Raw genomic sequence first — 63284 nt, 5'->3', positions numbered from 1 at the left:
AATAACAAAGGTGTTAAAACTGGGGTTATACTTAGGGGCTAAAGTACCTGCAATGGTAGAATTCCCTTTTAAGAACCGCTTACCTCTTTCTTTTTCTTTTTTTAAAAAATAATAATAAACACTGGAAATGTGCAAATCAGAGCTTTTGATGCTCCGTTCACCCAAAGTCCCCAATTTTAAACCTGGCTCGAATCCTCAACGAGAGATGGAAGGAAGCCTATGGTTAGGTTGAGGTCATTTGGCTCCCGGCCACGAGTTGGGTGGATGTGATTTTCGCCCTCGTTTTCTACTACATCGGACCTTTTCCTTCCTCGGAGGCCCATCGCAATCATTCTTTTGGGGTAAGGGGAAATTTGCAGGGGGGAAAATTTCATGTTTTTCTCCCTTGGCTGGTGAGCGATTCCAGGATGTGATTTAGTACATCTGGAGGGAATTAAACAGAGGGGGAGTGGGCTGCCCGAAGCTTTCCATGTCGGAAAATAACCCCCCCCTTTTTTTTTTACCTTTTTTTTTTTTGTTAAATGGCTGGCACGCTCACGTTTTGGAAAAGAAGAGAGCGTGGCGTTCGTTAAAACGCAGAGAGAGGGTCAGGAATTTCCAAAGAAAAGTAAAACAACAGCGTGGAATTTTATTTCCAACGGCAACATGCCTCCCCTGTTTTTATTATGTCAAACAATTTTTGTCTGGTAGGTGGGGAGGAGGAGAACTTGCCCATTGTGTGGAAAATTACTCAAAAAAACCGAAGCTTGGTCAGTCCTCGATTTACAACCACAAATGAGCCCCAATGTTTCTGTTGCTGAGAGGCAGGTAGGTAGTTATTCCTATTTGTTTTTGTAGGTTTTCACGGATATAGGTATGTAGGTCTTGCCGTATTCGGGTCTTTTCCCATGTAAGGTTGAAAGTATCTAGGCGACGTTTCGACGAGGTCTCACTCGTCATCTTCAGGCTGGTGCTTACGGCTTCCTGCTTGGGTCGCACAAGCACGAAGCCGAAAGCACTAGCCTGAAGATGACGAGTGAGACCTCGTCGAAACGTCGCCTAGATACTTTCAACCTTACATGGGAAAAGACCCGAATACGCCAAGACTTACATTATTCCTATTTATCTATATATACAGGTAGTCCTCGACTTACAACCACAAATGAGCACAACGTTTCTGTTGCTGACAGGCAGGTAGGTAGTTATTCCTATTTATCCATATATACAGGTAGTTCTCGACTTACGACCACAATTGACCTCCAAAATTTCTGTCGCTGAGACATTCTATTTTTTTTGCCTCATTGAACAACCTTTCCGTGCCCCTCCTCCCCTCCCCGTTGTTAAGCGAAGCACCACGGTCGTGAAGTCAGTCACGCGGTTGGTTGTTAATTGAATCTTTTTTTTTTGTACAAGTTTTTATTGATTTTTTAATTTCCCCCCCTCCACACAAACACAATTCATAAACAGTGTAGTGACCTTATCTTATACCGTTCAAACTATTCAAATATATTTTTCTTAATTACAATTTTTGCCAATATATATATATATATATTTTCCCCCCTAACTTTTTATTCCTTTCCTAATATTTCGTTGCTTATTTTATCAAATTACATCTTTTTTCGCCCTTCGTTTTCTAATTTCTCCGTTTTTATTCATATTCATTCCCTTTCTTTCCTTTTCTTTTTCTTTTTTTTTTTTTTTTGCTATTTCAATTTTTATTCTTCGAATATTTTCGGGGTTGTCATTTGTTGTTAAATGAACCTGGCTTCCACGCGGACTTCGCTCGTCAGAAAGGTCGCAAAAGGGGATCGTGTGACATCCCCGGGACGCTGCGACCGTTGTAAATACGAATCAGTGGCCAGTTTGATCACGTGACCACAGGTATGTGGTGAGGGTTCGTAAGTGTGAAATTGCAAAAAATATGCTGGGTGTTGAAGGCAGTTCAGAGTCAAACACCTCATGCTAGGTTTGATCGCCTGGGTGGGAACTAAATTTGTCGTTGCTATGGTGTGATTTACAGATGTCTTCCCTGTCGTGTGATGACATAAGGAACCTGGAGGATGGGAAAGCCATTTACGCATCGTCTTCCAACTTATGACCCACAGCCAGTAGTGAAATCCCTATTTTTTTACTACCGGTTTTGTGGGTGTGGCTTGGTGGGCATGGTGTGGCTTGGTGGGCGTGGCAGGGGAAGGATATGCATACACTTACATATGTTATATGATGCAGAGAAACAACACAGTCTAGTTTGGACGTATACATGTATGTGGCGAGAAAAACCAAATCTTGTGAGTTTGCCAGACGGATGGGGCATAGGGAAGAAAGCAGTTACAGAATCAAGTAATCCTGCTAGAAATACTCCGAAACCCCCTCCCAGCGAGGAGCAACAGAAACAGACCGTAAAGTGGGTGTGTGGGGTCTCTAACAATGCTTTGAGCTCTAAAAGCATAGCGCTTATAAGCAGCATCCTGAATAACGGGAAGCAAGGTTCCTATAATCTCCACTGTCCTCACCACTCTCTGGAGGGACTTTCTATCTGAGGCACTGCTGCCACCAAACCAAACGTGGGTGCAGTTTGTTGAAATGCTCTCTGTAAAAAGTGGCCAGGACAAAAGGAGAAAGAGGTGCTCTCCTCATCCAACGCAGGGAAATGCAGTCACTGGTTTGTGTGCTTTGCTAAGGATGACGTGTGGAGAGACCAATCCAGATTGTTAGTTATCTGCAACCGCAGATACTTAATGCTGTTGGACCACCTCTACAGCTGCATCCTTGCAAGCAACATTATTTTCTGCAAAGGAAAGTGAACGCAAGAGAACAGAAGAGGCAAAATTAGCACGCTCGGTTTGAATTGGAACAGCGCTTGAAGAATTTTAAACACGCCAGCATACCCGGCTGACTCGTTCGCTTTTCCCATCTTGCGTCCACATGGAAACTTCCAAACTTCTGCCTCTTCTCGGGAACTCTTCATTTCGTGACATCTGTTTTTAACCTATTCGCTGCTACGTGGGAAGATAATTTTGTCAGGAGAACCGTTGACAATACGTAACTCCCGAAGTACAGATAACCATTCCATTTACAATCGTTTGTTTAGTGACTGTTCGAAGCTGCCACATCATTTTAAAAAAATGACTTATGACCAGTTTTCACACAACTGTTCCATCATCGAAATTCAAACGCTTGGAAACTGGCAGTGGTGAGATTCAACCGGTTCGCACCACTTCGGCCAAATTGATGATTAAATTGCTGGCTGGCTCCGCCCTGCCCCGCCCCTTCCAGAAGTCCCCACACACCCGGTTTTGGCTCCCAGGTAAGTGCAGGGAGGCCTACTAGGCCCAAAACGGGATGTGCGGGGTGTGTGTGTGCAGAGCCTCCCCCCCCCCGTGGCCCGTTTTTGCTCCCAGGAGGCTGCAGGGAGGCCTACTAGGCCCAAAATAAGGTGCGAGGGGGGGCAGCACCCCCTTGCAGTCCATTTTTGCTCCCAGGGGGAAGGCCGATTGCTGCCTGTCACACCTCCTGGCCACGCCCACCATGGCCACCCTCATCCAGCTGGTCATTAGGGCAAAGAACCGGTTGTTAAATTATTTGTGTAAGTGTTGTAAATGTTGTACCTTGATGAACGTATCTTTTCTTTTATGTACACTGAGAGCATATGCACCAAGACAAATTCCTTGTGTGTCCAATCACACTTGGCCAATAAAAAATTCTATTCTATTCTATTCTATTCTATTGAATCCCACCACTGGAAGCTGGCACATACTTATGACGGTTGCAGTGTCCCAGGGTCACGTGATCCCCTTTTGCGACCTTCCGACAAGCAACGTCAAGGGGGGAAGCCGGATCCACTTAACAACTGTGTTACGAACTGCACAATTGCCTCGATTCACATAAGCACTGTTAAGGGTAATCTGGGTTCACAACCAAGATTGTGGACTGTTGAGCAGAGACCCTACGCATGAAAACGACTGAGACTAGTTGTATACAATAACAATTGCTTGCAGACAAACTGGGGTTTGATATTCTTTTACTTTTAGGGAAAAGGCAAAGTCATAGTCCAAAAACAATTCTAGGTCATACACATATAAAGCCAGTCTTCTTATCAAATATAGACTTGTAAAACAAACAAGGTCTTCTTTCAGTTCAGTTCAGTTCAATTCACAACAGTCAGTATCTTGAGGAATCAGTAACTAGCCCTGATCAAGCAACGATCATAAAGCTCAAATATACAGTTGCAGCATGTCATCAGGTTACAATGCTGTAGCGTCCCTGTAGATTCCCCACAAGCCATAATTTAGGAGTCCTTTTATACATTGGCTACAGAGCTCAACCAATCAGGATGATTGCATGATGCAGCACAGCCTTAAAGCAACATCATGCCTTTCTATAAACATACATAGTTAGTTTATATATTGCCTGGCCAACTAGTTAGGCAAAGAATAATTTTCTGACATACCCCACTTTGGACAGGTCAATATATAATGACTTATCATCTCAGCCCATAACTCTCACAACATGTTTTATGTTTGATCGCACCCTGTGGTTTTGTTAAATTATCGGCGATATTATTTTCTGACAACCACTTTGGCAAGAAAAGTTGTTCAATGAAGAAAAAAAATCCATTGAACAACAGTCTGACTTAGCAGCAGAAATTCAGGGCTCAATTGTGGTCATAAATTGAGGATTTCTTGTACATCCAATTCTGGTTGTAGAAGAGCTGAGGTTGGAGATGTTGAAACTTTAGCACGGAGCTCCTTCTACGTACTTCTGGAAGCCTTCCTTCCCTACGTGGTGTTTTCTCAAACTGACCGATCCACATCCACGCCTGGAGGGTGAGGAGTGATCTTTCTCGTTCCTTCACCATGTCCTCATCCTCCACCAGATTTTCCTGTTTCTTCAAGGAGGATAAGTTGTGTCTGTTGTGTTTGAGAAGAACGACTTATGTGGGTGTGGGATCCAAGAAGCAACATGGCCAAAAGGCTCTCGGAAGACGACATTAGGGAACTCAAAGATGCCTTCGCGCTCTTCGACCAAGATGGTGATGGGCTGATCACCTCCAAGGAAGTGGTGACCGTAATGAGATCCCTCGGGAAAAATCCCACGGAATCTGAGGTACGAAGCATCATCGGTGAGATAGAGGCCCACAAGAGCAAAGTAGATTTCCCAAAGTTCCTCTCCATGATGGCCAGGCGGACAAGGAATTCCGACACTGAGGAGGAGATCCGAGCGGCTTTCCGTGTGTTTGACCATAATGGAGATGGTTACGTCAACACGGCAGAACTGCGACACGTCTTGACCGTCGTCGGGGAGAAGCTGACGGCCGAAGAGGTGAAGTTGTTGTTCAAGGAGATGGACAAAAATGGGGACGGGAAGGTCAACTATGAAGAATTTGCACGAGTAATGGTGGAGAAGTAATGCCAAGGTACAATTTCTTTTCAAGTTGGTGATTATTCCAGGGTTCTGTTGTAAAACAGATGTTTGGGACGGCCACCTTAGGTCCAATAATTATAGGATAAGTCCAAAGTATACTACAGAATACATAATAAGAGAGTTGGAAGGGACCTTGGAGGTCTTCTAGTCCAACCCCCTATTCAACTAGGAGGCCCTATATGATTTCAGACGAATGGCTGGCCAGTCTTTTCTTAAAAACCTCCAGCGATGGAGCACCTGTAACTTTCTAGAGGCAAGTTGTTCCACTGATTAATTGTTCTCGCTATCAGGAAATTTCTCCTTAGTTCTAGGTTGGCTCTGTCTTTTTATTTTTTTTATTATTTTTTTTAAATAATTTTTATTTCTATTTTCCAACATCATATTTATGTACAAACTATTATCCATCATTACTCATTAATTTTTATTTAATACTGATTCAGGCCTGCCCGACTGCCACTTCCTTTCTTCACAACCTCCCTTTACCCTCTGTCTTTAATGACCTTCCATCCATTGTTCCTTCCTTCCTTCCTTCCTTCCTTCCTTCCTTCCTTCCTTCCTTCCTTCCTTCCTTCCTTCCTTCCTTCCTTCCTTCCTTCCTTCCTTCTGAGTAACAGAATCATAGGGCTGGAAGGGACCTTAGAGGTCTTCTAATCTAACCCCATGCTCAAGCAGGAGACCCTATAGCATTCAGAACAAATGGCTGTCCAATCTCTTCTTAAGAACCTCTTAAGGGTCACCCATTTCTTTAGCAACAGATCCAATTTATTTATTTAATTAATTAAATAAATTTCTATACCGCCCTTCTCCCGAAGGACTCAGGGCGGTTTACAGCCAAATATAAAGCAGCCTTCATAATACTATTAAAATGCTATAAAAATCTAATTGAATTTTGGCTCCCATTCAAACAGTTAAAACGATAATAAAATCCCAATTAAAAACCATAGCAAAATTAGGCCAACCCTGCGCGATGGAACAAGAGGGTCTTGAGCTCACGTCGGAAAGCCTCGGATCCAATGGTGGGATTCAAACCAGTGTAACAACTGGTTTGCTGAGTGTGCAGTTCGTGCTCCAAATGTACTGTGCGCGCATACAGCACATTTGAAAATAGCTCTAAAACTTATCTTCTACTGCAGCCCCAGTGAGTGAAACAGCTGCGCCTATCAGCTGGGCTTCAAACAAAGGAAATATAGGTCGGTATAGCGCAGGGGCAGGCAGGCGGGCCCAGCTGATTGTCGGCACTACCGGTTCGTCTAAACCAGCTGAATCCCACCCCTGAACAGATCTATCTAATCAGGAAAACCCCAAAATCAAAGTTTCATTTTTTTCCCCCAACCCAAGCACAAAGTCCAGAAGCGGTTTCCAAGTAGAAGCAAAAGTAATTATGTCTTTTTTTTTCTTTTATCCAAGCAGTTGATTGTTTTGTTCTGGAGTTTTTAACTGTTGTTGTGTTGTACGCTACCCAGAGTCACATGTCTGTGAGATGTTTGTGGCTCCATAAATATGCTGAATAAATAAACACAAATTGTTTACAAAAGACGGTTTGAACTTGAAACGTTTCAAATTTGAAACAGGAGTCCACGGAACACTTCCAGAGTCAGAACAATGCCAGGTTTCTTCCATTAAAGTTGGAAACTTCCAATACGTATCAACCTCGACATGATTCATATTCAAAATGTTTTGCACACCTCAGTGTGCAATCCAACACCTGATTGTAAACCAAGGGTAATCCAGAGTGGAGGAATAGTAGGGTAATCTCAAAATTCACACAGTAGGCAGGACGTCAAGCTCAGAAGGTAGAAAGAACAATAATATCTATCGAAGAAAAATTGGGATCCTATCATGAAGGATCACAGCAACTGCTGTGTTTTAGGAACAAATCTTAGACAGTTTTTGGACTTCAATTCCAACAGCATGCTGGGAATTGAACTTTCACACATCTTACAAGTTGCCAAGATTCAAAAACATTGCCTAGATGGAGAACCAATACTTAGATTTGGAACATAGAACATAGGGACCTCAGAGGTTTTCTAGTCCAGGGGTCTCCAACCTTGTCAACTTTAAGACTTGTGGACTTCAACTCCCAGAATTCTGGGAGTTGAAGTCCACAAGTCTTAAAGTTGACAAGGTTGGAGACCTCTATTCTAGTCCAACCCAACAACTGAATGAAAAGCCAAGGATAATCCAGAGTGGAGAAATTGTAGTGTAAGGTCAAAAATTCACACAGTAGGCAGGACTATAAACAGTTTGTCAAGTTCACAAGGTAGAAAGAACAATAATATATATTGCCTAGATGGAGAAACAATACTTAGACTTGGAACGCAGAACATAGGGACCTCAGAGGTCTACTAGTTCAACCCCCTGCTCAAGCAGGAGAACTTATGAATCATACGTTATTATTTTCTAAGCATTGAACTGCCCATGCACCATTCTTGTGTGCAGAAAAGAGTCCTACTGATCCAACATCAGTGGTGGGTTTCAATTTTTTTTTACTACCGGTTCTGTGGGTGTGACTTGGTGAGCATGGCATGGCTTGGCGGGCGTGGCAAGGGAAGGATACTGTAAAAACTTAGAACTCCGCCGACTCCGACAAGACCTGTGTTTAACACACAGAATCATCTATTGCAATGTCCTTCCTGTTAAAGACTACTTCAGCTTCAATCGCAATAATACAAGAGCAAACAATAGATTCAAACTTAATGTTAACCGCTTCAATCTTGATTGCAGAAAATATGACTTTTGTAACAGAGTTGTTAATGCTTGGAACACACTGCCTGACTCTGTGGTCTCTTCCCATAATCCCAAAAGCTTTAACCAAAAACTGTCTACTATTGACCTCACCCCATTCCTAAGAGGACTATAAGGGGCGTGCATAACTGCACAAAAGTGCCTACCGTTCCTGTCCTATTGTTTCCTTTCAATATATGTGCTTGTATATAATGTTGTGACAAAAATTACGGGCCTCTGGTGGCTCAGACTGCTAAGACAGTCTGTTATTAACAGCAGCTGCTTGCAATTACTGCAGGTTCAAACCCCACCAGGCCCAAGGTTGACTCAGCCTTCCATCCTTTATAAGGTAGGTAAAATGAGGACTCAGATTGTTGGGGGCAATAAAAGTTGACTTTGTATATAATATACAAATGGATGAAGACTATTGCTTAACATAGTGTAAGCCGCCCTGAGTTTTCGGAAAAGGGCGGGATATAAATGCAAATTAAAAAAAACTATAAATAAATAAATAAATAAATAAATAAATAAATAAATAAATAAATAATTTAAAAAATCCCCATTCCCTCCCCAATCCAGGGGGAAGGATACTGCAAAATCCCCATTTCCTCCCAGTCAGCTGGGATTTGGGATGCAGAGAATAGATGGGGGCGGGGCCAGTCAGAATTTTTACTACCAGTTCTCCGAACTACTCAAAATTTCTGCTCCCAGTTCTCCAGAACTGGTGAGAACCTGCTGAAACCCACCTCTGTGTCCATCATGTTGTTGTTTTCTACCGACTGTGAGAAATGACCAGGGGTGGGATTCAAAAATTTTAGCAACTGGTACTCTGCCCGGTTGCTGGGTAGGTGTGGTCCTAGTGGGCGTGGCCTACTCAGCCTCCTACACCACAGGGGCGTTTTGGCCTCCCATGCTCCGGAACTTCCCATAGGCCCATTTTTCCCCCAACCCAAGCACAAAGTCCAGAAGCGGTTTCCAAGTAGAAGCAAAAGTAATTATGTCTTTTTTTTTCTTTTATCCAAGCAGTTGATTGTTTTGTTCTGGAGTTTTTAACTGTTGTTGTGTTGTACGCTACCCAGAGTCACATGTCTGTGAGATGTTTGTGGCTCTATAAATATGCTGAATAAATAAACACAAATTGTTTACAAAAGACGCTTTGAACTTGAAATGTTTCATATTCGAAACAGGAGTCCACGGAACACTTCCAGAGTCAGAACAATGCCAGGTTTCTTCCATTAAAGTTGGAAACTTCCAATACGTATCAACCTCGACATGATTCATATTCAAAATGTTTTGCACACCTCAGTGTGCAATCCAACACCTGATTGTAAACCAAGGGTAATCCAGAGTGGAGGAATAGTAGGGTAATCTCAAAATTCACACAGTAGGCAGGACATCAAGCTCAGAAGGTCGAAAGAACAATAATATCTATCGAAGAAAAATTGGGATCCTATCATGAAGGATCACAGCAACTGCTGTGTTTTAGGAACAAATCTTAGACAGTTTTTGGACTTCAATTCCAACAGCAAGCTGGGAATTGAACTTTCACACATCTTACAAGTTGCCAAGATTCAAAAACATTGCCTAGATGGAGAACCAATACTTAGATTTGGAACATAGAACATAGGGGACCTCAGAGGTTTTCTAGTCCAGGGGTCTCCAACCTTGTCAACTTTAAGACTTGTGGACTTCAACTCCCAGAATTCTGGGAGTTGAAGTCCACAAGTCATAAAGTTGACAAGGTTGGAGACCCCTATTCTAGTTCAACCCAACAATTGAATGAAAAGCCAAGGATAATCCAGAGTGGAGAAATTGTAGTGTAAGGTCAAAAATTCACACAGTAGGCAGGACTATAAACAGTTTGTCAAGTTCACAAGGTAGAAAGAACAATAATATATATTGCCTAGATGGAGAAACAATACTTAGACTTGGAACGCAGAACATAGGGACCTCAGAGGTCTACTAGTCCAACCCCCTGCTCAAGCAGGAGAACTTATGAATCATACGTTATTATTTTCTAAGCATTGGACTGCCCAGGCGCCTTTCTTGCGTGCAGAAAAGAGTCCTACTGATCCAACATCAGTGGTGGGTTTCAAAATTTTTTTACTACCGGTTCTGTGGGTGTGACTTGGTGAGCATGGCATGGCTTGGCGGGCGTGGCAAGGGAAGGATACTGTAAAAACTTAGAACTCCGCCGACTCCAACAAGACCTGTGTTTAACACACAGAATCATCTATTGCAATGTCCTTCCTGTTAAAGACTACTTCAGCTTCAATCGCAATAATACAAGAGCAAACAATAGATTCAAACTCAATGTTAACCGCTTCAATCTTGATTGCAGAAAATATGACTTTTGTAACAGAGTTGTTAATGCTTGGAACACACTGCCTGACTCTGTGGTCTCTTCTCAAAATCCCCAAAGCTTTAACCAAAAACTGTCTACTATTGACCTCACCCCATTCCTAAAAGGACTATAAGGGGCGTGCATAACTGCACAAAAGTGCCTACCGTTCCTGTCCTATTGTTTCCTTTCAATATATGTGCTTGTATATAATGTTGTGACAAAAATTACGGGCCTCTGGTGGCTCAGACTGCTAAGACAGTCTGTTATTAACAGCAGCTGCTTGCAATTACTGCAGGTTCAAACCCCACCAGGCCCAAGGTTGACTCAGCCTTCCATCCTTTATAAGGTAGGTAAAATGAGGACTCAGATTGTTGGGGGCAATAAAAGTTGACTTTGTATATAATATACAAATGGATGAAGACTATTGCTTGACATAGTATAAGCCGCCCTGAGTTTTCGGAGAAGGGCGGGATATAAATGCAAATTAAAAAAAAACTATAAATAAATAAATAAATAAATAAATAATAATTTAAAAAATCTCCATTCCCTCCCCAATCCAGGGGGAAGGATACTGCAAAATCCCCATTTCCTCCCAATCAGCTGGGATTTGGGATGCAGAGAATAGATGGGGGCGGGGCCAGTCAGAATTTTTACTACCGGTTCTCCGAACTACACAAAATTTCTGCTCCCAGTTCTCCAGAACTGGTGAGAACCTGCTGAAACCCACCTCTGTGTCCATCATGTTGTTATTTCCTACCGACTGTGAGAAATGACCAGGGGTGGGATTCAAAATTTTTAGCAACTGGTACTCTGCCCGGTTGCTGGGTAGGTGTGGTCCTAGTGGGCGTGGCCTACTCAGCCTCCTACACCACAGGGGGGGCGTTTTTGGCCTCCCCATGCTCCGGAACTTCCCATAGGCCCATTTTTCCCCCTCTCAGAGCCTCCACGTGGGCCCTGCACTTACTTGGCATCCAAAACAGGCCGCGTGGAAACTCCTGGGAGGGGAGTGGCATGGTGGGCGGGGCCAGCCAGTCCTTGCATCTACCAGTTCGGCGAACCAGGTGTAAAATTAGCATCCGGTTCGCCCAAACCGGCTGAATCCCAGCCCTGGAAATGGAAATGACTCTCCCAGGTAAGAATAACGGGGTATGTAACCTCCTGGTTTCACATTTCATTTCCATGGAGGAAATCGTTATGTTTGTGTGGTTAAATTAAAAGGTGGACCTGAGCAGAGAGAGCTACCTGGACTTCCTTGCTGCCTTCAAGAGAGGTTGAATCTGGAACGGATTCAGAGTTGTATTCTCCAATCACCTGAGGGCTACCAGATGGTTGACTTTGGCAGCGGGTGAAGAAGGTCTTGCGAACGAAAATGTCCAATATTAAACATAAGACTTCACAAATATTCTTTCCGTCTTTCATTGATTTGTTCTGCGGGGTCCTTGATGCTCTCTGAGCTTGGTGGTTTTCTTGCAGACGATTCATCACCCAACTAGGTAACATCATCAGTGCTGGAAGGGAAGTGGGGTTTGCTGGGAGGAGGAGGAGGAGGAGGAGGAGGAGGAGGAAAAGGAAGAGGAGGGGGTCCTGGGAACTCCCTGAGCTTGGTTATTTCCTTGCAGATGTTTCATCACCCAACTAGGTAACATCATCAGTGCTGGAAGGGAGTGGAGTTTATGGAGAGGAGGAGGAGGAGGAGGAGGAGGAGGAGGAGGAGGAGGAGGAGGAGGAGGAGGAGGGCGGCAGCTGTGGGATCCTTGGTACTTTCCGAGATTGGCTGTTTTCATGAAGGCATTTCATGACCCAAGTAGGTAACATCATCAGTTCTGGAAGGGATTGAGGTTTGCAGAAAGGAGGAGGGAGGGGATGTGAGTTCTTTGGCACTGTCTCAGGTTGGTTGGGGTTTTTTGCAGACGTTTCATTACCCAAGTAGCTAACGTCATCAGTGCTGAAATATTCTGTTCTATCCATTTATTTGTTCACTTACGTGCTGGTAGTTACTTGCTGGTAGTTTTCTTTCCCAGCAGGCTTTGGGGAGAGAAATGAGGACTTTCAACCAGGGGTGACATCCAGCAGGTTCTGGAGAACCGGTAGCGGAAATTTTAAGTAGATCAGAGAACCGGCAAATACCACCTCTGGCTGGCCCCAGAGCGGGGTAGGAATGGAGATTTTGCAATATCCTTCCCCCAGGAGTGGGGAGGGAATGGAGCAATGGTGAAATCTAATTTTTTTTACTATCGGTTCTTGGTGTGCGTGGCAGGGAAGGGATACTGCAAAATCTCCATTCCCACCCCACTCTGGGGCCAGCCAGAGATGGTATTTGCCAGTTCTCTGAACTGCTCAAAATTTTCGCTACCGATTCTCCAGAACCTGTCAGAACCTGCTGGATTTCACCCCCTGGAATGGGGATTTTGCAGTATCCTTCCTTCCCACTCCCACCAAACCACCCCACTGCCACCAAGCCACGCCCACAGAACCGGTCGTAAAAAAAAATGGATTTCACCGCTGCATTCAACCAAACACAATAATCTCCTTTTAGTTTGGCCACCATCTTCCCTGCAACCTTCTCATCCATCCTTCCATCCATTTTATATGCCACCCATGTCACTTTACAAGAGAGTAAACATGATGAGATCAAACACGAAAACATTAAGGTCATAAATATTGATGTTAAAATTAATATTAATAGTAAGAACAGTGCCAAGGAAGGGAGTAAGGTACAAAGAGGCGGAGGTAGAATCTTCATGGGACCAGAGACCGCAGTTTATCATTGTTTATTTCTTTGTTCAGCCATTACGTTGGGACCGATGTTGAAAAGAGAAGAAAACAAGATAACTGGAAGATAAAAGGTTACAGATTGGAGGGGGAACAAAGAGGACAAACTGTCATTCAGTCTGAATCGTGGTCAATTATTAAACCCAACATTGCAATAGACACTTGCAGGACAGATAGAATTACAAGGATCAATCCAGCCCAGAATTTGGTATTTCACTACAGAGAGTCCTCGACGTACGACCACAATTAAAGCCCAAAATTCATGCTGCTAAGCGAGACATTCGTTCAGTGAGTTTTGCCCTATCTTGCGACCTTCCTGGCCACTGTTGTTAAACGAATCACGGCCGTTGTTAAGTTAGTCACCCGGTTGTTAAGTGAATCTGGTGTTTCCCCATGGACTTTGCTTGTCTGAAGGTCACAAGAGGGGATCATGTGACCCCGGGACACTGCAACCGTCATAAATTGGGTCAGTTGCCAAGTGTCCAAATTTTGATCACATGACCGTGGGAATGCTTGCAGTGGTTGTAAGTGTGAAAAAAGGGCCTTAAGTCACTTTTTTTCAGTCACTAAACGAACTGTTGTAAGTCAAGGACTACCTGTAGTGCCTAGTCAATTGCCTCTAAAACTTCCAGGATTATGAATCCAGATCTTGCTTATTCTTTCCTGCAGAAACAGAGAGGAAAACTGCTTTTGAACCTGGAAGCTCCATTCAATTATTATGACTAATAACAAATACAGATAGTCCTTGCTTAATGACCGGTCGCTTAGCAGATATTGAACGTTATGATGGACTTCAACAGAGCTACTTACAGCCCTGTTCTGGAGGGTCACCTCCCCCGTGTGATCACGCGATCACATTTTGTGTGTTTGGCAACTAACTCACATTTGTTTGCGGTATCCTGTGGTCATGTGACCAGGCAATTTTTCAGGTTTCCCGCAAAAGAACTGGCCATTAAGTGAAACAGATTTGCTTAACTACCTTTGCAAAAAAGGCCATGAAATTGATACCGTCACGTGGTGGCCCGCTTAAAGACCACCACAATTTATGACTGCAATTCCAGGATCAATTATGGCCATAAATCAAGGACTACCCATAATACATCTATTGCAGTTCCATAAACCTATCCACCCATCGAGATTTAACTTGGTGTTTTTCAACCTTGGCAACTTTAAGGTGTCGTGGACTTCGACTCCCAGAATTCCCCAGACAGCATAACTACTTATTGAAGCAAATTAATTCCTGGCCTCTGCCTACAAGGAAGAGAGCCATTATCTTTAAAAACATATTCCTTCCCCATTCTCTAATCGCTCAGCCATCAGCACAATATACGCCTATCACTCATTTTGGAATTTCCATTTCCATATTGTTGTGATACTTCAGTTGAGTATTAATTACAAACTCTGGCCAGGAGTAATCATTACAAGGGATAACCTTCCCGAAGGAGCACACCCTCCCACTCAAAGAGTATCTTCTACACACTGAGAAGGGACATCGTTGGAAGGTACCGAAGATCGAGATTGTTAGAGAAGTAAAAGGAAGGAATGCGAAGTGGGTTTATTTGACCGAGGTTAAAATAGATACGTTGCTATCGCTAGTGAGCCTTAGTGGACTTTTGGCTGACAGCAGGATTGAAATGACCAGGTTGGAAAGATTTATTGAAATATATATATATATAAAAAAGAGATGGGATAGAGGAAGAAGAGAGCATTTGTCGTGTTTTAAGAGATGTTGAGAAGTTATCACAATGGTTTATGCTTGTGAAGAAGGGAGAAGTCATTTTGTTACGTCTTTCTGTTCTTTGCCTTTACCGTAGTAGTCTTTCCAAATTTTATAAATAAAAAAAATAAATATATTTCTTGTATTTTTTCTTTCTTTTCCACTTTTCTTTTCTTTTTCTTAGTGCTCACAGGTAGTTCTAGACTTACAGCCATTCTTTTAGTGACCAAAGTTACAACAGGGCCAAAAAAAAGTGACTTATGACCTTTTTCACACTTACGACCGTTGCAGAAACACACACCCCCCACGGTCACGTGATCAAAATCAGATGCTTGGCAGCTGACTCGTATTTATGACGGTTGCGGTGTTCCTGGGGTCACACGATCCCCCCTTTTGCGACCTTCTGACCAGCAAAGTCAACGGGGGAAAGCCAGATTCGCTTAATGACTGTGTGTGATTCACTTAACGACTGCAGGGATTCGTTCAACAACTGTGGCAAGAAAGGTCGTAACACGGGGCAAAACTCACTGAACAACCGTCCTGCTTAGCGACAAAAAAAATCGGGGCCCGATTGAGGATTACCTGTAATAGTTTTCGGCTTTTTTGTAACTGCCGTTTTTAATAAAAAGAAAATTATAAAATAAATGTCGGAGAAGGCGTGTTTGAAGGCCATTAGATAATTGTAGGGCGTTGGCTTCATGAGAACATCAGGGTTAGTGTAGTATCCTGGTGTCACACGCATCCAGGCTTGTTATGCCACGAAAATTAAGCTGTCCTGACCTTCCACCCATTCCTGAGGTTCCCATGGGCTGTGGGATACCTCCTACCTCCTCAACCAACCCAACCACAATCCATCTTCTACCTACCTTGTGGCACAACAGCATTCCAGCAGGTTCCTCAGTCCCAAATCTGGGCCTGAAACTACAAGCAGGGTGGAGACAGGACTTGTGGGCTTCTTGGCTCCTAATAACAGACTCCAGATTTTCCGGTCTCGTTGGAGAGAAACCCAGAGTTGTGCTTCCCTTGAGGAGACGCACACAACGTTGGGAGCAACGCGACCGGCAAGATGTCCCATGAGTTCACCGAAGCCGAGATTGGCATCTTCAAGGAGGCCTTCTCCCACTTTGACCTGGACGGCGACGGAGTCATCACCAAGAAGGAGTTGGGGACCGTCATGCGATCCGTCGAACACGTTCTCCTCCACCTTCAGGAGAGCTTCACCGATGAGAAAGTGGGGGAGATGCTGAAGGAGGCTGACCTGGATGAAGACGGGAAGGTCACCTTTGAGGAGTTTATGAAGATGTTGGCCAAGAAGGAGGCGTCGTGATGAAGGAGAAACACCCCACCCCCACCCCGGATCTTCTCTTCTTGGTACAGTGAGGAAGACAGGGGACAACCAATGAGGATGTTTCTAGGGTGTATTGTGGTTTGGGGTAAACCTGGTTTCTTTGCTTCTCTTTTCTCCTTTCTCTTTCCTTCTTTCTCTCTTGAACATTTCTTCTGTGTTCCAGACATACTGGAAATGGTGAATAAACTAAAAAAAATTAAGAGAAGAGAAGAGAAGAGAAGAGAAGAGGAATGGAATGGAATGGAATGGAAGAGAAGAGGAATAGACTAGACTAGACTAGACTGGAATGGAAGGGAAGGGAAGGGAAGGGAAGGGAAGGGAAGAGAAGAGAAGAGAAGAGAAGAGAAGAGAAGAGAAGAGAAGAGAAGAGAAGAGAAGAGAAGAGAAGAGAAGAGAAGAGAAGAGAAGAGAAGAGAATAGGAATAACAGAGTTGGAAGGGACCTTGGAGGTCTTCTAGTCCAACCCCCTGCTTGGGCAGGAAACCCAAATCCTTCAAACTTCTGAAGGATAGCCAGTCTTACTTTCACTTACCTTTACCAGTGGTTTGCCCCAGATGCGCACACTTGCGTCATGCGCACACTGCCTGCGCATGTACCTGGACTTCCGTGCAGGCACTTTGCTCGCTCGTACGCCTTCCGTGCCCAACCTCGAAAACGTGCCTAAATAGCATGACTTGGAGCTGGAGGTGGGTGGATGGGTCTGCCTGCCATGGCCGCAATCGGTTCGCACGAACCGGTGTAAACCGACTGAATACCACCTCTGCTCTTACTTTCTGAAATGTTCAAAACATTTTAGGATACACGTAGTCTTCGACTTGTGGCCACCCAAATTTTCGTTGCTAAGCGAGCCGGTGGCCTTTCATTTTAGCAGCTTTCTTGCCATGGCCGTTAAACGAATCTGTCTTCCTCCATTGACGTTGCTGGGCAGAAAGTCGCAAAAGGAGAATCACGTGACTCCAGGACGCTGCAACCATCATAAGTACTTGCCAGTTGCCAGATTTTGATCGCGTGACCCTGGGGAATTCTGCAACCGTTGTAAGTGTGAAAAACAAATCGCTGTAACTGCGAATGGTCGCTAAACGAACTGTTGTAAGTCGAGGACGAACCTGCAGGGCAGTGGTGAAATCCTGCCGGTTCAGTCCGGTTCGTGTGAGTTGGTAGCACCAGCGGCGCGTAGTTTAGTGAACCTGTAGCAGCGGCAGCCCGGATATCGTTCCTTCCTGGTTTGAACCCTCTGCGCATGCACAGAGGATCAAAAATAGGATGTGAGGATGGCCCGCGTGCCCACTTCCGAACCGATAGGGAAGATAAGTAGATTTCACCCCTGCTACAGGGGCGAATCCAACCGTTTCTCTGTGGAAGCTTCATTTATTTTAATCAGTTCATTTGATCGGTTGTGGAGACGAATAAGCCACATCTAAGGTTTCACTGAGGTCACCATGAATGGACAGAACTAGGTTAGGATCGTCCACAAAGATATTATATTTTCTTTTTTTGTGGATTTGGGGAAAAAGTTTTGAGAATTTTCTGTAAGGTTTGCGCAATTCAGGAGCAGGAAGCAACACCGGCGTTTTTAATGTCATTCTGGGCATTGAACTTCATTTTATGTAATTTTATGTACCGGTAGTCCTTGACTTGCAACAGTTCATTTAGCGACCAGCACTGGAAAGAGGAACTTGTGACCATGTTTCACTCTTACGGCCGTTGCAGCATCCCGTGATCAAAATTCAGATGCTTGGCAACTGACTCACATTTACGACGGTCGCCGTGTCCCGGGGTCACGTGATCCCCTTTTCTAACCTTCTGATGAGCAAAGTCACTGGGGAACCCAGTTTTACTTAACAACCGTGTGACTCACTTAACAACTGCAGTGATTCACTTAACAATTGTAGTAAGGAAGGTCGTAAAATGGGTCAAAGCTCACTCAACGATTGTCTCGCTTAGCGACATAAAGTTTGGGCTCAGTTTTGAGGATTATCGATCACTGATTTCTGCATTTCAGAAGTCTTAAAAGAGCCAAGTTTGCAGACCCCTGACTTATACAATATTCTAATTTTTGTCGGAAATTGTAGCACTGATTGGTTTTTTTTGTGGGGGTGGGGGAGAAATCAGTGGTGGGTTGCTCCCGGATCACCCTGGTTCGGGAAAACCGGTAGGGGCCGCGGCGAGAGGCTCCGCCCACCTGACTAGACATCATCAAAAACGATCTGTGCATGCGCAGAAATGCCGCGCGCTCACACGCTGCCGATATTGAACTGGTAGCGCCGGATTTTGAAACCCACTACTTGGTGGCGGGGCGGGGAATGAGTGGTGAGAAGAAGAAATCTTAATTGCCCTGTCAGGAAATTTCTCCTTAGTTTTAGGCTGGTTCTTTAATCAAGGAGAGAACCATGGAGAATCAGAACAGAATCCGGAAGGCACCTTGGAGGTCTTCTAGTCCAACCCCCTGCTCAAGCAGGAAACCCTAGATTATTTCGGATAGTCTTTATTTAACCCCCCCTCCCCCCCCCAGGGATGAAGCACCTACAACTTTTGAAGGCAAGCTTCAAAACCTACAACTAAGGAGAAATTTCCTGACAGTAAAAGCAATTAACCCGTGGAACTACTTGCCTCCAGAAATTGTGGGTGGAGGTTTTTAAGAAGAGATCGGACGACAACTTGTCTGAAATGCTATAGAGTTTCCTGCTTGGGCAGCGGGGTGGACTAGAAGACCTCCAAGGTCCCTTTCACCTTTGTTATTCTGTTATTCTGGTCAAAAGGAAGTTCCCAAGGATTATTTTCTTCTATGCGTTTTATTTTTATATATAGGATGTTTTTATATTCCTCTAAGCTTCCTCGAGTCGCCCGTGTGTGAATAGGCGGCAATATAAATTTTCTAAATAAATGAAATAAATAAACTTCCACCAGCCCATTAGGAGAGAAATAGCCCAATCGAGAAGACCTGAATTGGGGCGCAATGTTGTGGCGGTATCTCCGAGGGTTTTCATCTCGCCTCAAGTAAAGGAGGTGCTTTCTGGGCGTGCGACGTGAGTCACACACTCCACAAAGATGAAGCAAACAAACTCCTTTGCGAGCTGTTGCAGAGACCTGTGGTTGAAAACATAGTCAAACAAGTTGGGGCTTAACAGAACACACAATCCAACAATCAGTTGTATTGTGCTCTCTCTCTCTCTCTCTCTCTCTCTCTCTTTCTCTCTGTTTGTCTCTGTTTGTCTCCCTCTGTATCTTTCTCTGTGTCTCTCTTTCTCTCTGTCTCTGTTTCTTTCTTTCTGTTTGTCTGTCTCTCTCTGTCTTTCTTTTTTTCCCTCTGTCTCTCTTTCTCTCCGTTTGTGTCCCTGTCTCTCTTTTTCTCGGTCTCTCTGTCTCTCTTTCTTTCTGTCCCTCTCTCTCTCTTTCTCTCTCTCTCTTTTTATTTTATTTCATTTTGTCACAACAGTATGCACAAACATTGTCATAAAAAAACATATCATGAAGAAAATATATATATATATATATAAGTAAAGAATATGCATCAGCTATGTTAATTTGATATAATGAAGGGAACAATAGGACAGGAACGGTAGGCACTTTTGTGCTCTTATGCACGCCCCTTATAGTCCTCTTAGGAAGGGGGTGAGGTCAGTAGTAGACAGTTTTTGGTTGAAGATTTTGGGATTTTGAGTAGAGACTATGGAGTCAGGTAATGAGTTCCAAGCATTAACAACTCTGTTAGAGAAGTCATATTTTCTGCAATCAAGTTTGAAGCGGTTGACATTTAGCTTGAATCTATTTTTTGCTCTTGTATTGTTGCGATTGAAGCTGAAGTAGTCTTTTACAGGAAGGACATTGCAATAGATGATTTTGTGTGTTAAACACAGGTCATGTCGAAGTCGGCGGAGTTGTAAGTTTTCTAATCCCAGGATTTCAAGTCTGGTGGCATAAGGTATTTTGTTGTTTTCGGAGGAGTGAAGAACTCTTCTAGTGAAATATTTCTGGACGCGTTCAATTGTATTTATGTCAGAGATGTGGTATGGGTTCCAGACGGATGAGCTCTGTTTGTCTCTCTCTCTCTGTCTCTCTCTCTTTTTCTTTCTTTCCTCTCTGTCTCTCTCTCTTTTTATTCGTCTCTCTCTTTTTCTCTGTCTCAGTCTCTGTCTCTCTGTCTCTGTCTCTCTTTCTATCTCTATCTTTCTCTCTGTGTGTGTCTCTCTCTCTGTCTCTCCCTTTCTCTCTCTCTCTCTCTCTCTCTCTGTGTGTGTGTTCCTCTCTCTCTCTCTCTTTCTCTGTCTCTCTTTCTCTCTGTCTTTCTTTCTCTCTCTCTCTCTCTCTCTGGTGTGTTAAGTGGAGAGAAAGACAGAGCACACTTTGGATGGCTTCAGTCCAACAAGAGATGCCAACCACCTCCTACTGAAATCTAATTCTTGGCTCACACGGGGTGCGCTCATGGAGCCACACAGGTAGGGGTTTACTCCAGGTGTTCCATAATCTCCCGTGGTGTTTCCCCCCCCCCCCCGTGAATCTGTAAGACTAGCCCAGAACACGTGCGCGAAAGCTCCCGGAGTAAATCCTATTTGTGTGACCTGTGAATTTGTACTGTGGGATAGCGTCAAGATAATAGCAGAGTTGGAAGGGACCTTGGAGGTCTTCTAGCCCAGCCTCCTGCGCAAGGAGGAGACCTTATATCCTTTCGGCGAAATCGTTGTCCAATCTCCTCTTTGAAACCTCCAGTGATGGAGCACCCACAACTTCTGGTGGCAAGCTGTTCCACTGGTTAATTGTTCTCACTGTCAGGAAATTTCTCCTTAGTTCCAGGTTGCTTCTCTCCTTGATTAATTTCCATCCGTTGCTTCTTGTCCTGCCTTCAGGAGCTTTGGAGCAGGGGTCTCCAACCTTAGCAACTTTAAGCCTGGCGGACTTCAACTCCCAGAAAGCCCCAGCCAGCAAAGCTGGCTGGGGCATTCTGGGAGTTGAAGTCCTCCAGGCTTAAAGTTACCAAGGTTGGAGACTCCTGCTTTGGAGAATAGCTTGAATCCCTCTTCTTTGTGGCAGCCCCTGAGATATTGGAAGACTGCTATCGTGTCACCCTTAGTCCAGAGGTCCAGACCAGTTCAGGCGAACTGGTAGCAGCGACTGCTGTTGGGGTGGGCCCACCCCTGCCCACCCCTGCCCACCAACCCCAGTGTAAAGACGTCCTATTTAGCCATGTTTTTGAGGCCGGGCGCATGTGCAGAAGGCCAGGCGCATGCGCGAAAGGCAGGCGTGTGGATGAAGCAAGCTCGCGCACACGCTGTGAACCGGTCGTAAGACTATGTGAAATGCACTGCTGCCTTAGTCCTTCTTTTCACTAAAGTAGATACCAACTGAACAGTTACTAACCGCACAACTTTTATTTTATTTTATTTATTTATTTATTTTGTCATAACAATATATGTAGGTATCATACAAAAAGATTATATAGCATATAAACACATATATGAGTAAATATTAGGAGGTATAAGCATATATATTTATATAGGAAGAAGAAAAAGAAAAACAATAGGACAGGAACGGTAGGCACGTTTGTGCTCTTATGCACGCCCCTTATGGTCCTCTTAGGAATGGGGTGAGGTCAATAGTAGACAGTTTTTGGTTAAAACTTTTAGGATTATGAGAAGAGACCACAGAGTCAGGTAGTATGTTCCAAGCATTAACAACTCTGTTACTGAAGTCATATTTTCTGCAATCAAGATTAAAGCGGTTGACATTTAGTTTAAATCTCAGCAATTCACCTCAGCAATTCACTTAACAACGGTGGCAAGAAAGGTCATAAAACGGGGCAAACCCCATTCAACAGGTGTCTTGCTTTGCAGAAATGTGGGGGTTCCGTTGGAGGGGGTGGTCATCATTCGAGGCCAGCCGTATTTTTCCAAAATAAAAGTGGCTGGGCGTTTCCCGTCAGTTCTGTGTTACAGCCTGTTCTCTTTCTTTCTCCGCAGCGTCACCGAGAACTTGGTTGGGAGCAAGCCATGGCTTGTCGCTTCGAAGGGACTTTCCACCCTCCCAAAAGATCAGCTCTGCCTCCACCTGCGCCTTTGCCCCCACCCACCCACCCAAAACCCAGAAATTCTTCCTCTGGTTCAAAAACTGGATTTGCAAGCCAAGAACAGGAGAAGAACTTTTATCTGCCATTTTTGGTAGCAAAACAGCTCTCGAAAGAAACTTTTGCAAACGTCCCTACTTCGCTTTGCCTGGAGAGGATCTTCGCCCAAGCCTCGAGTGTGAAATAAATGCGTGCTTTTTCTCTTGCAAGGAGAGTGAAAAAAGGTTTTGCTTTTTTAAAAAAACATTAAAAAACAGCTGAACAGGTGGGACTAGAATAGAATAGAATAGAATAGAATAGAATAGAATAGAATAGAATAGAATAGAATAGAATAGAATAGCCGAGTTTTAAGGGACCTTGGAGGTCTTCTAGTCCAGCCCCCTGCTCAGGCAGGAGACCCTGTGCCATTTCAGACAAATTGTTGTCCAGCCTCTTCTTAAAAACCTCCAGTGATGGAGCACCCAATAACTTCTGGAGGCAAGGAGTTCCACGGGTTAATTGTTCTCATTGTCAGGAAATTTCTCCTTACTTCTAGGTTGCTTCGCTCCTTGTTTAGTTCCCATCCGTCGCTTCTTGTCCTGCCTTCAGGTGCTTTGGAGCAGGGGTCTCCAACCTTGGTCCCTTTAAGACTTGTGGACTTCAACTCCCAGAGTCCCTCAGCCAGCAAAGGAACTCTGGGAGTTGAAGTCCACAAGTCTTAAAGGGACCAAGGTTGGAGACTCCTGCTTTGGAGAATAGGCTGACCCCCTCTTCTTTGGGGCAGCCAATCAAGCTCAGAGAGCTCCAAGGACCCTACAGTCCTCCTCCTCCTCCTCCTCCTCCTTTTCCTCCTCCTCCTCCATTCCCTCCTAGCATTGATGATATTCCCTAGCTGGGTCATGAAATGTCTGCAAGAAAACAACCAAGTTCAGAGCGCATCCAGGACCCCATAGTCCTCCTCCTCCTCCTCCTCCTCCTCCTCCTCTCATTCCCTCCTAGCATTGATTATATTCCCTAGTTGGGTCATGAAACGTCTGTAGGGAAACCACCCAGTTCAGAGAGCACCAAGGACCCCAGAGTTCAATCCTGAGCTACAAATATTCTCTGGAAGGTGGTCCTTCATCACCGGTCATCATAGATGTCTACAAACAGCATCACAACAGTTGCAGAGGAGAGCAGCCCAGAACCCGCAGATGGAACTCCAGGAGTAAACCCTGTCTGTGTGAGCTACTTTCCTGATTTAAAACTAGATATATGCCCAATTCCTGCAACCGTTCTTCGTATGTTTTAGCCTCCAGTCCCCCTAATCATTTCAGTTGTTCTTCTCTGCACACTTTCCAGAATCTTCTTCCGTCTGCTTTTCACACCTCTCGTCCGTCCGTCCGTCCTTCTGTCTCCGAGTATCTCCACTGTTGAACGTCACTCTAGATGGGTGTTCACTGGTTAACGAAAATCATTCGTTTTTTTCGGTCTTATTCATCGTGAATTCTGAGCTGGGTCCTTTGGCACGTGATACAGTCAGTCCCTTGACTTACAGTTACAGTTCGTTTAGTGACCGTTCCAAGTTACAACAGGACTGGGAAAAAAAAGATTGATGACCATTTTTCACACTTACGACCGTCGGAGCATCCCCTTGGTCCCATGATCAAAATTCAGACACTTGGCAACTGATTCATATTTACGACGGGGGTGTGTGTATGTGTCACACGATCTCCTTTTGCGACCTTCCGATGAGCAGAATCAACGGGGAATCCAGATTCTCTTAACAACCCTGTGAATAACTTAACAACTGCAGTGATTCACTTAACAACAGTGACAAAAAAAAAAAGAGGTCATAACATGGGCAAAAACTCACCGAAGGCTTGTCTTGCTTAGCAAGGGAAATTTTGGGTTTAATTGCGGTCATACGTCGAGAGCCACCTGCACACAAACACACCAGCGAAGTCCTCCGCTGGCTTGTCTGAGCCTGTTGTGCGAATAAATAGAATAGAATAGAATAGAATTTTTATTGGCCAAGTGTGATTGGACACACAAGGAATTTGTCTTGGTGCATCTGCTCTCAGTGTACATAAAAGAAAAGATACGTTCATCAAGGTACAACATTTACAACACAATTGATGATCAATATATCAATATAAATCATAAGGATTGCCAGCAACAAGTTACAGTCATACAGTCATAAGTGGGAGGAGATTGGTGATGGGAACGATGAAACGATTAATAGTAGTGCAGATTCAGTAAATAGTCTGACAGTGTTGAGGGAATTATTTGTTTAGCAGAGTGATGGCCTTCGGGAAAAAACTGTTCTTGTGTCTAGTTGTTCTGGTGTGCAGTGCTCTATAGCGTCGTTTTGAGGGTAGGAGTTGAAACAGTTTATATCCAGGATGTGAGGGATCTGTAAATATTTTCACGGCCCTCTTCTTGATTCGTGCAGTATACAGGTCCTCAATGGAAGGCAAGTTGGTAGCAATTATTTTTTCTGCAGTTCTAATTATCCTCTGAAGTCTGTGTTTTTCTTGCTGGGTTGCAGAACCGAACCAGACAGTTATAGAGGTGCAAATGACAGACTCAATAATTCCTCTGTAGAATTGGATCAGCAGCTCCTTGGGCAGTTTGAGCTTACTGCGCAACAGGCGAATGCAATCAAAGCTGTGGAAATATGAGAGACTGCGGGTATCCTGCGAAATAGTTTTCCTTTTCCCTTTGCAAACTAGATTATATCCCCTGCCGTCTTTCGTCCTAACTTGAGTCTGCTTGCCTGTCATCTCCCAGAATTCCACATTCAAGGTGAATGGCTGCTAGGAATCCTGGGAGTTGAAGTCCCCGCAGTTGGATGTGAGCAGGGTCCAGGTTGGCATGGATGAATGGTGTCTTTTTTTTAATGCTGATTTTTTCGGCCAAGTGAAACAGCGCTGGCATCAATAAGATATTAAACCTTCATCTCACCTTTAAGTCTGGCCAAAGCCATACCTTCATCAGTGGTTTAACAGATTCTTTTTTAACAGATTAACAGAGGTGGAAGGGACCTTGTAGGCAGTGGTGGGATTCAGCCAGTTCGCACTACTTCGGGAGAACCGGTTGTTAACTGTCTGAGCAGTTTGCAAACTGGTTGTTGGAAGAAATCATTAGGGCAGAGAACCGGTTGCTAAATTACTTGAATCCCACCACTGCTTGTAGGCCATCTACTCTAATCCCCTGCCCAAGCAGGAAACCCTACATTATTTCTGACATATTGACAAATTAACAGAATTGGAAGGGACCTCGTGGGCCATCTAGTCCAACCCCCCATCCAGGCAGGGTCTCCTAGATGACCTACAAGGTCCAGTCTCTTTTTGAAAGCTTCCAGGGATGAAGCTCCCACAACTTCTGAAGGCAACTTCTGTTCCATGGGTTGATTGCTCTCAGTGCCAGAAAATTCCTCCTTATTTCTAGATTGAATCTCCTTGTTCATTTTCCATCCATTGTTCCTTGTTTGGCCTTCGGGTGCTTTGGAAAATTTACATATTTGTTTTATTTACATATATATGAAATTTTCCGGCTCCCCTTTGAGATGAAAGGGCTTCGGTGAGGCTTCGTAAATCAATAAATAGGAGGGGAATAGAAGGTGATGGTAAATCTCTGCGTGAAATTAAAATAAAGAGAGAAAGGCACACTTATTTTCCTGCAAGCATTCTTGACTCATTAAGTCGTCTGACTCAAGCCAAAAGACAATAATAAATTAAAGAGTATAATTGCACTCAGCATGTATTCAAGCGTGGGATTGACTGACACAAGTTGGAACAAATTCCTACAGAAGAGCCTATAGCGAAGGGATCTTGGCACCATCAGCATTCCCAAAGCATTCCCACATCCGAGAGCCATTTCTGCCTTCATCTTGCCTGCAACCATTATTTGGATTTATTTCGTTTGATTTGTTTTATCCTGCCTTTATTATTTTTATGAACAACTCAAAGTGGCAAACATATCTAATGTTTCTCCTCCTCCTGTTTCCCCACAACAACAACCCTGTGAGGTCGGTTGGGATGAGAGAGAGGGATTGGCATAAAGTCACCCAGATGGCTTTCGTGCCTAAGGTGGAACTAGAACTCACCGTCTCCTGGTGATTGGCCCAAAGTCACCAAGTTGGCTTTCATGACTAAGATGGGACTAGAACTCACCTTCTCCTGGTGATTGGCCCAAAATCATCCAATTGGTTTCCATGTTTAGGGTGGAACTAGAAGTCACCATCTCCTGGTGATTGGCCCAAAGTCATCCAACTGACTTTCACGTCTAAGGTGGGACTAGAACTCATGATCTTCTGGTGATTGGCCCAAAGTCACCCAGCCAGCTTTCATTGCTAAGGTAGGACTAGAACTCACTGTCTCCTGGTGGTTGGCCCAAACTCAGCAGCCAGCTCTTTTCCATAAGGGTAGGGGGGGATGAACTAGAACTCACCATCCCCCAGTTTCTAGCTTTTTTCTTGTGTGTGTAGTCTTTCCCCCCCATCCTTTTTAGAATGCTATTTTCCTTCAAACAGCATTTCTAAAATCGGAAACTATCTAATAACCTCTTTTTCTTCTAACTTCTTCACGTGCACGCTTTGAATAAGCTTCATTCTTCAGGGACCCTGACTTGTGAATGAACAGACTGGGGCCCTAACTGCAGTGAGGCAGCTGGAGGTCATCCATCTCATGATCAGTTAATATTGTTCTCCTCAATCTGATGTTCTCCAGAACGGTTGGCAGCTTCTCGCTGAAAACCAGTAGTAACCCCCGGTCCCATGAAGACGTGGGATGGAATCCAGAAACTGTTAATCTCCTTCGGGCCTGACCCAAACCAGATTAGCAGGTTCCTCATGCTATGGGTGTGGACCCTTCAGTAGAAGATTTCCACAGTTGACTTTGCTCCAATGGAATCAAGGCCCGGGTGTTGTCTTCTTGTAGCAAGATGCCAGAACATCTCTGGAAACCAGCCAGTAGAAACAACTCTACCTTTGGGCCAAGTGAAGGGAAGCATTTCTTCGCCACCGACAAGAGCAACCGGTCGCAGAAGACGGATCGGCGAGTTGGTGGGGCAGAAGAAGACACCATGTCCTCTCTGACGGAACAAGAAATTGCTGAGTTCAAGGAAGCCTTCATGCTCTTTGACCGGAATGGAGATGGGACCATCACCACCAGAGAACTCGGGACGGTCTTGAGGTCCTTGGGACAAAACCCCACCGAAGCTGAGCTGAGGGAGATTGTCCACAAGCTGGAAACTCACAAAAATGGGACCATCGACTTTCCGGGGTTCTTGAACCTGATGGAAAAGGAAGTCAAGAACCGAGATTGTCAGGAGATCCGGAAAGCCTTCCAGGTCTTTGACAAAGATGGCAACGGTTACATCAGCGCCGCGGAGCTGAGGCACATTATGACCAACCTCGGGGAGAAGTTGTCCCACGAAGAAGTCGAGGAGATGTTGAAGGTGGCGGACCTGGATGGAGACGGGCAGATGAATTACGAGGAATTCCTCAGGATGATGACCAGCAAGTGAAGAGGTCTACCGTACCAAGCCATGGAGATCTTGGCCTCCGAGATCGAACTAATTTATGATTTCTTTTGGCCATGTGCCTCCTCCATGACGTGGCCTGGTGAGGAGGACAGCTAAGAGTGGGACGTGATCAATGGTGGGAACCTCCATCCGACTTGGGGATGTCAACTGAACTTCAGTTGTGGTGATTTGTGGATTTTTCTGGGCTTCCCATCTTTTGGGAATCAAACGATATTCTCAAAAGGATACCAAGAGACCAGGATTGTCTTCTTCCAGAGAAGCTAATTTGGAAATACAGGGAGTTTTCTGCAGAAAATTGTCCCCCCAGTTGCTCTGACATAAGTAATTTAACTCTAGCAAGTCAAATAAACTTCTAATTGCTTTTATCCTAATGAATTCTCAGTCCTCCCTTATTATCGTGTTGCTCTGAGACAGGATCTTGGGTTTTTTTACAGATGGTTTTTGGTGCTGCCTTGATTCACATGTGATATGTAAACGCTGGAATTTTGTGGGGGGAGTGCGGGGGGGGAGGGGAGGGAAACGGGACAGATTGATTTGGGTCAAGGACTACCTATACAACACACAGCCCTTTCTACAGTATCAAATGTTAATGTAGTTTTTTTTTTTTTTTAATGAAAGCAAATTATTTTGATTTTCATCTCGGACAGCTTACATTTGGGGTATTTTATGAATTTTATGGGTCAAATTTGACGGTTTTAAATTTTCGGCCATTTATAGAATATGTTATTTTAATTTTTGTTTTAATTTGTATATTGTACTGTTTTTTAATCTGGCTGTACACCGCCCTGAGTCCTTCGGGAGAAGGGCGGTATAAAAATCTAAATAATAAATAAATAAAAAATAAATAATAAATAAACATTTACTTGCGCAAGCTTTTTAGCTCAGTGGTCACCAACCGGTAGTCTGTGGACGCGAGAAAATGTTGGTGGTCTGCAGCGCACCAGAGAATGGAAGACAGAGAAAGAGACAGAATGAAAGAGAGAGAGAGAGAATGAGAGAGAGAAAGAGAAAGAATGGGTTGGAGAAAGAGAAAGGGGGGGAGAGAGAGAAAGAGTGGGAGAGAAAGAGAGAGGGGGAAGAGAGAGAGAGGGAAGGGGAGAGAAAGAGAGAGGAGGGAGAGTGCCTGAAGGAGCCCATTCCATCACTGGGAGTCCAGGCGCTTCAGCAAGCGTTATGCGAGATTTAAAATTATGAACTTGGTGGTCCCTGAAGTCCAAAAGGTCAGGGACCCCCGTTTTAGCTATAATTCCACATGCAAACACAAATACATTTGCAGAGAGAGAGAGAAAGAAGAAAGGGGGGGAGGAAAGGAGGAAGGAAGGAAGGGACCGAGGAAGGAAGGGAAGGAAGGAAGGAAGGAAGGAAGGAAGGAAGGAAGGAAGGAAGGAAGGAAGGAAGGAAAGGAGGAAGAAAGGAAGGAAAGAAGGAAGGAGGAAAGAAAGAAAGAAGGAAGAAGGGAGGGAGGGAGGGAGGGAGGAAGGAAGGGAAGGAGGGAGAGAGGATGGATGGATGGAAGGAAGGAAGGAAGGAAGGAAAGAAAAAAGGAAGGAAGGAAGAAAGGAAAAAAGGAAGGAAGGAAGGAAGGAAGGAAGGAAGGAAGGAAGAAATCATTAACTGACAGGTGAACCTACTAACCGCAAGGCTCCAGGATTCTGCCATCAGGAAAATGTAAGAGCGATTGAACAAATAAGTTGCAAGACCTCAACTTACGACCACCACTGGGCGCAGCATTTCTATGGCTAAGTGAGACAGCTGTTAAGTGAGTTTCCCCCCATTTTTCCAACATTTCTCGCCACCGTCGTTAAGCGAATGGCTGCAGTTGTTTAGTAACACGGCCATTAAGTGAATCTGCCCCTCCGCCCCCGTGGACTTTGATTGTCGGAAGGCTGCAAAAAAGGGATCACATGACCAGGGACGCTGCAGAGGTCATCCATGTGAACCCGTTCCAAATTTTGATCACGTCATCCCGGGGATAGTGCAAGGGTCATAAAGAGAAAAACTGGTCCTAAGCCACTTTTTCAGGCCATTGTAACTTCTAACGGTCACTAAATGAATGGTTGCAAGTCAAGGACTGCCTGAATGTCTGGATAAAAGCAGGAGAGAGAGGGAGAAAGAGAGAGGGAGAGAGGGAGAGAGAGATGCCCTTGGCCAGAAGGAAATTCAATGTAGAGAAAAATGAAGTCTTACACTTAGGCAAGAAAAACCAAAAGGACACATATATAAACTGGGCCTCTGGTGGCTCAACAGACTAATGCAGTCTGTTATTAACAGCAGCTGCTTGCAGTTACTGCAGGTTCAAGTCCCACCAGGCCCAAGGTTGACTCAGCCTTCCATCCTTTATAAGGTAGGTAAAATGAGGACCCAGATTGTTGGGGGCAATAAGTTGACTTTGTATATAATATACAAATGGATGAAGACTATTGCTTAACACAATGTAAGCCGCCCTGAGTCTTTGGAGAAGGGCGGGATATAAATGCAAATAAATAAAAAAAAACTGGGGGAAACCAGGCTTAATAGCGGTAACTGTGAGAGGGATCTTGGAGTCTTAGTGGACAACTAGCTAAATATGAGCCAGCAGTGTCCAGCAGCAACTAAAAAAGCCAACACAATCCTAAATTGCATGAACAGAGGGATACAATCAAGATCAAGGGAGGTCCTAATACCACTCTATAAAGCTTTAGTAAGATCATACCTAGAATCCTGCATCCAGTTTTGGTCACCACACTATAAAAAAGATGTTGAGACTCTAGAAAAAGTGCAGAGAAGAGCAACCAGGATGATTAGGGGACTGGAGGCTAAAACATATGAAGAACGGTTGCAGGAACTGGGCATGGCTGATCTAGTGAAGAGAAAGACCAGGGGAGACAGGATAGCATCTTCCAATATTTGAGGGGCTGCCACAGAGAGGAGGAAGGGGGTCAAGCTATTTTCCAAGGCACCCGAAGGGCAGACAAGGAATAATGGATAGAACTGACCAAGGAGAGATTCAACCTGGAAATAAGGAGATATTTTCTGACAGTGAGAACAATCAACCGATGGACAGAAGTTGCCTTCAGAAGCTGTGAGAGCTTCATCCCTGGAGGCTTTCAAGAAGAGACTGGACTGCCATCTGCCAGAAATGATTTAAGGTCTCCTGTTTGGGCAGACGGTTGGACTAGATGACCTACAGGGTCCCTTTCAACTTTGTTAATCTGACTTTAATCAACAAAAGGACCAGGGGAGACATGATAGCAGTCTTCCAATATTTGAGGGGCTGCCACAGAGAGGAGATTGGGGGTCAAGCTATTCTCCAAAGGAACTGAAGGACAGGCAAAGAATAATGGATGGAAACTGAACAAGGAGAGATTCAACCTGGAAATAAGGAGAAATTTTCTGACAGTGAGAACAATCAACCTTCAGAAGTTGTGGGAGCTTCATCATTGGAGGCTTTCAAGAAGAGACTGGACTGCCATCTGCCAGAAATGATTTAAGGTCTCCTGTTTGGGCAGATGGTTGGACTAGATGACCTACAGGGTCCCTTTCAACTTTGTTAATCTGACTTTAATCAACAAAAGGACCAGGGGAGACATGATAGCAGCCTTCCAATATTTGAAGGGCTGCCACAGAGAGGAGATTGGGGGTCAAGCTATTCTCCAAAGGAACTGAAGGCCAGGCAAAGAATAATGGATGGAAACTGAACGAGGAGAGATTCAACCTGGAAATAAGGAGAAATTTTCTGACAGTGAGAACAATCAACCTTCAGAAGTTGTGGGAGCTTCATCACTGGAGGCTTTCAAGAAGAGACTGGACTGCCATCGGTCAGAAATGATATAGGGTCTCCTGCTTGAGGGGGGGGAGTTTGGACTAGATGACTTAAAGGACCCTTCCAACTCTTGTTAAAGACCTGTGTTTAACTCACAGAATCATCTATTGTAACGTCCTTCCTGTTAAAGACTACTTCAGCTTTAATTGCAATAATACTAGAGCAACTAATAGATTTAAACTTAATGTCAACCGCTTTAATCTTGATTGCAGAAAATATGACTTCTGTAACAGAATCATCAGTGCTTGGAATACTTTACCTGACTCTGTGGTCTCTTCCCACAATCCTAAAAGTTTTATCCAAAAACTTTCTACTATTGACCTCACCCCATTCCTAAGAGGACCGTAAGGGGCGTGCATAAGCGCACAAACGTGCCTACCGTTCCTGTCCTATTGTTTTTCTTTTCTTCTTTCTATATATATACTTATACCTTCTTATATTTACTCATATATATTTATATACTATATAATATAATTTGTATGATTCCTACATATATTGTTGTGACAAAATAAAACAAATAAATAAAATAAAATAAATAAATAAAAAGTTCAGCCACACGGCCTCCTTGGATGCAAACAGAGTTACCCAATTACTCGTGGGGGTGGGGGAGAGGGGAGATCCAGACCCTCCTTGCCCTTCCATCGCTTTGGGGTCTCCAGCAAAACCTTTGAAGCTGCCCCTGCCCCCCATGGAATTTCTCCGCTTTTGCGGAATAAAACAAAATACTCTTGTTTCCTATCTTGCCTGGCTCAACCAGGCCTCCCCCACTTTCCGCCATGGAGACATCTTGCCCCAGGACTGGAAAAATTGCGCCACAAAAGAGAAAACAGGTTTATTTATATACATACAGACACGGGGAGAGAGAGAGAGAGAGAGAGAGCGGAATACAGAAAACAGATGAGGAAGAAGAAGGGATGAGGAGGGGAGGGGTCCTTGTGGGAAGCCATCTTTAGTGGGGAGAGAGACAGACAGAGGTGATATTGGTTTGGACCGCTTCGGGCAAACCGGTAGTGGTGACCAGAGCACCCTCCTGTTCTGTATTGCTGTGTCGTGTCCCACTCCTCCGCTGACGGCCGGGTCAGGGAAATCCGAATCAGGCTTGCCTCTGCAGCTCTGCCCAAAGTCCTAGCAAAGTCCTCAGAGCAGGCAGGAGACCAGTAAGTGACTTCAGCAAGATAAGTTCGACTTTTGCCTGACTCAGAGACTGCCAGAAAGCAGATCCTTTATATAGGCCATGGGGTGTGGCTCCATGACTCAGCACTCATTAAGGCCTGCCCCTCCCTTCCTTCTGTTGCCTCCGCCTCTCCAATCTTCTGATGCGAGGGTCACTCCAATCAGCTGTTCTTGGGAGTAAACCCTCCTCAGGCTCACCTGCTGTGGAGGAGGGGGAGGGGTCTAGCTGCTCCGTTTGCCTGGGCATGGAGTCAGGGCTGGGGCCGGGAGGTGCTCCTTCTTCTGCAGTTTGTCTGGGCATGGAGCCAGGACTGGGGCCGGGAGGCATACATTCCTCCGTGTTCGGGAGCAGATAAGAAGGCCCCGGCTGCTCTGAGGGCGGGCAAGACACAACATGCTGTGTGCTTGATACCACACACCTGTGCGGACGTTGTGCATGAGTGAATTGCTGCATTGTTTGACGTTGCACGCATGTGTGGATGGTGTGAGCGAGAGAATTGCTGTGTTTTGTGACGCAGCACACGTGCGCTCACATTTCTGGTGCTGGGCAAACCGGTTGCTACACGATATGAATGCCACTTCTGGAGAGTCAATGGAGAAGCCAGATTTTATGCTACTCAGCGACGGCGGCCAGGAATGACATAAAGCAGGGGCAAAACTCACTGAACAACGGTCTCGCTTATCAACAAAAACGTTGGGCTCAATTGTAGTTCGAAGTGAGTTAAGAAATATAAGTAAGTTCCTGCAGGAATTAAACACAATAAAATATATGGTAGTTTTCCCTGGAGCCATTAAAAATCTCCACAAAATGAGCGGCTACTGCTAGGTGATACTCGGTCTCCATTGCTCAACCTTGAAATCATTTCTCATGACTTCCTTGAGGTATATTCAAGGTGTGTTGGGATTACAATGTCCATAATTCCCTGCTGGTGTGGCTGAAGGCCCACCTGGAGGACAGCAGGCTGAGATACTCAGTTGTGAGATGGGCAACCAGGACCTGGTGAAATTGTTGAAGGGCCTTGAGTTCCACCTCTGGTCTTCTTTGAGGAAAACCCCTAGTAGTCTCATCTGGGAAGAAGGCATCTTGCCCCAAAGGTCATCCAGATGTGGAGATCGGGAAAATGTCACTCACTTTCTTGAAAGATGTTTCCAGGTAAGACTTCCAACCTGGTTAAGGAGCCCAAGATACGTCAAGGAGATCGAAGATAGCGGCTTCAACTTACTGTAGTTGCTCCAAGTTTCTTTGATGTAGTTTGTTGACCACACAACGCCTCCTCACGCCATTTCTATCTGTGACATCTTAAAATCTGGCTGACCAGACTCCTCCTGGTTCCAGTTAAGAGTTTCGAAAGCTGTTGTGTGACTTTTTTGCGGCCTGAGCAAAGGTTGAACCAGGCGAAGTCAATTATGGGTTCATTCCAGCTTCTTCTGGAGTGAATGAGAAGGTTCCTCCTCTACGCTAGGAAGGAAAATCTTTGTTCCACCACATTCATCTGGCTGAGACCTTTTTGTTGTGGCCTATAGACTTTGATGTGGTGTTGGTGTCCTAAAATGAGAAGGATTGGATCAGCGAGTTCACTCTTAAGGTGCTCCCCGGGCACCAATTTGAGACCTTCGTAGGTTCTCCAGAAGTCGGCCTGTGGCTTGGTAGGACTTGAACTTGGTAGGACATCTGGACTTAGATGTTTGGCCAGTAGTTCTCTCCCCTATTATATACAGTGGCTTGCCCTGTCAGTGTTGATGGGATTGTGAATTTGTCCTTGACAGTTCATTGATTAGGGTATTGTTTGTCTGGTATTAATCCCTGCTTATCTGGCTGCTTGCTGGAGAGGATGTGTGAAGTCCTTGGTGCTCTGTGAGCTTGATTGTTTGCTTGGAGATGTTTCATGACCTAACTAGGTAACATTATCAGTGCTAGAAGGGGGGGAGGAGGAGGACGACAACGACAACTGTGGAGTCCTTGGTGCTCTGTGAGCTTGGTTGTTTGCTTGGAGATGTTTTGTGACTCAACTAGATAACACCAACGGGGACGGAGAGAGGAGGAGGAGGAGCTTGGCTGTTTGCTTGCAGACCAGGGGTGGTATTCCAGTTTGCTACTGGCTCGCAAACGTGAGCACGCATGCGCAGAGCATCAAAAACGTGGATAAATGGGACGTGATGATGTCCGGGTGGGTGGGTGGAGCCACCTGCAGCTGCCGCTACTGGTTTACCCAAACCGGATAGAACCAGCCGAATAGCACTTCTGTTGCAGACGTTTCATGACCCAACTAGGTAGCATCATCAGTGCTAAAAGGGAGTGGGGTTTACTCCCTGTTTATAGACAGGCTTGCCCACTCAATTGTTGGCAGGGGGTGTGGTTTCCTCCTTAGTGGTTTCCAGATCAGAGTATTGTTTTCCGCTTGTTTGTCTGGTCTTAATCCCTGCTTCTCTGGCTGTTAGTTTCTGATGAGATTGTGTTCTTATCTTTTTTGTTTCCTTCTTAGCTTTTTTTTAAATAAATGGGCTCTATTAACAAACTCTTGCAATTGTGATTGTGGTTTTTCTCCCTTCCTCTTCCACCTCCCCATTGATTCAGTGGGGAGCCGGTCTGAGTCTCTTCCCCTCAACACTAACTTCTTTCCCTAGCTTTAAGGGATATTTCTGTCTTGTTTTTCCTCCGTGTTTTCTCCTTTCTCCATATTCAACTCGGAGTTTAGAGCAGATCTTTCCAAGAGATACATTTCAACATCGAAAATGAAAAATATTTCGATATTAAGATGGGAAAACGAACCCAACCAACAACTTTGTTTTTCAGGAGCGACACAATCTCTAAATTTAGGCGTTCCGTAAATATCGCATTTTTTTTTTTTGATAGAAGGAAAGGAAACAGTCTTTTATTTTTAGACCTTATTTTCCAATCCCTAACTCTTTCTAATTTGGGGATGTTTTATTAGTGACATTTTGACGTGAAGTCAAAGGAGTCCTTTCCAACAAACCGCCAAGAATGGTTCCCAGCGAATGCTTGTATCAGGAATAATATATCACATCCAGGAATGATAGAACTGTTAGTCAGGAACGCGTTGGCTTATTTTTGGCCATTCTGGGCAGCCTGAGAAGATTTGGGGACATGGTAGTTGGGGACAGATTAAACCAGTAAAAAAATGGAGAAGCAAAAATATATTCTAAAGCAGGGGTCTCCAACCTTGGAAACTTTAAGCCTGGAGGACTTCAACTCCCAGAATGCCCCAGCCAGCAAAGCTGGCTGGGGAATTCTGAGAGTTGAAGTCCTCCAGGCTTAAAGTTACCAAGGTTGGAGAACCCCCTGTTCTAAAGTATTTTGCATACTCAGGAGCAGGGGTGAAATGCTCCCGGTTTGGACCGGATCGCCCGATCCGGGAGCAATCTTGGCGGGTGGTTTGGAGAAGCGCTAGCAATCACGCCGAGAGGCTCCGCCCACCCGCCCAGTTGTCGTTACTTGCTGATTTTAACCTGGAAGTAATGTGTTTTGTACCCTCTGCGCATGCACAGAAAGGTTTTGCGCATGCGCAGAAGGGTCTGCGTGCGCATGTGACGTGGCGTGTGTGCACTTCTGAACCGGTAAGGAAGGTAAGTAGATTTCACCCCTGCTCGGGAGTATGCAAGAATATTTCTTGGCACAGGCTACCAATTGACCATGGGTTGGCCAAAACATTAATGCCAGTTGCATAGAGAATGGAAAACACAAAATTTAACATGGAGTCCTTGGTGCTCTCTGAACTTGGTTGTTTTCTGGCAGACGTTTTATTACCCAAATAGGGAACATCATCAGTGCTAGAAGGGTTTGTGGGGAGGAAGAGGAGGAGGAGGAGGAGGATTGTGGGGTCCTTGGTGCTTTCTGAGCTTGGTTCTTTTTTGCAGACGTTTCAGGACCCAGCTACGAAACATCATCAGTGCTAGAAAGGAGTGGGGTTTGTGAAGAAGAGGAGGAGGAGGAGGAGGAGGAGGAGGATTCTGGGGTCCTTGGTGCTCTCTGAGCTTGGCTGTTTTCTTGCAGACGTTTCAGGACCCAACTTGGGAACATCATCAGTTTGCTAGAAAGGAGTGCTAGAAAGGAGTTGCATACAACAGTTTGCCCTGCCACTGTTACTGGAATGTGGTTTCCTCCCTCACAGTTTCTTGATTACGGTAATGTAGTTCTTTGATTAGGATATTGTTTTCCCCTTGATTGTTTGTCTGATATTAATCCCTGCTTATCTGGATGGAGAGGAAGCGTCCTGGTCTTCTTGTTTCTTTCTTCGCTTTTTAAAAAATTTCTCTTTTGAGCGGTGGGTAAATGTGATTTATCTCTGTGTGTCTGTTAAGGTCCAGCACGTGTGGATTTCAGCTCCCAGAATTCCCCAGCCAGCATGCCCTTCCTCAATAAGAATATGCTGGACCTTTTCTTATGTTTACTAACCTTACCAAGTCTGGAGTGGATTTTAAGATGGATGGATGGCTGTGGAGTTCTGGGAGTTGAATTCTGGGAGTTTATTTATTTATTTATTTATTTATTTTGTCACAACAGTATATATAAGCATAAGCATGAAAGTAACTATAATATATAAGCATATATATATAAGCATAAGTATGTAACAACTATATTAATTGGATATAACGAAAGGAAACAATAGGACAGGAACGGTAGACACGTTTGTGCTCTTATGCACGCCCCTTACAGACCTCTTAGGAATGGGGTGAGGTCAGTGGTGGGATTCAGATAATTTAACAACCGGTTCTCTGCCCTAATGATTTCTTCCAACAACCAGTTCACCAAACTGGTCAGAAAGTTAACAACCAGTTCTCCCGAAGTGGTGCGAACTGGCTGAATCCCACCACTGGGTGAGGTCAATAGTAGACAGTTTTTGGTTAAAGCTTTGGGGATTTTGAGAAGAGACCACAGAGTCAGGTAGTGTGTTCCAAGCATTAACAACTCTGTTACTGAAGTCATATTTTCTGCAATCAAGATTGGAGCGGTTCACATTACGTTTAAATCTCTTGTTTGCTCTTGTATTGTTGCGATTGTAGCTGAAGTAGTCTTTAACAGGAAGGACATTGCAATAGATGATTCTATGAGTTAAACACAGGTCCTGTCGAAGGCGGCGGAGTTCTAAGTTTTCTAAACCCAGGATTTCAAGTCTGGTGGCATAAGGTATTTTGCTGTATTCAGATGAGCAGAGAACTCTTCTTGTAAAATATTTCTGGACACGTTCAATTGTATTGATGTCTGAAATGTGGCATGGGTTCCAGACAGGCGAGCTGTATTCAAGAATTGGTCTAGCAAATGTTTTATAAGCTCTGGTAAGTAGTGAATCTTAAAGCTGGCAGGGTTGAGAAGCAGGCCTACAACCGTCAAGTACCAGTTCTTATGAAGTATGTTTCCTATCTTGTCCTTCCTTGGAGAACTGATTAAAATCCAGATATTGGGTTTGGAGGCATATTACTGTTGGAAGAAATATCCATCTGGGTTCAGTTCCAAGTGGGGGAAAAGACACTGGAAACATGGAGACTGCTTGGAAAGATGGTTTAATGGTGGTCACATGTTCAAGGCGTTGGGTGAAGAACCAGAGAGGAAAGGAGAAGAAGAGAAGAAGAGGGTAGAAGGGTCGAAGGGCAGAAGGGATGCTGAGTGCCTGAGTTTATACTCTCTGTAGGGCCCCACCTTGGTGTTTCCTGTTCCTGTATAAGAAATGTACCCTGATTTGTTGTCAAACTCCCAGGTGGTCTAGGGGTCTTAGCTAATGTTGTAGGTTGTCTCTCAAGCTTGCTTGAGCCTTGCCATGTGGTGAGTTTCTGTTGCTAGATGGGTCCTATTGTGTTGCAGATGATGGTCCCATTGACAAAGGTGGGGGGAATGAGTGAGATTGGCTGAGGCCTTAATGTCCCATTGACAAAGGTGTGAGGAGACAGGAAGCTGCTTTGTCTTTAAAACAGGTTTCTCCATTTCTTATCCAGGGTAATATAATCTTCTGCCCTTTTTAATATTTTCTAAAATATTTCATTCTTCTAGGAGAGGAGTGAGTGCTAACTTCCTACATTACCTTCCAAGTAGTGTGTACAATTCACAAGAAGCACCTTCATTAGAACACTTTAGATGCATCTTAATAGTTTGATAATCAGCCCATGCAAATAATAAAATAAAAAATAAATAAAATGTAAAGTAAAATAAAAAATAAAATAAAATATAAAGTAAAGTAAAGTAAAATAAAATAATAAAATAAAATAAACCCCTTTTGGTATTTATTGATTTGTTCTAACAGCAATTATTAATTCCGGCAGAAAAAACAGGAACATGGTCCCAAAATTTTGTTTGTTTGTTTATTAAATTTATTGATTAAATTTTTTACGCTGCTCATTTTACCCTGTAAGGAGATTCTGAGTGGCTTGCAGGTTATAAAACAAGTAGAAAAAGAATGAAAAATATCAAAACGTTAAAACTGCATGGATTAAGATTTGGATGCTTTGAAGGCAGGGCACATTTTAGGCTTTCCTGTTCTTTCCCCATTAATTGTATTAATTTTAATACATCAGAATTCTGGAAAAACGGGATTGGAAAACGTGAGAATTGTAATATGGGAACTCGTTCTGTGCCTTTCTGTTGTAAACACGCGCGTGAGAATTTAAGGCACATTATGCCGACTTTTCAAAACGTAAGTCAATTAAAGCATAAAATTAATTAGAGGCAATTAACTAATTAATTTTATGCTTATGCATTGGAATTCTGGAAGGACAAGATTTCAGAAGGTGTGCCAACTGCACTTTGGAAATTTGCTACACGGTTTCTTGACTTTGTTCTCTAGTTCACTCTTCAATTTTCCTGTTTGGGGTTTAAGATTTATTATTATTATTTTTTTGCTGAACTTGAAGCGAATCATAGATCAATGAGGTACAAATTTAGATCGTCAATAAATTTGCTTCCACAGAGCTGGCAATAAATTAGTAGTGAAAACGATTAAGGAAGTCCTCGACTTATAACAGTTCGCTTAGTGACCGTTCAGACAGGGGTACTAGTCACTTACCTTCACTACTGGTTCCCCAATATGAGTGTGCGCACACACTGCCTCCACACATGCACAGGACCTTCTGAGCATGCGCAGAGAGTAATGTAGGAATTTAGCACCCACCCCCCTCCTAGAAGAATGAAATATTTTAGAAAATATTTAAAAAGGCAGAATATATTTCCCTGGATGAGAAATGGAGAAACATGTTTTAAAGACAAAGCAGCTTCCTGACTCCCCCCACCTTTGTCAATGGGCCATTAAAGCCTCAGCCAAGCTCACTCATTTCTCCCCACCTTTGTCAATGGGCCATCATCATCTGCAACATAATAGGACCCATCAAGCAACAGAAACTCACCACATGGCAAGGCTCAGGCAAGCTTGAGGGACAACCTACAATGTTAGCTAAGACCCCTAGACCCCCTGGGAGTTTGACAACCAATCAGGATACTCTTCCTGTGCCCCAGAAAGTTCAAAGCTCAGAAAAAGCATAAAGCCAGGGAGCGCACAGGATCTCAGCCCCTTTTCTGTTCAGGAACTCAAGCCATGTGATCCTGGCCACCATTAAACCATCTTTCCAAGCAGTCTCCATGTTTCCAGTGTCTTTGTCCCCACTTGGAACTGAACCCAGATGGATATTTCTTCCAACAATAAAAAACAAGACAGGATGACATCTGGGCAGGTGGGCGGAGCAAACTACTGGTTTGCCCAAACCGGAGAGAATACCACCACTGCGTTCAAAGGTACAACGGCACTGAAAAAAGAGACTTATGACCATTTTTCACACTTACGTCCGTTGCAGCCTCCCCATGGTCATGTGAGCAAAATTAAGGCACCCGGCAACTGACTCGTATTGATGACGGTTGCAGCGTCCTGGGTTCACGGGATCCCCTTTTGCAACCATTTTGTGGGGTCCTGGGAGGGAGGAAAAGAAAAGAAAGAAGAGAAAAGGGAATAAGAAGGGAAGGAAGGAAGGAAGGAAGGAAGGAAGGAAGGAAGGAAGGAAGGAAGGAAGGAAGGAGGAAAGGAAAGGAAAGGAAAGGAAAAGGAAGGAAAGGAAAGGAAAGGAAAGGAAAAGGAAGGAAAGGAAAGGAAAGGAAAGAAGGAAGAAGAAAAGGAAGGAAGGAAAGGAAAGGAAAGGAAGGAAGGAAAGGAAAAGGAAGGAAAGGAAAGGAAGGAAGAAGGAAGAAGAAAAGGAAGGAAAGGAAAGGAAAGGAAAGGAAAGAAGGAAGAAGGAAGGAAGGAAGGAAAGAAGGGAAGGAAAGAAAGAAAGAAAGAAGAGAAAGAAAGAAAGAAAGAAAGAAAGAAAGAAAGAAGAAAGAAAGAAAGAAAGAAAGAAAGAAGAAGGAAGAGGGAGGAGGAAGGAAAGGAAAGGAAAGGAAAGGAAAGGAAAGGAAAGGAAAGGAAAGGAAAGGAAAGGAGGGGAAGGTGAAGAAAAAAGAAAGAGAGAAAGAGAGAGAGAAAGAAAGAAAGAAAGAAAGAAGAGGGGAGGGGAAAGGAAAGGAAAGGAAAGGAAAGAAGGGGAAGGGAAAGAAAGAAAGAAAGAAAGAAAGAAAGAAAGAAAGAAAGAAAGAAAGAAAGAAAGAAAGAAAGAAAGAAAAAGAAAGAGAAGGGAGAGGGAGGGAAGGAAAGGAAAGGAAAGGAAAGGAAAGGAAAGGAAAGGAAAGGAGGGAAGGTGAAGAAAAAGAAAGAAAGAGAGAGAGAGAGAGAGAGAGAGAAAGAAAGAAAGAAGGAAGAGGGAGGGAAAGGAAAGGAAAGGAAAGGAAAGGAAAGGAAGGAAGGAAGGAAGAAAGAAAGAAAGAAAGAAAGAAAGAAAGAAAGAAAGAAAGAAAGAAAGAAAGAAAGAAAGAAAGAAAGAAAGAAAGAAAGAAAGACTATATTAGAGGATTGTGAAAGAGTTTGGGGGGAAATTGATACGTGGAGAGAGAAACCAAGAATTGCAAAGAATGTAAGCAAGAGAGCAAAGAATGTGACTTGTGAAAAGAGCCCTTGATGAACTAAACCGTGTTTTGGAAGCGGCTGGCGGGGAGCTCAGCCAAGGAGCCTCCTGCAGAGCGGATGGAATGAAAGCGGAGGAATGGCAGAGGAAGGAGGGAGCTGGAAGGAACCTTTGGGCATCTTGCACAGAAGGGAGGCCAATCCGCTGGAATTCAAACACGAGAAAAGTTAACATTCAGAAATGGCAAACCACACGGAGGCTGTCGGCTGAACAAAACAACACAGCAGCTCCCTCAGGTCATCTGAGTTTAAGCTTGGCTCCAGAGGAACCTGGCCTGTTTTATCCCCTGATGGAGGGAAAGACTTAGAAAGGAAGGAAGGAGAAGAAGGACAGAGAAAGGAAAAAGAAAGAGAAAGAGGGAAAGAAAGAAAGAGAGAAAGAAAGAAAGAAAGAAAGAAGAAAGAAAGAAAGAGAGAAAGAAAGAAAGAAAGAAAGAAGAAAGAAAAGAAAGAAAGAAAGAAAGAAAGGAGAGAGAAAGAAAGAAAGAAAGAAGAGAGAAAGGAAAAAGAAGAGAGAAAGAAAGAGAGAGAGAGAGAGAAAGGGAAAAGAGAGAGAAAGAAGAAAGAAAGACAGAAGAGAGAAAGAAAGAAAGAAAATAGACAAAAGAAAAAGAAGAGAGAGAGAAAGAAAGAAAGAAAGAAAGAAAGAAAGAAAGAAAGAAAGAAAGAAAGAAAGAAAGAAAGAGAAAGAAAGAGAAAGGGAAAAGAGAAAGAAAAAAGAAAGGAAGGAAGGAAGGAAGGAAAGAATGAAGGAAGGAAGGAAGGTCGTAATGTATGGCAATTAATATACTTGAGTGAAGCATCACTTTAATTTCCCAGGATGCATTTGGGCTTCCCTGGATGTTCTGTCAAACTGTACCGGGCTCTAATATGCACCTGGGGCCTTACTTGGAAGTCTACATCCACACACACCCCAAGACAAAGGTGACTGAAACACCAGGATAAGGACCCCCCTCTCCATCTTGACACCTGAGAAAGTCCTGCTTTGTGCCCGCCATTGCCTGAACCAACTCTCGCCTCTACGATAGCCCAAATCCCACAGGTGTGGGATTTCAACAACAGAGCCGCTGCTGCCATCTTGACTTTTTTGACCCCTTTCCCAGGTCTCACTTCCCACCCTACTTCCATGCCTTCTAGACCAGTGTTCCTCAACCACGGTTGTTAGAAGATAGGTGGACCTCAACTCCCAGAATTCCCCCACCACCTTGAGAGCAAAGGAATTCTGGGAATTGGAGTTGGTGTTGGTTGTTAGAAGATAGGTGGACCTCAACTCCCAGAATTCCCCCACCACCTTGAGAGCAAAGGAATTCTGGGAATTGGAGTTGGCGTTGGTTGTTAGAAGATAGGTGGACCTCAACTCCCAGAATTCCCCCACCACCTTGAGAGCAAAGGAATTCTGGGAGTTGAAGTTGGCGTTGGTTGTTAGAAGATAGGTGGACCTCAACTCCCAGAATTCCCCCACCACCTTGAGAGCAAAGGAATTCTGGGAGTTGAAGTTGGCGTTGGTTGTTAGAAGATAGGTGGACCTCAACTCCCAGAATTCTACCACCACCTTGAGAGCAAAGGAATTCTGGGAATTGGAGTTGGTGTTGGTTGTTAGAAGATAGGTGGACCTCAACTCCCAGAATTCCCCCACCACCTTGAGAGCAAAGGAATTCTGGGAGTTGAAGTTGGCGTTGGTTGTTAGAAGATAGGTGGACCACAACTCCCAGAATTCTACCACCACCTTGAGAGCAAAGGAATTCTGGGAATTGGAGTTGGTGTTGGTTGTTAGAAGATAGGTGGACCTCAACTCCCAGAATTCCCCCACCACCTTGAGAGCAAAGGAATTCTGGGAGTTGAAGTTGGCGTTGGTTGTTAGAAGATAGGTGGACCACAACTCCCAGAATTCCCTGACCACCTTGAGAGCAAAGGAATTCTGGGAGTTGAAGTCCACACAGTTTACCTCTACTCTAGATGATCTGAGGACGATGCGTCGATGTGGTCATGGAGCTTTTGGAACATGGGACCCTCGATCAGTGGTGGAATGCTGCCGGTTTAACAACCGGTTTGGTGACCGCGCACTTCGGGCTGAAAATGGAGCATTTAGATGCTTACCGTCCAAGTCAGCAACGGTAAGTAGAACAGCGGGTGAGGGGGGGAATAATCTGTGCTGTGTGATTGAGATGAGCTACAAAGCAGGAAATAAAGGACAGGATAAAGCAGTGTAGGTGGGCGGGGCCAACTGATTGTCGGAGCTACCAGTTCGCACAAACCATCCCGAACCGACTGAATACCATCCTGCCCTCAATGACTTCCAGTTGCCAAGCCAGGATCTATCCTTGGTTTCTCTTCCTTCTCCCTCGCTTTTTCGGGACAGTTCAAAATGGACGACGCCAACAAATCATCGTAAGGCCGATCACTCTTCTTCCCTTCTGCCAAGGCGGGTTGCCGACGTGAGTCACAACCCAGAGCAGACCGTCCTGAGGAGGGGGAGAAGACGACCTTCTCGATTTCTCCTTCAAGACATGATCATCTCAAGTCTGGCATCAAACCACCGAGTGTTCTATCCCCCTCGCCTCCGTCCGAGCGATGACTTAATTAGCCGGCACTATCAGCTCTGGCAGCAAACTAGCAAGCGTCTGCCAATGTCTCTGTTATCTCTCTTGATGCCGATGAATCAACAAACAGTACTTCAGCTCTAGTCAAGCAGTTGATTTGCCTGCTACGAAGAGGCATAACAGCCCTTGCTGCTTTTATATCCTGTGGGGTGTGGCTCCATGACTTAGCACTTCCTAGGCCTTCCCCACCCCTGCCTCTCCTGCCTACGAAACCTAGGGTCCAACCAGGCCTGATTGCCATCAGATGGGTCTGGAGGCGTGGCCTGGGGGGGGAAAGAGTCATGGGACAGAGGCCTCGTTATCTCCTCCACCTGGCCTGCCTCTGGCTCCTGGAGCTGAGCCAGGGAAGCCGGTGCTCCCGAGGTAAGTCCTGATGGCCCTTCCCCCTCACTTTCCAAGTCACTTTCTGGCAGGGGCCCCGGCTCGGGGGGCGCAGACACAACACCAAGGCTCGGTTTCCACCCTGAACTCTTCAACCCCGACCATCCTGGCCTGCCTTTTGTGCTGTAGGAAACCCCAATGCCCGTTGTGGTTTCACGCCCCACGGCGAACCCGCAACTCTGTTTTGACAAGGAAGGTGAGGCTTACTTCCTTTGGCTGCGTGGGAGGCCGGCTGTGCCCGACGGATTGCTGGTGTGATTCCTCGCTTACTTCTGACCGTCTCCTTTTCAGGCGCGCTTCCAAAGGAGAAGATATTATTTTTCTTCCTTTGTTCCTTTTTTTTTGCAGTCCACCAAGTTTGCACTTGCCCTGCGAGAGGCTGATAAACAACTCTGTTTGGCAGACAGAAAGTGAGGGCGGAGTAGCCACTCGACGAGAGCCCGTCGGTTGTGCGAGTCGATGGTCAGACAGGTACCAGCATGTGGAGAAGCTGGAAGGCCTTCTGGGGCCCGAGAGAGGAAGGACACCCCATTTTCATGTCCTTCTGGGGTTTTGTTTGTTTTTGCTTATATTTATTTATTTATTCATATCCGGCCTTTATTTATTTATTTATTTATTTATTTATTTTGCGAATAACTCAAGGTGGCGAAAATATCCCGTACACCTTCCTTCTCCTTTTTCCCCCCCCTACAACAGCAATCCTATGAGGTAGGCTAGGCTGAAAGAGTGGGATAGGCTTAAAGTCACCCAGCTGGCTTTCATGCCTAAGGAGGAACTAGAACTCACCATCTCCTGGTGATTGGCCCAAAGTCAGCCAGCTGGCTTTCATGCCTAAGGAGGAACTAGAACTCACTGTCTCCTGGTGATTGGCCCAAAGTCACCCAGCTGGCTTTCATGCCTAAGGAGGAACTAGAACTCACCGTCTCCTGGTGATTGGCCCAAAGTCACCCAGCTGGATTTCATGCCTAAGGAGGGACTAGAACTCACCGTCTCCTGGTGATTGGCCCAAAGTCACCCAGCTGGCTTTCATGCCTAAGGCGGGACTAGAACTCACCGTCTCCTGGTGATTGGCCCAAAGTCACCCAGCTGGCTTTCATGCCTAAGGCGGGACTAGAACTCACCGTCTCCTGGTGATTGGCCCAAAGTCACCCAGCTGGCTTTCATGCCTAAGGCGGGACTAGAACTCACCGTCTCCTGGTGATTGGCCCAAAGTCACCCAGCTGGCTTTCATGCCTAAGGCAGGACTAGAACTCACCGTCTCCTGGTGATTGGCCCAAAGTCATCCAGCTGGCTTTCATGCCTAAGGAGGAACTAGAACTCACCGTCTCCTGGTGATTGGCCCAAAGTCACCCAGCTGGCTTTCATGCCTAAGGCGGGACTAGAACTCACCGTCTCCTGGTGATTGGCCCAAAGTCACCCAGCTGGCTTTCATGCCTAAGGCGGGACTAGAACTCACCGTCTCCTGGTGATTGGCCCAAAGTCACCCAGCTGGCTTTCATGCCTAAGGCGGGACTAGAACTTACCATCGCCCAGTTTCTACCCTGCTGCCTTAACCACTAGGCCAAACCAGCTCTCAAGCGTCTATGATTGCAAAGATAAATGGAGGAATGATCTAAGAGACAGAGAACAGGTCAGAGAAGACCCTCTAGTGATTCACTTAACATCTGTCATAAATGTGAGTCAGTTGCCAAGTGCCTGAATTTTGACCTTGTGATCATGGGGAATGCTGCAACGGTCGTAAGTGTGAACAGCAGACATAACTCACTTTTTTCAGGGCCGATATAATTTCAAACGGCCAATAAATGAACTATTGTAAATCAAGGACGGCCCGCATAGCGACGTTGGAGTTGAGTCCTGTAGGACAGGATTCTCCAACCTTGGCAACTTTAAGCCTGGCAGACTTCAACTCCCAGAATTCCCCAGCCAGCTGACTGGGGAATTCTGGGAGCTGAAGTCCGCCAAGCTTAAAGTTGCCATGGTTACATTGAGAGTGGAAACTATATTATTGTTGGTAATTAAGGAAATAGAATTAACAAAATATGAAAAAGAATTGATTAGAATTATGATTATAATAGGTAGAATTATAATAGCTAGATAGTGGAAATTAGATGTGATTTTTAGAATAGAAGAGTGGAATTCTGAAATGTGGAAATTAGCCATAAATGATAAAATGACATGTGATATTAAAATTAGAAGTGGTGTGTATAAAGAAGATATTTTCTGGAAGATTTGGAAACCATTCATGGACTATGCGCTTGGAAAATTGGACGCCTCGGTACCTGTACCTCAAGAACGTGGATTTTGGCAATCATGAGGACATATTCGAAGACCCAAATCTTCCTTTTTTATGTATAGCACAAGGGTGGAATAATGTATTTTCTTTTCTGTTTGTTAGAAAAAAGCAATAAAAAAATTAATTAAAAAAAAATAATAAAGTTGCCATGGTTGGAGACCCCTGCTATGGGATATCTGGAGGCTGAACTTTCCTAAACAACACACCTACACCTACACACACATATACACACACACCAGTTTTCCCTAAACGTTTCATGTTTAGACAGCCCTGATGGCATTTTCCAGGACGCTCTGCCGGCAGCCAGAAAGGTTTCAAAAACATCTGGAAATGTGCCCTTTGAACTAGGGGCACGAGGCAGAGGGCTGGGAATGGAAAACAACGCAACCACATCAAAGTTGTGTTTGTCGGGTGGAAAGTTTGCCCTCCGGTACTCAAGTATTCCTGGAGAATTGTCCTGGGAAAACAGGGGAAGAGGGGAGGGCTAACCTGAGCCAGATGTGTCCGAACCCTTTTGTGAGAGTTTGATCCCCAGTTAAACGGGAAAACGGAGAAAATCCCAGGCCGAACGGCACTTTCGAGTTGTGAGCAGGTGGTCCTCAACTTACGACCGCAACCCCCCCCCCGAAATCTTGGGGGCTAAGCGAGAGCGTTGTTAAGGGAGTTTCGCCCCATGTTACGACCTTTCCCGCCGCATTTGTTAAGTCAGTCGCCGGCAGCGGTTCAGATAGCTGCACGGTCGTAAAGTGAATCTGGTCTTCTCCACGGACTTTGCCGGTCAGAAGGTCGCAAAAGGGGATCGTGCGAGCCCGGGATGCTGCGACCGTCATAAATACGAGTCAGTGGCCAAGCTTCTGAATTTTGATCATGTGACCGCAAGAATTTTGCAACGGTCATAAGTGTGTGAAAAATGGTCCTTTTTAGGGTGCCGTTGTAACCTCGAACGGTCACCAAATGAACTGTTGTAAGTCGAGGATGGCCTGTAGGGTCAGATGTCTGGGCTCTCGAGTGGTGTTTTTGGGTAAGGGTGGGATTGTAAGACCTGCTGGTTACAAGAATGTAAGACGGCACTAAACCTCTGCCTATAAGCCCCCTCCCCCGCCAGGTATTGCTGCCAAGGAGTCAGTTGTAGGAAGTCCTTGACTTACAACTATTCGTTATAAGGAATGAGGGGGAAGAGCAGGAGTAGAGGAGGAAGTCTGTGTTCTGCAAGCTTGCTCTTTTCTTGCATGACCCAGCTAGGTAACATCATCCGTGCTGGAAGGGAGTGGCGTTTGTGGGGGAGGGGAGGATGAGGAGGGCGGGGGAGGGGGGAGAATGAGTGTGGGGTCCTTGGTGCTCTTTGAGCTGGGTGGTTTCCTTGCAGACGTTTCATGACCCAACTAGGTAACATCATCAGGAAGAGGAGGGGGGAGGAGGAGGAGGAGAAGGAGAGGAAGAGGAGAGGAGGAAGAGGAGGAGGAAGAGGAGGAGGAGAAGAAGGAGAGGAAGAGGAGGAAGAGGAGGAGAGAGGAGGAGAGGAGGAGGAGGAGGAGGAGGAGGAGGAGGAGGAGAGGAGAGGAGAGAGGAGGAGGAGGAGGAAGAGGAGGAGGAGAGAAGAAGAGGAAGAGGAGGAAGAGGAGGAGAGGAGAGGAAGGAGGAGGAGGAGGAGAAGGAGGAGGAGAAGAAGAGAGGAGGAGAAGGAGGAGAGGAGGAGGAGAAGGAGAGGAGGAAGAGGAGAGGAAGAGAGGAGGAGGAGAAGAGGAGAGGAGGAAGAGGAGAAAGAGAGGAGAAGGAGGAGGAGGAGGAGGAGGAGAGGAGGAGGAGGAAGGAGGAGGAGAGAGGAGGAGGAAGAGGAGGAGGAGAGGAGGAGGAGGAGGAGGAGGAGGAGAGGAGAGGAGGAGGAGAGGAAGAGGAGGAGAGGAGGAAGAGAGGAGGAGGAGAAGGAGGAAGCGGAGGAGGAGGAAGACGAGGAAGAGGAGGAGGAGGAGAAGGAGAGGAGGAAGCGGAGGAGGAGGAAGAGGAGGAAGAGGAGGAGGAGGAAGATTGTGAGTTCCTTGGTGCTCTCTGAGCTTGGTGGTTTCCTTGCAGACATTTCATGACCCAACTAAGTAACATCATCATCAGGAGGAGGGGAGGACAGGGAGGGGGAGGAGGAGGAGGAGGAGGAAAAGGACCACCTTGGCCTCCTGGGTGCTCTCTGAGCTTGGTGGTTTCCTTGCAGACATTTCATGGCCCAACTAGGGAACGTCATCAGCGCTAGAAGGAGTGGGGCTGGCTCCCATTTTATATAGTAGTGGCTACTATATACTACACGATATCATTCCCAGCAGAAGCAAATCCGGCTTTCTTTTGCCTCATCTCTCTCTTCTTCAGAAGTGTGATCTCATCATCGCAGTAGCCACTTTGACTTTGCTGAGTGTGTGGAAATCCTGAACTCTATTTTTATTTCAAAAGATTTTAAAAATAACTTTTTCCTTCTGCTTTTCGTCTTTTTTTTTTTTTTTTTAAAAACCACTCTTGATTCGTCACACAGAGCACACCAGACAGAACATTTTCTCTTGAGAAATAAATACACACACACACACACATATATGTAGGTCTTTGGTTGTTTGGGTTTTCTCCCGTGTAAAATTGGAAGTGTCTTGGCGATGTTTCAACGAAGTCTCATTTATCATCATCAGGCTGGTGTTTGCTCCTAGAAGCACGAAGCAGTAAACACCAGCCTGAAGATGACGAATGAGACTTCATTGAAATGTCACCAAGACACTTCCAATTTTACACGGGAGAAAGCCCGAATAACCAAAGACCTACATACAAACACACGTGAAAACCTCAGAAAACGTAAATATATATGTATGTATGTAGGTAGGTCTTTGGTTATTCGGGTTTTCTCCCGTGTAAAATTGGAAGTGTCTTGGCGACGTTTCGACGAAGTCTCATTCATCATCTTCAGGCTTCAGCTTCGTGCTTCTGGGAGCAATGTGTGATTGTAGCTGTTTCTTCCTTTTTAACATATATATACACACACACACACACATATATATGAGATTAGCAAAGAGACTGGAAAGCAGGACTTCGGATGAATCACATTTTCACTGTTGCATGATCAAAGGTGTGGCAGAACTGCGAAGACACCCCCCCCCCCAGAAGTGTGTCATGTGTTGGAGGAAAACCACACAACCCTCCACGAATTGCTTCATTGTGAAGTCAAAGGAGAGTCATCCTTCCTTGTCTCCCACGGCTGAGCTTAGCCGAGGATCCTTCAGAATTGCAAACAGGAATGGACGTGTTATGTGCAAAGGGGGTGGAGGTTGCACCCTTCCATCCTGAATGCTTTTAGGGAATGCTTACATCCAAGGAACCACAACTTAGGTGACAACTTAGACATCTAAGTGGGCATCTTTGTGGATTAACACGTTTTGCGCCACTAGACACAACAAAGTGGTTTGAAGATGGTTGTAGAGAGCTTGCGGTTCGAAACAACGTGGGAACCGAGGGCTTAAAGATTTAAGATTTTTCAGCCGAACCTGCTGAAACCCGCCTCTGCTCATAAGTCACTTTTTTTTTCCAGTACCTTTGCAGCGAATGGCCTCTAAGTGTGAAAAAGGGTCGCAGCAAAGCCACTTTTTTCAGGGCCGTCGTTGCTTCGAACAGTCACTAAACGAACTGTATTAAGTGAGGACTGCCCATTTCAGGAGAAACCGGAACCCCAAAAAAGAATCAAAGAGGCGGTTGCGGAAGGAGGAACCATCCAACTGCGGGTGTTTTGTTTTGTCGAGATCATTTCTGACCTCTGTGGGAGGGAGGGAGAGGGGGGGGGATAAGTGTGAGGCCGTGTCGGTTGCGATGTGCCGCCACACAAACGGCAGCCATTGTGCGATGACATCATGCCCTCCCAGGATTTTTTGTGGGGAGCTCGGCTTTTAAAGGGGCATGCAGCTGACCTCCGCTTTTTTTTAAATTCAGTTTTAAAAGTCCAAGCAGAAGGAGCTTGCCTTCGCTGTGGTTTAGCGCCTTCGGAAACTCCCTGTCGGTAGTCAGCGCGATGGGTCATCTCAATCTGGACACCATGCGCAAATGTAGAAAGGAGAAGCATAGGGTTTGTCAACACTGACAACTTGAAGATGACTTCAACTCCCAGAATTCCTCAACTGGCTTGCTTTAAAAGATGGTGGAAGGACGACTCCAACTCCCAGAATTCCCCAGCCAGCATGCTTTAAGATTAGTGGACTCCCAACTCCCAGAATTCCCCACCGAGTATAGTTTAACAGTACCATGCTGGGGAATTCTGGGAGTTGAAGTCCACCCATCTCAAAACTGACTCCCTGCTTGCTGTGTCCCTAACAGCCCCCTAAACTGCGATTAGACCCCCAAAATCAGGGGTGAAATGCTACCGGTTTGCTCCGGTTCGGGTAAACTGGTAGCAGCAGAGGCAGCGGCGTGTGGTTTGGCGACCTGGTAGCAGCGGCAGCGCGAGGATCTGCCCACCCGCTCAGACATTGTTACTTCCTACTTTTAACCAGGAAGTAATCTGTTTTTGACCTGTAGGAATTTAGCACCCACCCCCCTCCTAGAAGAATGAAATATTTTAGAAAATATTTAAAAGGCAGAATATATTTCCCTGGATGAGAAATGGAGAAACATGTTTTAAAGACAAAGCAGCTTCCTGACTCCCCCCCCCACCTTTGTCAATGGGCCATTAAAGCCTCAGCTAAGCTCACTCATTTCCCCCCACCTTTGTCAACCATCATCTGCATCACAATAGAACCCATCTAGCAACTGAAACTCACCACATGGCACCTGGGAAGATTACATCAGCCAGCAAGGCTAGCTAAGACCCCCCACCCCCTGGGAGTCTGACAGCCAATCAGGGTACTCTTCCTGTGCCCCAGAAAGTTCAAAGCTCAGAAAAAGCATAAAACCAGGGAGCACACAGGATCTCAGCCCTTTTCTGTTCAGGAACTCAAGCCATGTGATCCTGACCACCATTAAACCATCTTTCCAAGCAGCCTCCATGTTTCCAGTGTCTTTGTCCCCACTTGGAACTGAACCCAGATGGATATTTCTTCCAACAGACCCTCTGTGCGTGCGCAGAAGGCTTTGCACGTGCGCAAGAGGGTCTAAAATCGGATGTGGCGATGGTGCGCGCGCACTTCCAAACCGGTAGGGAAGGGAAGTAGATTTCACCCCTGCCCAAAATGGGACGGGAAATTCCTTTTGCCACCGTTGCGGAGGTCCAAGGATGTTCCTTGCAAACAAATTACCCAGAACACACAAACACACACACACACCGGAGAGTCACTGTCACAGCCTTCCCAGATTGCTCCCTGCAGGAAACGGGACCGATCCTGTTTGCTCAAGGCCACCCATGGGCAGCCTTGGCAAAAGAGCCCGCCTGAGGCCTCAGCCCCCAGGGCAAACAGGTGGGGCCGCGCTCGGCACTTGAGTCACCAAGGTTGGGCCAGGTGTGCCAGGAAGCTACGGGCAGCTTTGCTCTCTGTGACTCAGCCAGCCAGAAATTCAGAGGTGACAATTTATTGCCCTTTAGGGAAGGGAAGGGAAGGGCCTGGGGTCTCCCAGGAAGTGCATGTCTGTCATAGACTGAGGATCTTTTGTTGACTTTGATCAAGAAGATGAAGACATTCCCTCCCTCCCTCCCTCTTTCTCCTTCCTTCCTTCCTTTTCCTTCCTTCCTTTCCTCCATCCCCTTCTCCTTTCTTCAAGCCTTCCCCTGTTCCTTCCTTCCTTCCCTTCCTCTCTCTTTTCTTCTGCCCTCTTCCTCCCACCCTCCATCATTCTCTTTTCTCCCCTCTCTTCCTTCCCTCCTTCTCCTTCCTTCCCTCCCTGCCTCCCTCCCTCCCTCCTTTCCTCTCTTTAACAGTAAGAGAGCTGGAAGGGACCTTGGAGGTCATCTAGCCCAACCCCCTGCTCACGCAGCAGACTTGTGCTAGGGATTCGATTCCACCCCCATCCCCCGAACTGCCGACCTTTCTGATTGACAAGCTCTGTATCTCAGCTACTGAGCCACCTAGTCAGGCTCCCCTCTCCTCTCCTCTCCTCTCCTCTCCTCTCCTTCCTTCCTTCCTTCCTTCCTTACATTCCATTCCATTATCTCTCCTCTCCTCTCCTCTCCTCTCCTCTTCCCTTCCCTTCCCTTCCCTTCCTTTACATTCCATTCCATTATCTCTCCTCTCCTCTCCTCTCCTCTCCTCCATTCCATTCTTATTGTTTTATTTCTCTCCTCTCCTCTTCTTTCCTTTCCTTTCCTTTTCTGGTAATAGGCCCAAAGTCACCCAGCCAGTTTTTTCATGCCTAATGTGGGACTAGAACTCACCGTCTCCTGATGGGATCGGCCCAAAGTCACCCAATTGACTTTCATTCATAAGGCGGGACTAGAACTCACTGTCCCTTGGTGATTGGCCCAAAAATCACCCGGCAGGTTTTCATGAGCTAAGGCAGAACTAGAACTCACCACTCCCAGTTTCTACCCTGCTGCCTTAACCACTAGGCCAAACCAGGCCCTGCCGGGTCTGTGCTTGTAATATATGCAGTTGAGACACAGGGAACAGTCAGATAAGGCCCCAAAAGTATGAAAATTAAGGGTCTTATTATCTCCAGGAGCCCAGAGCATTGTTTTGAAACAGGGGTCTCCAACCTGGGTAACTTTAAGACTTGTGGACTTCAACTCCCAGAATTCCTCAGCCAAAGGCCCCTCCCTCCTGGGAGTCTAGAACAGGGGTCTCCAACCTGGGCAACTTTAAGACTTGTGGACTTCAACTCCCAGAATTCCTCAGCCAGCGGCCCCTCCCTCCTGGGAGTCCAGAACAGGGGTCTCCAACCTGGGCAACTTTAAGACTTGTGGACTTCAACTCCCAGAATTCCTCAGCCAGCGGCCCCTCCCTCCTGGGAGTCCAGAACAGGGGTCTCCAACCTTGGCAACTTTAAGACTTGTGGACTTCAACTCCCAGAATTCTGGGAGTTGAAGTCCGCAAGTCTTAAAGTTACCCAGGTTGGAGACCCCTCCTCTAAAACACTCAGGATGGGTGGGCCTTTTGCCAGCCCTTTCGAGGGGCACCATAGGACCCCTTCCTCAATTCCCCCGCCATGCACACCCAACCCTCTTGTCAGGAGGGTCTCCAGCCTGGCTGGCCGCTGCGATAAGAGTTGGCTCGAGAGCACGCCAGGAAATTCTAATTAAAGGGATGAAAATACTGCAAAAGGCAGGCGTGGGGGCCAGAAATAATAATAATAATAATAATAATAAAGTGTTTTCAAAAAGGAGTAAAGGCCAAGTAGGAAGTCAATGGGGGTGAAGGGGAGGGGGTGTGGCAGGGCGAGACCCACCAGGCTCATCCCAAGCTTGGCAAAGCCAGGATAAAAAAACAGACCCGACATCTAACCAAACACAGGAAATAACCAGGTTAAAGAGAAACTGCATGAAATGCGGAAATTTTCCACCCTGTTCCCTCCTCCCTTGTGTAATTAACTAACTACACACCATCCAAGGACTGGGTCCTGGCTGAGCCGTTTACAGGTAGTCCTCGACTTAGGACCGTTCGTTTAGTGACTGCACTGAAAAATGGTGACTTACGCCCGTTTTTCATACTTTATTGGCCGCTCCAGCATCTCTCCCTGCGATCAAAATTCAGATACTTGGCAACTGGGCTGTATTTATGACCGCTGCAGCGTCCCGCGATCTCCTTTGCCGGCCTTTCTGACGAGCCAAGTCAGTGGGAAAGCCAGATTCGTTTAACGACCGTGTTACTAACTTAACGGCAGCGATTCGCTTAAGAACGGTGGCAAGGAAGGTCGTAAAATGGAGCAAAAATCTACTTAACAACGGCCTTGCTTCGCCGCAGAAACTTTGGGCTCATTTGTGGTCGTAAATTGGGGACTACCTTATTCAGGAACAATTTTAAAAAAGCCTCGTAAATCAATCTTGGCTAATGCACATCCATCCAAAACGTCTCTTCATTTTTTCCTAATTTAGAGAACACATTAGGGTAAATGAAGACCTATCAGCTGCATTTGGAACAACATGCTAAATTTGGTTCCTTTTGATCATAATTCACTTTTCCCCCCTAATTTAGTCCATTGCTTCTCAATCTCAACTGTGTGGACTTCAACTCCCAGAATTCTTAAAACTGCTGGTCTGCCTGGGGAATTCTGGGAGTTGAAATCCTGACAGTTTATTGGTCTGCCTGGGGAATTCTGAGAGTTGAAGTCCTGACAGTTTATTGGTCTGCCTGGGGAATTCTGGGAGTTGAAGTCCTCACGGTTTACTGGTCTGCCTGGGGAATTCTGGGAGTTGAAGTCCTCACGGTTTATTGGTCTGCCTGGGGAATTCTGGGAGTTGAAGTCCTCACGGTTTATTGGTCTGCCTGGGAAATTCTTGGAATTGAAGTCCTCACGGTTTATTGGTCTGCCTGGGGAATTCTGGGAGTTGAAGTCCTGACAGTTTACTGGTCTGCCTGGGAATTCTGGGAGTTGAAGTCCTCACAGTTTACTGGTCTGCCTGGGGAATTCTGGGAGTTGAAGTCCTCACAGTTTACTGGTCTGCCTGGGGAATTCTGGGAGTTGAAGTCCTCACAGTTTACTGGTCTGCCTGGGGAATTCTGGGAGTTGAAGTCCTCACAGTATACTGGTCTGCCTGGGAATTCTGGGAGTTGAAGTCCTCACAATTACTGGTCTGCCTGGAGAATTCTGGGAGTTGAAGTCCTCACAGTTTACTGGTCTGCCTGGGCAATTCTGGGAGTTGAAGTCCTGACAGTTTACTGGTCTGCCTGGGCAATTCTGGGAGTTGAAGTCCTGACAGTTTACTGGTCTGCCTGGAGAATTCTGGGAGTTGAAGTCCTCACAGTTTATTGGTCTGCCTAGGGAATTCTGGGAGTTGAAGTCCTCACAGTTTATTGGTCTGCCTGGGGAATTCTGGGAGTTGAAGTCCTCACAGTTTACTGGTCTGCCTGGGGAATTCTGGGAGTTGAAGTCCTGACAGTTTACTGGTCTGCCTGGGGAATTCTGGGAGTTGAAGTCCTGACAGTTTACTGGTCTGCCTGGGGAATTCTGGGAGTTGAAGTCCTCACAGTTTACTGGTCTGCCTGGGCAATTCTGGGAGTTGAAGTCCTGACAGTTTACTGGTCTGCCTGGGCAATTCTGGGAGTTGAAGTCCTGACAGTTTATTGGTCTGCCTGGGGAATTCTGGGAGTTGAAGTCCTCACAGTTTATTGGTCTGCCTGGGGAATTCTGGAAGTTGAAGTCCTGACAGTTTATTGGTCTGCGTGGGGAATTCTGGGAGTTGAAGTCCTCACAGTTTATTGGTCTGCCTGGAGAATTCTGGGAGTTGAAGTCCTCACAGTTTATTGGTCTGCCTGGGGAATTCTGGGAGTTGAAGTCCTCACAGTTTACTGGTCTGCCTGGGGAATTCTGGGAGTTGAAGTCCTCACAGTTTACTGGTCTGCCTGGAGAATTCTGGGAGTTGAAGTCCTCACAGTTTATTGGTCTGCCTGGGGAATTCTGGGAGTTGAAGTCCTCACAGTTTACTGGTCTGCCTGGAGAATTCTGGGAGTTGAAGTCCTCACAGTTTATTGGTCTGCCTGGGGAATTCTGGAAGTTGAAGTCCTGACAGTTTACTGGTCTGCCTGGGCAATTCTGGGAGTTGAAGTCCTGACAGTTTATTGGTCTGCCTGGAGAATTCTGGGAGTTGAAGTCCTCACAGTTTATTGGTCTGCCTGGGGAATTCTGGAAGTTGAAGTCCTGACAGTTTATTGGTCTGCGTGGGGAATTCTGGGAGTTGAAGTCCTCACAGTTTATTGGTCTGCCTAGGGAATTCTGGGAGTTGAAGTCCTGACAGTTTACTGGTCTGCCTGGGGAATTCTGGGAGTTGAAGTCCTCACAGTTTACTGGTCTGCCTGGGCAATTCTGGGAGTTGAAGTCCTGACAGTTTATTGGTCTGCCTGGAGAATTCTGGGAGTTGAAGTCCTCACAGTTTATTGGTCTGCCTGGGGAATTCTGGAAGTTGAAGTCCTGACAGTTTATTGGTCTGCGTGGGGAATTCTGGGAGTTGAAGTCCTCACAGTTTACTGGTCTGCCTGGGGAATTCTGGGAGTTGAAGTCCTCACAGTTTATTGGTCTGCCTGGGGAATTCTGGGAGTTGAAGTCCTCACGGTTTACTGGTCTGCCTGGGGAATTCTGGGAGTTGAAGTCCTCACAGTTTACTGGTCTGCCTGGGGAATTCTGGGAGTTGAAGTCCTCACAGTTTACTGGTCTGCCTGGGGAATTCTGGGAGTTGAAGTCCTCACAGTTTACTGGTCTGCCTGGGGAATTCTGGGAGTTGAAGTCCTCACAGTTTACTGGTCTGCCTGGGGAATTCTGGGAGTTGAAGTCCTCACAGTTTATTGGTCTGCCTAGGGAATTCTGGGAGTTGAAGTCCTTACAGCTTACAGTTGCTGGGCTGGTTGGAGAATTCTGGGAGTTGAAGTCCTGACAGTTTACTGGTCTGCCTGGGGAATTCTGGGAGTTGAAGTCCTCATAGTTTACTGGGCTGGTTGAGAAATTCTGGGAGTTGGAAAATAAAGTCCAGGTAATCTCAACTGTGGTCGTAAGTCGAGGACTGCCTGTACCGAATTTTTGGCTGTTTTTGCAGAGAACCACACAAAATGAGTCAAATATTGCTCAATTAAAGATATCTTTAGTCAGGTAAACATATAGAAGTTAAACATACATACATAAATATAGTCATATAAACGTAGGCAAAGCAAAGAGGAAGCTTGGCTTCTCCGTGTGATTCCACCATGTTACTCAGATATCCTGCCTCCCTCTATGGAGGTTTTACTACGCAAGACTCAAAAAGATGCATTTGGGCCACATTTAAAATCATTGAAAAGGAATCTAGAACAGATCCCAAGTCAAGCAGGCCTGAGGCAGCTCACCTTTCTCCAGCCTGGTAGGCAACATTACAACTCTCAGCATTTACTAGGGGTAGTAAAGCGAAGAGTGGCTTGATAAATAGAAAAATACATTTTATTAGCATTGGAAAACATGCAACTTTGATACGCACATATTTAATTTTTAACAGAACACATCCGGTTTGTTTACCACCTAATCTATTTCCTCAAGGAGGCGGTTTTGAAATTTTACAGTCTCCATTACTCATAGGGAAAACCGGCTCTTACAAGTCCTTATTATCCTTGGAATAAAGGCAGGAAATATGAACATATTTAGCCAGTTTTAGCCTCTTCCTTGAAGTTTGTTGGGTGTTCCAGCAAGTTTGTAGCTTTTGGGTCAACAAGACCTGCAGCCTTCACTCATGTGGAGCTGATACCGCCATGATGGGCCTCCATAAAATCAGCAGAAAACTAGCAGCTTCCAAGTCATGATGGATAATGGACTTCATCTTCAGTTGTTTGTTTCTGGAAGCTGACCAACCTAGGATCTGTAGAGAAGAAAGTCAGTGGACGAGTAGACCGTACATCTTCAGTTGTTTCTTTCTGGAAGTTGATCAAGATTGGCAGAGGAGAACATCAGTTGATGAGTGGACAATACATCTTCAGTTGCTTCTTTCTGGAAGTTGATCAACTCAAGATTGGCAGAGGAGAACATCAGCTGTCGAGTGGACCATACATCTTCAGTTACTTGTTTCTAGAAGCTGACCGATCCAAGATTGGCACAGAAAAACATCGGTGGATGAGTGGATGATACATCTTCAATTGCTTCTTTCTGGAAGTTGATCAATTCAAGAGTGGCAGAGGAGAACATCAGTTGTCGAGTGGACAATACATCTTCAGTTACTTGTTTCTAGAAGCTGACCGATCCAAGATTGGCACAGAAAAACATTGGTGGATGAGTGGACGATACATCTTCAATTGCTTCTTTCTGGAAGTTGATCAACCCAAGATTGGCAGAGGAGAACATCAGTTGATGGAGAAAGAGGTTGGTTCCTGAAGGTGATGGAGAACATTTTAGGTTCAGCTGGACAATCAAGTTCACGAGAAGAAAAAAAATTACAGGAAAAGTCTAAGAGAAGATCATGGGAATGGCTTCAATTCCAGATTCATTTTCTTGAAGATTCAGGAAAGCTGGCTTTAACTCCAGACTGAATCATGTGAAGTGTGTTGTCCTTTTCTTAGAGTCCATGAGTTGGGATTCTAACTGGACCATCTCCTGAGCCTTATGGACACGGTCCTGAATGTACTGGTGGGCCTCATCATCGTCAGCTTCCTCGTGACTTGTTTCAGACGTATACATCAGATCGTGATCAGAGATACCGAACATCTCCAAGGAGTGAAGATAGGCAATGTGTTCATCTAAGGTAGCATCTGTGTTCCTCTGAGTTCCGTGCAAGGACTGCAGTTGAAGTTGAGTCAACGACCTTCTCGTGTCGGTCAAAACAAAGAGCTCTCTCAATTCCTGCTTGGTAAAATAGCGATACGGGTTCTTCTTATCTCCCGTGCTTTGCCTTATTAACGAGTCCTTGAAGACCTGACGCCGGTAGATTTTCTCTTCAACCGTCCCACACGTGATCAGCCGGTAGATCACCACGTTCTCCTTTTGCCCGATCCTATAAACGCGGTCTACAGCTTGCATGTCCGTGGCCGGATTCCAACTCGGATCAAAGATCACCACTCGGGTGGCGGCCGTTAAAGTGAGGCCCACGCCCCCGACTTGAGTGGTCAGGAGAAAGACCGAGTAGCTTCTGTCCGTCTGGAAGTCCTTCACCCTCTTCTCGCGCTCCAACAAACACGTCACGGTGCCATCAATGCGCATGAGCTTGATGCGCCGTTGAGTCAGAATGCATTCTATGATGTCCAACATTTTCCTCGACAAGGAGAAGACCAGCGTTTGGTGGCCTTCTTCCCGGAGCTTCGCCAACAAGGCGATGAGGAACGTCAACTTCCCGGATTCTTGAATCAGAACCTTCTCAGATACGTTTTGGATCTCCTCCATCAGACCCACCGGATCTTCATCCTCTTGACTTGAGGTTTCCAAACCAAGCTGGAGACAAGCTTGAGAAGACAACAGCCGCGGATGATCGCAGAGCTTCTTCAGGATGGTCAGCTCTGCCAAAGGAGAACGAGTAGTCATCAAAAGTTCTTTAATGTGATCCAAGGAAAGGAAGTTCCTGTAAATGTCTTCCTGGACGGGCGATAAGTAAACCCAGACGATAAAATCGTTTTTTCTTGGAAGAGAAGGGACTTCTAGTGTATTAGGACCGGGTGAACCCATCGGTTGGTCCAATCTCAGCTTCTGGATTTCATCCTTACTTCTCCTCAAGAAATGAGGCTGTATGAGGGACATCAAGTTCTCCGCGATCTTGAGTCCCAGGGCTTTCTCCCCTAAGGTCGCGTCTTTCTCCCTCGCCCTGGTGATCGGGTTCTCGTACTCCATCTTGAAGGTTTTGGCTGTGCCGAGGAGGCTGCCCTGACAGGCAAAATCGAACAGGGACCACAGTTCCTGCAGATTATTCTGCACGGGAGTCCCCGTGAGAAGGACGCGGTACTTAGCCGGGATGGTGTAGAGGGCTTTCGTGGTTTTAGCCGAGGGGCTCTTAATTTTATGAGCTTCGTCTAAAATCAGGTAGTCCCAGATGAAGGTTTGCTGGTCGCAGCTGGACAGCTGTTCCCAGTTAGCCAGGATCATCTGGTAGGAGGTCAAAAGGACCCCCTTTGCAGTTTGGATTCGGTGCAAATGTTGGCTGCGTTCTTTCTTGCTCGTCCCGTGAAAAACCTTCACCCGGATTCCTGGCGCCCACTTGGCGAACTCTTCTTTCCAGTTATTCACAAGCGTCACCGGCATAACCAACAAGACGGAACGGACCAGTTGGGCATCGAACATCCCCGAAAGAAAAGCGATGATTTGGATGGTTTTCCCCAAGCCCATGTCGTCGGCTAAAATGCCCCCCTTGCGTCCTTCACGGTAGAGGCGGTACAAGAACGCGACGCCGTCCTTCTGGTGGTCGAAAAGCCGGTCGTGCATCTCGCGGTAAAGCCAGAGCCCGCTCTGAGCCACGTCCACGCTCTCGTCCGCCTCTTGATCCAACGTCAGAGTGTCCAACTTCTCCTCCACCTGTCCTAGACAACCTTTTAGATCTTCGGCGGGTTCCTGTTCCGGCGGCGTCTTCTCGCGACGTTTGTCGGGTTTCTTCACAGGCTCATTCGGGATCTTCTGATCCGCTTGGGATCTGTTTCTGCAAAACATAACTCAACATTGAAGTGTTGAGAAAAGCAACGGGGTTGGGGAAACGGCAAAAAATATAGAGGAAAATTTTCTCCTCAAAATCCTTAATGGGAATAGAGTTGAAGGGGGCCTCGGAGGTCTTCTAGTCCAACCTCCTGCTGAAGGAGGAGACCCTATACTATTTCAGACAGGGAGCTGTCCAATCATCATCTTTTTAACGACCCCTTGCGGGGTGGAGCCTGGGAAACTGGATGGAGCTAGCGGTGTGTTTACTGGCCGGATACCTTTCCTGTCACCAGTGCGGAGTTTTGTTCAGCAGAATATATTCTCATTGCGTCTCGTTAGACAGGGAGCTGTCCAATCTCTTCTCCATCCAGCGATGAAGCACTCACCCCATCTGAAATCCAGTGTTGCTTCATGCAACGTCCTTGGCCAATTTGGGTAAAGAATTCGGGGAAGTGCGCCACGCCCTAAACGTGGCTTATTTCAATCCTGGTTTGGCTTTTGGTATTGTTTGGGCCCACCCAGACTTTAAGGCCGACTCTACAGGTGGGTCCTCGACTTACGGCCACCATTTCTGCTGCTAAGCGAGACAACACGTGAGTTTCAGTTGGAGACATTTTTATAGTTAAGAGAAACGTTGGACTGAATGGTGGTCGTACGTCGAGGACTTATCTATAATTTGCTGGGATGGTTTGCCACCGTCCTCATTCTGGGCTCCAGGTTTTGAAAATTTAAAGGCAGGGAGTGGGGAGATGTGGGTCAGGGTTTTGCAGGGGTGTCGTGTCCCACTCCTCCTCTGACGGCCGGGTCGGGGAAGTCTGTATCAAGCGTGGCCACAAAGCCTCTGCAGCTCTGCCAAAGTTCAGGGCAGGCAGAAGACCAGGATGTGACTTCAGCAATCCAAGTTAGACTTTGCCTGACTCAAAAGCAGATCCTTTATATAGGCCATGGGGTGTGGCTCCATGACTCAGCACTTATCCAGGCCTGTCCCTCCCTACCTTTTGCTGAAGTCGCCTCTCCATTCTCCGGAAGCGTGGATCTGTCCACCCTCCAGCTGCCAGCAATTCCAGCTCGTGACTGGCTTCATGCTCCTCAGGCTCACATGCTGTGGGGGAGGGGTTTATTTGCTCGGTCTGTCTGGGCATGGTGCCAGGACTGGGGGCTGGAGGCATGCCAGGCCATTCGTCTGCACTATCAGTCCCCGGCTGAGATAACAGGAGATGAGAGGGGCCCGGCTGTGGAGAGGTGGGCAGATGAGGCACAACAAGAGGGGAGGTCAGCCCCACGAGAATAAATCAATTTTTTTTAAATTGAGACTATATCTAACATCAGCATCTTGCTGTAAATTGGGGACTTCCTGTATTTTATACCTGAAAGGTGGGGGTGGAAGAGGAGCAGTTACGCAACAGCACCATCTTCCCAACTGTCTGAAAGGCCATCGCCGAGATGCAGGCTTTCATCCTCAATGAGAACTAGAGCCTTGGCTCTTACCTTTGACCCTTCTTCCCCAGCTTGCTCTGCCTGGCTTTTGTCACCGTCACGGTTGCCATGATGCCGTCCGCAAACCAGGATTCCAAGTTTACCGGAAAACAAAACAAAAACCTGCAATCAAACAGAAGACGTCCGTGGATGAAAAGCTACAGAAATTTTTTTTTTAAATTATTTGGAGTGGGAGGGATTTAGCTGCACCAGAGGTGGAAAACAGTTGTCCTCGACTTACAATCATTCATTTAATGGCCATTTGAACTGATAACAGCACTGGAAAAAAGAACACAGCACTGATTTACAAGCGGTCCTCACACTTACGACCGTTGGAGCGTTCCTATGAGCCTGTGATCAAAATTGGGGTGCTTGGCATACTAGATGGATTTTAAATGGCTGCAGTGTCCTGGGGTCAGGTGATCACCAGCTGATCCTTCTGACCAGCAAGGTCAACAGGGGCAACTAGATTCACTTAATGACCGCATGATGATTTTAAGGGCAGTGATTGTCTTAACAACTGTGCCCCCCAAAA

The 63284-nt window shown here is 45.7% G+C and overlaps 4 protein-coding genes across 5 annotated transcripts; 2 read left to right on the top strand and 2 right to left on the bottom strand.

Moving 5' to 3' along the window:
- Positions 1-2953: 2953 nt before the first annotated feature.
- LOC131202602 (uncharacterized) lies at positions 2954-24251 on the bottom strand. The gene is made up of 3 exons (XM_058191705.1): positions 24201-24251; positions 15827-16371; positions 2954-2978 (listed from the first exon to the last, which is right to left on the bottom strand). The coding sequence occupies exons 1-3, from the start codon at positions 24249-24251 to the stop codon at positions 2969-2971; spliced, it is 606 nt and encodes a 201-aa protein (XP_058047688.1). The 3' UTR covers positions 2954-2968.
- Positions 3917-23004, top strand: LOC131202069 (calmodulin, striated muscle-like). Of its 2 annotated transcripts, none has more exons than XM_058190621.1 (2): positions 3917-5395; positions 15145-15422. In XM_058190621.1, the coding sequence occupies exon 1, from the start codon at positions 4915-4917 to the stop codon at positions 5386-5388; it is 474 nt and encodes a 157-aa protein (XP_058046604.1). In that variant the 5' UTR covers positions 3917-4914; the 3' UTR covers positions 5389-5395; positions 15145-15422. The 2 variants fall into 2 exon arrangements, with proteins under 2 accessions (XP_058046604.1, XP_058046603.1); XM_058190620.1 differs by lacking the exon at positions 15145-15422 and adding an exon at positions 22263-23004 and having other exon boundaries at positions 4641-5395.
- Positions 24252-27225: 2974 nt separating the features above from the next.
- Positions 27226-28245, top strand: CALML3 (calmodulin like 3). The gene has a single exon (XM_058190619.1). It carries the CDS (start codon positions 27272-27274, stop codon positions 27854-27856), a length of 585 nt encoding a protein of 194 aa, XP_058046602.1. The 5' UTR covers positions 27226-27271; the 3' UTR covers positions 27857-28245.
- A 29633-nt stretch (positions 28246-57878) lies between these two features.
- Positions 57879-62810, bottom strand: LOC131202339 (DNA excision repair protein ERCC-6-like). Its single transcript, XM_058191240.1, has 2 exons — positions 62762-62810; positions 57879-61277 (listed from the first exon to the last, which is right to left on the bottom strand). The coding sequence occupies exon 2, from the start codon at positions 61064-61066 to the stop codon at positions 59192-59194; it is 1875 nt and encodes a 624-aa protein (XP_058047223.1). The 5' UTR covers positions 61067-61277; positions 62762-62810; the 3' UTR covers positions 57879-59191.
- Between the last annotated feature and the right edge of the window lie 474 nt (positions 62811-63284).

The sequence above is a fragment of the Ahaetulla prasina genome, chromosome 7 (assembly GCF_028640845.1).
Source record: "Ahaetulla prasina isolate Xishuangbanna chromosome 7, ASM2864084v1, whole genome shotgun sequence".
In the NCBI taxonomy this organism is placed as follows: Eukaryota; Metazoa; Chordata; class Lepidosauria; order Squamata; family Colubridae; genus Ahaetulla; species Ahaetulla prasina.
Note: the sequence above shows the minus strand (reverse complement) of the source record. Positions and strands in the feature narration are given on the sequence as shown.

Bases quoted from the DNA above. Each gene is read 5' to 3' on its own strand.
- LOC131202602 (XM_058191705.1), bottom strand. From the start codon at position 24,251: ATGACCGCAATTAAACCCAAAATTTCCCTTGCTAAGCAAGACAAGCCT. The intron at 16,372-24,200 runs GTGAGTTTTTGC...AATACACCCTAG, and splicing joins CTAAGCAAGACAAGCCTTCG to AAACATCCTCATTGGTTGTC.
- CALML3 (XM_058190619.1), top strand. From the start codon at position 27,272: ATGCCAGAACATCTCTGGAAACCAGCCAGTAGAAACAACTCTACCTTT.
- LOC131202069 (XM_058190620.1), top strand. From the start codon at position 4,915: ATGTGGGTGTGGGATCCAAGAAGCAACATGGCCAAAAGGCTCTCGGAA.
- LOC131202339 (XM_058191240.1), bottom strand. From the start codon at position 61,066: ATGCACGACCGGCTTTTCGACCACCAGAAGGACGGCGTCGCGTTCTTG.